Genomic DNA, 70455 nt, shown 5'->3' on the forward strand with positions numbered 1-70455 from the left:
GAAAGAGTCATTGGGAAGCTGTAAAATGGGTGTTCATATATGTTAGGAGCACATTGTCCACTGGTATTGTTTACAGTAGAGGGAAAAACTAGGTGAATCCTATTATAAGATGTGTGGATGTTGATTATGCTAGAAATGTAGACAATAGAAAATCCATGACTGGTTTCTGTTTTTCTATTTGGGATAACTTGGTGTGCTGGAAAGCTAACTTGCAGGCTATAGTTACTCTGTCAACCACGGAAGCAGAATATGTTGCAATTACAGAGGCAGTTAAAGAAGCAATGTGGCTCAGAGGAATGGTTGATGAGATGGGACTGATTCAGCAGCAAGTCCCAACCAAGAGTGACAGCCAAAGTGCAATTTTTCTATGCAAAAATCAGGTCTTTCATGAGAGATCAAAACACATTGATGTTAGGCTACATTTTATTAGAAATCTGATTGAAGATAAAGTCATTAAGGTGAAGAAGATCCCTGGAAAAGAGAACCCAGCAGATATGTTCACCAAGTCTATTAATTTGGACAAGTTAAGACTCTTTAAGAGTCTTCTGCATATTGAAGAAAGTTAGAAACATTTTCCAGGGCAGTAATGAATGGCAAAGATCAAATGTCACGGTGGAGATTTGTTGTGATGTGGCATTGACTTATGCCTACGTGGAAGCCAACTTGTAACTTGGAATGGTCAAAGTTATTTGTTAAAAGCTAAGGGGCATTTCTGGTTTTTCCCATTGTCAATAAACCTAATCTAAATTAGGTTTTGCTGGATCAAATTTCATTCTCGATCTTTCTCTCTTGGTTACAGAGAGAGAAAGGTTGTTATGATTTGGGATGTGTTGGAAATTTGAAGATTGTTGATGGAATCAAACGGTGATGGTAGGTCTTAGCTGTGCTTTCTGTTTTCTATGCATCTTGTGTATAAATCTCTGCTGATTTTTGGTTGTTTGTGGATGTATGAGAGGAGAGGAAACATCTGGGTTATGGGTGTATTACAGAGGGTCCTTTCTTGGGTTTTGATATGTGTAAAGGAGTGAGCTAAATCTCTGTAAGGTTTTCCTATTTCTCATAGTGAATTCTTATTATTGTCCTGAAGAGTGGATGTAAGTAGTCTAATAGATTACCAAACCACTATAAATCCTGGTGTTCTTTATTTTTCTTTCTTGCTTTACGTTTTTTATTATTACTTGTGAGTTTGCTTGCTTGGATTGAATACTGCACTGTTTGTATGGAAATTGGTCTCATGTTTAACAGGCCAATCACAGGGGGTGTCATGTTTGACCCAGCAAAGAGTTCTTCAAGACAGACATTTAGAAGAATTACGATGGAACGGTCTGAAAATGAGAGCAAACCTCTTCTCCTCAATGAAAATCTAAAATCACTGTGCTTATCAACTGAAGAATGGAAGAATAGGAACACAATTATAGATGCAGAACCCAAGCTCGATGAGGTGGAACATCTTGTCAACTAGGAACAGCAGGTGAATCTCTATCAAGATGGAGACCTGAATCGGAAATGGGCAGCCTTACAGGACTCTGCACTTCTTATTCATCTTCATGGTGAAAAAGTTTGAAACAGTGCTCTCGCGATCCTTCGCATGTTGGCAAAAGATATTGATGATGAAAAGATACTCTATACTTAAATTTTTGCAAACATAAATATTAGACTCATAATATGCCACTAAAACCATTAGCGTTTGTTGTTATGTTGCTAATATCTTTTTGTTCTGTTTTTCATTTAACCATGTTAGAACTTAATACCCAAAACGACGCTGTTTCAGGCTTCCACTTTAACAAACTACTCAAATTGTTAAAAGCTAACTTCTTTTAGGTACATGATCATTTCTTCATTATATGGTTTGCATAATTTCCTGTCTATTGGTTGTGAAAACATCTATAAATTCCCACTCTATTGAACAGGACAAATCCGAGGGAGATGAAAATATCTTGCCTCTTTTGTATGAGACCCCTTATCTTCATACTTTTCCCTTACAATGCTTCAACCACGTTAATTTATTTTCCATTTAGTAAGTAACAAATTTCTGAAAAAGGGAAAAAGTTCCCATGACCAGAAGTAGAAACTCAAAATTGAGGATTCTGCAGCCCTTTAGCCCATTACTTGAAAATTGGAGCCATGTGTTGTTTGGGGGCAAGAAACGTGAAACTAAAGAAAATTCTTTTATTCAGTATATCGAATTCAGATACATTGTTACTTATATACAGAGAAATAATACATAACTGTTAACTAACTTCATCTAACTACCTTAACAAACTTACTGCTCAGCATAACTAATTCCTAACTAACTAAGTTTCTTCCAACTTAAATCTTAACACTCCCCCTCAAGTTGGCATCTTATGTACATCTTTCAAGCATAACTTGGACAAAAATTTTTCATGTTGTAGCCTTCCCAACCCTTTCGTCATCACGTCTGCCAATTGTTCTTTGGATGGTATGTATTTTGTAATGATCAAACCACCTTGAATTTTCTCTCTTATAAAATGACAATCTATTTCTATGTGTTTTGTTCTCTCATGATACATGGGATTTGCCGCAATCTGCAATGCTGACTTATTATCACAGCAAAGCAACGCCGGTATTTTGGCTTCATCATCAAGTTCTTTAAGCAAGCCTATTAACCAAACTAACTCTGCAACAGCTACAGCCATGTTTCTATATTCTGCTTCTGCAGATGATCTTGCCACAGTATTTTGTTTCTTTGATTTCCAAGATAGAAGAGAATCTCCCATCTTGATGTAATATCCTGATACTGATTTTCTACTGACAACGCAAGCTGCCCAATCTGAGTCACAAAAGGCAACTAACTCTTCTGTACTTTTTGCAGACATAAACAACCCAAGTGCTAGTTCCTTTTTCACATATCTTATAACCCTCAATGCTGCTTCTAGATGTGATTGTTTAGGAGTCTACATGTGCTGACTTAAAGTCTGGACAGCGAATGAAATGTCTGGCTTGGTCATGGTTAGATATAAGAACCTTCCCACCATCCTCCTGAATACACTAGGATCTGACAACAATTTATCCTTTTCATCCCGTAAGAACTGTTGATCATGCTCATATGAAGTCAGTTTTAGATGTTGTTCAAGAGGAGTATCAACAGGTTTTGCAGCAGACAACCCAGCCTCTGAAATAAGTTCCAGTGCATATTTTCTCTGGTTCAAAACAATTCCTTCAGAGGACCTAGCAACTTCAATTCCAAGAAAGTATTTAAGGTGACCAAGGTCTTTGATTTTGAAGTTATCCTGCAGTATGAACTTCAACTGATCTATCATCTTAGTGCAGCTCCCTGTTATCAAAATGTCATCTACATAGACAAGCATAATGACTATATTGCTTCCTTCTAATTTGGTGAATAATGAGTAATCATATTTACTCTGTAAGTAGCCATTTTTTATCAAGGCTTCAGTGAGTTTGTGATTCCATTATCTACTTGCTTGCTTCAATCCATACAAGGATTTGAGCAATCCGCAGACTGTGTTCTCCCTCTGAATGCCAAATCCTTGTGGTAAAGACATGTAAACTTCTTCATGAAGATCCCCCTGCAGGATGGCATTAAACACATCAAGTTAAAATAGTGGCCAAGCATGAATGGAAGCTAACGCAAGGACTGATCTGATAGTGACCATCTTTGCCACAGGGGAGAATGTTTCTGTGTAGTCTATACCAGCTTGTTGATTATAGCCCTTGACCACGAGCCAAGCTTTATATCTCTCTAAGGTGCCATTAGAATGATACTTGACTTTATACACCCATTTGCAGCCAATTGGCTGCTTTCCTGCTGGGAGAGAAACAAGCTGCCAGGTTTTGTTAGCTTCTAATGCAGTGATTTCAGTATGCATTGCATCAATCCAATTAGGATCCTGAGAAGCTTCAGCAAATGAAACAAGTTCCTTGATCCGAGAGATGGAAGAAAGGAAACACCTGTAATATGGAGAAAGATGATCATAAGAGACAACATCTGAAATGGAGTAATGAGTTGAAGGGGTAATGTAATCCTGCAACCATATTGGAGGTCTATGTGATCTGGCAAAACGTCTGATGTTTAAAGGAATGTCAGGAGGAGATGCTGGAGCTGAATATGTTGGAGATGTGGAATCAATTGTGGGAGCAGCAGGGGCAAGATCAGTAACAGGACTAGGACTAGTAACAGAACCAGGATCAGGAGCAGCAGAATTTATAGGAGCAAGATAAGAATCATCAGAAAATATGGTATTGAAAGGATCACTTGGAAATAATGGAACATAAGAATGTTTCTGGAATTAGAAAGGAAAAATGTCTTCAATAAATTTGACATCTCGGTTGACAAAGAAACTGAAATCTTGTAAGTTCAGCAACTTGTATCCTTTTTGTGTGGAAGAATATCCTATAAAGACTGATGGGATGGCCTTGAAACCGAATTTATCTCTAGAGCTTAGATTGGATGCATATGCCAAGCAACCAAACACCTTGAAGTGATCAATTGAATGAGGAGAACCAAAAAGAACTTGATGAGGGGAACTACCCTAGAGCACATCAGTTGGAATTCTATTGATGATATAGCAAGCTGTGAGTATACATTCTCCCCAGTATTTGATTGGAATAGAGGCCTGAAATCTCAAGGCTCTAGCAACACTAAGTAAGTGCCTATGCTTCCTCTCTACAACCCTATTCTGCTGGGGAGTATAAACACAAGTTTTTTGGTGGATAATCCCAAGGGAACTGAAGAGTACTGAGCATTGAAGGTTGAGAAACTCTAAGCCATTATCTGTTCGAACAGTTTTGACAGAGGCTGAGAATTGAGTTTGGATAAGAGTAAGAAAACTCTTAATATGAAGTATGACTTCATGCTTGTTTGCCATGAGAAAAACCCAGGTAACCCGAGAATGATCATCAACCACTGTAAGGAAGTATTTATAATGATTATGTGTAGGAGTATGATATGGTCCCCACACATCCATATGTAACAAATGAAAACATGCAGGAGCCCTTGTAGTACTAATAGGAAATGGCTTTCTCACATGTTTGGCAAGAGGATAGATATCACAATGGTACTCAGCATAATCAGAATTAAAACTTCTTATTCCAGAAAAATATTTCAGTTTCGCATATGGCATATGACCAAGACGTTTATGCCAAAGCTGGCTTACAGAAGCTGAACATGAAACAGGTAAAGTTTTATTCAAAGTAGAAACATTGGCCTTGTATGCATGAGAAGGCATGAAGAAATAGAGCCCCTCTGATTCTTTACCAATCCCCAGGATTTTCCCATTGGAGAGGCCCTGAAATATGCAGAAATCAGGATAAAAACTGACAAAGCAAGATAAGTCTTTGGTGAGCTTTGAGATAGAAATCAAATTATACTTGAAATCTGGCACAAATAACACATTAGTCAGTTTCTGATCTGGACCAATGTTACAAGATCCAATATGTGTTACGGTTGAATGATGTCCATTGGGAAGTTTGACTGTGGAAGGAGAAGCTGTCCCCATTAACTTGTTCAAATTGTTTAGAGAAGTTGTCATCTGGTGACTAGCTCCTGTGTCTAATATCTAGCAAACTCCATGATTTAAGGATGAAAAGTAAGAGTGAATACCTGCCATATTGACGTGTGCATCATTTGGAGCTAATGCAGGTTCCTTTTGGAGCAATTTCAATATCTCTGCATACTATTCTTTGGAAAAGATTGGAGGTGCTGCTACTGGGGTATTATTTTGAATAGTTGTGGAACTACTGTGATCAGGTAATTCAGTAGTGGCAACATTATTTACTGACGATTGGGCAAAATTCTTTCTTCTGGTGAACTTAAAATCGGTAGGATATCCAATGATCCTATAGCAATTATCCATTTTGTGTCCTTTCATATGGTAGTGTTCACAGGTTATATTCCAGTTCTTTTTAGGTTTGACCGATTGTTGGTTGGATGAGGAATAAAAAACTGTTGGTTCAGAAGAGGATTCTACAGCAACAGCATTGGATAAACTTCTCTGGCTTTCTTCAATGACAAGCATAGAGTAGGCTTGTTTGATAGATGGTAAAGGTTGCATCATGAGGATTTGGCTTCTAACATGCAAATAAGTCTCATTTAATCCCATCAAGAATTGGAGTAACTTTTGATTCTGCATGTGATCTACGTAAACTTTTGACATAGAACATTCACAGGAAGGAAGTTGGACAATAGACGAGTATTCATCCCATAACATTCTTAGTTTAGAGTAATAAGTGGAGATGGACGAAGTTCCCTGCATTAAAGTGACTATTTCTCTATGTAACTGAAAAACTCTAGATCCATTCACTTTATCAAACCTTTCTTTCAAATCTTTCCATACCAGATGTGCACTAGATACATAAACAATGCCACTTAGGAGTTCTTTAGTAATGGAATCCATGATCCAGGAGAGAACTATAGCATTACATCTATCCCATTGATTGTGCATGCTAACTGGAAAGCTATAATTTGTAAAAGTTCCATCAATAAATCCAATCTTATTTTTAGCTAACAATGCAATTCTCATAGATCTACTCCATAATGAGTAATTATCAACACCACTTAATTGAAAAGAGACGAGAACATCACCCGGAGTATCAGAAGGATGTAGATAAAGTTGATGATTGAAATCTATTGATGAACTCGATTGATCATTTCCATTATTTGCAGAAGACTGCATCTCTCCGTCTGCACTGGCGGCTGCCATTTTGGAAGAACTTGATCAAAGAAAATGAGATTAGATAATAAACGAAATCTAGAGGAGGGTTGACGGAGCTGATGGAACAGATCCAGAAGAAAAGAAGCTGACGAAACTGATGAATCAGTAAAACCGTGAATTACTGATGAACAGAGTGAAGTTCTCTGTAAATTTTAGAATATTCAAACCTTGGAATTTGCTCTGATACCATGTTAATTTGGGGGCAAGAAACTTGAAACTGAAGAAAACTCTTTTATTCAGTATATCGAATTCAGTTACATTGTTACTTATATACAGAGAAATAATATATAACTGTTAACTAACTTCATCTAACTACCTTAACAAACTTACAGCTCAGCATAACTAATTCCTAACTAACTAAGTTTCTTCCAACTTGAATCTTAACACCATGATTGTTGCTAATTTAAGATGAAAACCAATAAAACCCTGTTTACTTGGTTTAAAGCGAGTATGTGAAACAGAACACCAGTTTCTGAAGAATCATAAGAGCTACTGAAGGAAAAAGGAAGCTTGAATTACTCTTTAGCAAATATTCAGGGAGATGCAAACATACAAGCTGTTAAACTTCGAACTCCTAAAAAGGAATTAGAAAGCACGAAATGAAGAAGAATAAAGATTGTCAGGAATTTATTTGTACTTGTCAAATTGCATCTAAACAAAGGATAATCTTTGATTTCCCTGTGACAGAAGTTTGAAGTTCCTGTTGAAGCTTGAATCAGAGACAACCATCTAAGAGGCATCTGAAAGTTTTTGGTTTTATATGCAACGCTCAATACGGAACGAGAAAATTTTGAGCTAGATGAGACTGGTGACAAGGGCTAATTCCAAATATGGTTCAAGATCTATTGGCCACAGTAGTTTAAGAAAAAAAAAATCAATAAAGACAGTCACAACTCATGATGTGTAATTACTCCACGAAAAAGCTAAATGAAATAAGAAGGAAGACAAAGTTGAAAAGAAATTTGTTCGCATAAAGGAAGAGCAACAGTAATCATGACTTGAAAGATACTGCCAAACTTGAGGGTGCTAGAACCTATGAAACGGGTACAGAAGAAAGTACTTAAACCCGAGTCTAGGTGTATCCTTACTAGAGTAGGCCCGTATCAATTTTTTAATTTTTTGTTCCCATTATAAAATGAAAAAGAAAAATTATTAGACCTAGGAGGACCTGCCTGCATTTGCAGTGGATCTGAGATGAGAGAGACAAAAAAAAGGTTGTTGGTTGGGGGTGGGTACTTCAGTCCAAGGAAAGCTCAATTTTTTTTTTCTTTTTCATGAATCCAGGTTTGAGTTTGAGCAAACCTGATTCAGGCTCCATTGTCACCTTAAAACCCTTATAAATTTAGAATTTAGGTGAAAACTCTATTTAAGTCATTAAAAACCAAAATAAAAAATTCTACANTAGGAGTTCTTTAGTAACGGAATTCATGATCCAGGAGAGAACTATAGCATTACATCTATCCCATTGATTGTGCATGCTAACTGGAAAGCTATTCTTTGTGCAAGTTCCATCAATAAATCCAATCTTATTTTTAGCTAACAATGCAATTCTCATAGATCTACTCCATAATGAGTAATTATCAACACCACTTAATTGAAAAGAGACGAGAAAAGCACCTGGAGTATCAGAAGGATGTAGATAAAGCTGATGACTGAAATCAATTGATGAACTCGATTGATCATTTCCATTATTTGCAGAAGACTGCATCTCTCCGTCTGTACTGGCAGTTACCATTTTGGAAGAATGAAGATGATAGCTTCTTGATCAAAGAAAATGAGATCAGATAATAAACAAAATCCAGAGGAGAGGTTGACGGAGCTTATGGAACAGATCCAAAAGAAAAGAAGCTGACGAAACTGATGAATCAGTAAAACCGTGAATTACTGATGAACAGAGTGAAGTTCTCTGTAAATTTTAGAATATTCAAACCCTGGAATTTGCTCTGATACCATGTTAATTTGGGGGCAAGAAACGTGAAATTGAAGAAAATTCTCTTATTCAGTATATTGAATTCAGTTACATTGTTGCTTATATACAGAGAAATAATACATAACTGTTAACTAACTTCATCGAACTATCTTAACAAACTTACAGCTCAGCATAACTAATTCCTAACTAACTAAGTTTCTTCCAATTTGAATCTTAACACTATCAATTACAAAAAGTTATTCCTCTATAATTTCTTAGAGAAAAAAAAAATCACAAAGATTGATATAGTTATATTGCTCCTATCACCTCCCGTATGGATTATGCAAGGATTTTAAGGATCCCTCAAAGAGATCTAACAAGTAATTCTGTAGATCTTCAGGAGTGTATTTCAGGTGTCTGAGACTATCTGATACATGTGTCTGAGACGATACATGTGTCTACCCAAAAAACAGCGGTAAGCATGAACCACTTTTTGGGATATTGAAATTCGTAAATCTTCTCGAAGCTGAGCATTTGGGATGAGCCATGTTGTTTGGGTTTTGTAAACCTTATCAAATGCAAGATTAAAGTTCCTGAACTGCTCATTGAGTTGGGTTCTCGAAGCACCTCCACAACTAGAATTCCCCTCCTCCGTCAATAAAGCGAGGATTGAGCTCCAAGTAGCTCTTTCATAGCCCATTGCATGCTGTTGAAATTTCCAGTTGTGCTTTCGAATCCAGCTATCACCAAAAATGGGCCTAAGTTCTGAATTCTTAACCTTTTGAGCCATATAATGTATATTGTTCATCAAAAAGAAGTGCTGCAATGAAATATCCTTGTATAGACTTGATTTATCATGAAGTTTGGATTCTAGAACTGAAGCAACTGATCGATATCGGNTCTTATTAATCATAAATCGAGTTTAGAAGGGCGGGATAAAACCCGTTGGGATTGTCTCACTGTATGTTTTTTGGAATCCATCTTACGGCTCGTTGGCTTACTCTCCGGTTCCGAATTATACTGTTTTTGTCTAGCCAGTGCACTCGGTTCATCTTCACCCTCTGGATCTGAAAGTGTCCCGTGACTATCCTCCCTTCCTACAACCTCCTTTCTATTTTCGCTCCTCGTCCTATCTTCCACTGCTCGATCCTCGGCAATCAGATCAGAGTTGCCCCCCTCAAACGCACCTTGGTGTGGGTCATCTGTCTGAACCAGCAAACTCACCATTGTACTACCTGCATTAAACTTCTCCTCCCTCCGTTCCCCCTCTTTGCCCTGCACAGGATCTGACTCTTCGCTAATCACTGGTTCCGCACTAGCTGCATCCACCAGTGCGACCTCTGCGGCAGAGTTGTTTTGTGCCACAGCCCCATATTCTGAGACCTGTGACGTATGCATGTCCTTCCGAGACTTCTCTGCAATACCATCTCCAGCCAAAGACGAAAAACGGTCACTCCCTGGGACCTCGTTCTGTTTCCCTGTGTCAGACCGCACTAGTATTCCTTTCTTTAATCTCTCCACAACACGCTCTGTCTCCCCATTTTTCTCACTTGTTCTCCATTCCTCACTGGCTTTTTCTTTCCAAACTTGCTGGTACTGGATCAATGGTCTGTTATTTTTTTCCTCCCCTGCCTTCCGTCCAGCCTCCCCTATCCGACAAACCACTTTTGTATGCCCCTGTCTACAGCACTTGGTGCAATAAAAACCTGGTTTTTCATACCTGACTTCTTGCCAAATAGTTCTATTTGCTGACACGGAAATAGGGAACCCTTTGATAGTCTCCTCTTTGAGATTCATTTCCACACACAACCTTGCTCCCGTCGCTCTCGTTTTGTTCAACGTAGCATTATCAGTTCCAAGGAAACGGCCAAACCGAGTTGCTAGAATTTGGAGACAATCCCTTCTGTACAGATGCATCGGCAAACCTGGTAAGAATATCCATTGAGGAGCCAAAGGAGATTCCTTCTCCAGGTCAAAGTCTCTAGTCCATTTGAATAGCCAAAATGGGTTCCCCTCCACAGATCTTCCTTCCCGTGTCCAACCGTGTATAAAATCACGTTCATTTTTCATGTGAATTAAAATATGGTAGTCATCCATGAAACTAATCTGTGGGATCTCTATCAGACCCCAGTTTTTCACCACATGCAGACGTAAATTGTCAATGGAAGGCCTCACTCTCATGAATTTCATCACCAAGGCAAACTTCAAATCTTCCGCAGCCTTCACCATCTCTGAATCCGAAAACACAAAGCCCAACTCTCCATCAATATCCACCGGAAATCGCATTGGTAACTTGAATGATGAGTTTTCTGCATGTTTAGAAACCTTGTCTGTACGTTGAGAAACCGCCTGAGCATAAGAAAAATTCATAGGCTCACTAAAACCACCGTTCCCCGCCGACGGCAAGGCCATCAGAGGGGCTGCGCTTGCCTTGAAAAGGCAACCCTAGAAGTGTACGCACCCAGACTAGGAAATCCGAGATTCTCGGACTTACCTTAACCAGCGAAATATTTTTTCCAAAACAGAGAGTTTTTTAGTTGTGATAGCACTTCGTCCTCATGGCCGTTGCTCTTATTTTTATTTGCTCTCCCCAATTTCCTTGTTTACATACAAAGAGATGTGCAAGGCAATGGCGAAGCCATCACCTACGGCACGTGCTTGCGCTGCAATAGCATCTCGTGGAGTCGCCGTCGCAGTAGGTCGCAGAGCCACAATAGTTGACGGCATCTAGGCTAGCAGCGCGACGACACCGTGAGCTGCTAATTTCTTTCTTGTTTCCCAAAATAATTATTTATTTGTTTATGGATATTGAAAGGTTTATTGAGTTTAGCTATCAACCATACATGATGTTCTTATTATTTCCAGTCTACAAGTAGCCGGATCACTTAAATTTTCCATCCAAGATGTAGGGATATTATAATAGAAGAAAGTCTCGATAGTGGATTTGGTTGCGTATATGTGATAAGCATTTTGCTTGTACAAATGCAATTTCTTGACTGAATTTACTTATTTCGGTCTCCTCATTCATTAAATATTACACTTTGATTTTTAAACAATTAATCAAAATGAATAAATGCATATCTTCCACATCTCATTCAATATATATAATTCCTTGGTGTTTTCTTTGCATTGTGCTGCAGACTTTTTTCTTTTTTGTAACTTGATAGATTTATTCTTGCTTTTATGCTTTATTGAACAGATTAATTTTCATTTTTCTTCGCTATTTCAATTTCTTTATTCACTTATCTTTGCTAATTTAATTGCTTTATGCTTCTTTTTTCTCTTTCTTGAAGTCCTCCATTTTCTCCATCCTTATGCTGAAGAAATACACCTTCTATCAAAGTCTTATACTTATATTTTTAACATAATTCAAGGATAATTCTAACATTAAAATGAAAATAATTAAAACAAATAGTCAATGTCGAACTCAAAATGGACCCTAATATCTAAACTTTACATTGGATGTACAGGTTTAATTTATGAATGAGGAAAAAAAATGGGAAACTTTGTCATCTTCACTAAAGAATTATAATAATAATTTCCCACCAGTAAAAGAGACAATGAACAAGTTAAAAAAATAACCCAAAAAATATAGGTTTTCCAAGGATGACCCTTCATCCATCTTAATTTTTTATACCCTTTTTCTATAACTACCTCCACTTTAATTTTACAATACCATCACTTTACATATTAATTTCTCTTCAAACTTGTCTCCTTAATATTCCCCCCATAGTTAATAATTTGTTGATGTTTTATCTCTTACCTCCCCTGAGGTTTCAATTTAAAGAATAGCATCAGGTGTCTTTGATAGAGTGTAATTGCATAACAATTTAAAAAAGAAGGCTGATATCCAATCGCTATATATGATGGAGCTGAATTAATGGTTTTAAAGAATACCCTTAACTTTCTTTTTCGAACTAAGCATGTTTAGTTTCATCAGAAGTCTTAAGAGTCATGTTAGTGTTCAGTTTAATTATTGTTTAATATTAGGATTCCTAGTTTAACTCATATATAAAGGAGTGTGTTTGTCAGCTTATATATGAGAAGAAAAACATTTCTTCCTCCCTTTTGTGTTGTTTTAGCTTGATTGCGTTGGTACTATATTATGATTTATCAAAAATTTCTTATAGTTTTCTCTTTTCCTACTTTTTCAGTACTATAGGTTTAGAGAAAAATATTACGAACTGAGGTTTCTGGGAAAATGATTTCTGTTCAAATGTAAGAGAAGAGATATAATAGCTTATATAGTTTTAGAAGAAGAGAGGAAACGAAACCTACTAACTGAAGCTGTAACTAATAAACAGAAAGACTTAACAGCAAACTAACAATTTGAATTTGGAAACAAGCTAACTGTTGACTTTGTTGTCTCCTAGTTTTAGCTTATAACTCTAAGATCCTCCCTTGAGCTAAAACTTGTGATAAGTCTCAACATCCTCCCTTAAATCAGACCTGTTGTCTTGAACCGGTTCAGTAAACGTCAAGACAAATGAGTGGCCCTCACTAATGCTGACTTGTGTTTAATATCTTCATTTCTTAGCTTTATAATAAATATGATTGTCGAAGTGATCATCCTTCACTTCCAGATTCAAAGCAGGCAAGACTGAACTTCTCAGGTATGCAAGAGCTTGAGATGCTAATACAAATACTCAATTCAATTGTACATAATAAAGAAATTGAGTGTTGTGAATTTTTATACAAATTGAACAATAGTTGGATGTAAAACATTTTCCTTTCTTTATTTTAACTTTTATTTTTCAGTTCATTGATGCGTAATTTGCAAATTTGTGATGGTATCTCAGATTCTGGAATTGATGGACCCTTACCACATTGACAACAAATTGTGCATATTTAATTTCAGAAAATTGCAATGGAAAAGTCAAGGGAAAACAGAGGATAAAAAGGAGACAAACTGAAAAGGAGAACCCCAGGAAATTGGTATGTAACACAAGCATTATTCTGTAGAAACTTAGTGTAGTTTTGGGATTGTTGCAGCTTTAACTTTAGTCACTTCATTCTTAAAACTTGTTTGGTAAACTACTTTTGGAAGTAATTATAATTCAGTGCTATTCTAAAATGATCAGTTTCATAAATGATTTCAAAAGCTACCAACAACTAGTTTGGGATTGTTGTAACTTTAAGTTTAATCAATTAAAATCAACTTTGGAAATTATCAGCTTTGGAAAGCTTCGTGGCCAAATGGCATGTCGGAATCCAGTGGAACCACGAAATCTGACAGATCAACGTCCTCTGGTTCAGATAGGATAGGCGGTGGCTCCATCACACCTTGCCAGAGGTGGCCAGATTCCTTATTGCATAAATAATATTGTATTGTAATTTATATTAAAATTATATTATATTAAAAATTAGTTAATTAAATCAATTAATTATAAATTTGTATAAGGAAAACATATATTTGTTTAAAAGGAGACGCTACAGTACACTTTATGTTTAATATGGTTCTTCATTACACAGTAGCGTTTTATTTGGTCTTAAAGGTTGGTGTTTAAATGGAATTAAGTAACAAATGTATGGGAAGAAGAAAGTGTAGATTAGTCAGCATAAGCAGTCCTATGTTTTGCTCTGTTTTGCTCGCCAAAATTTATATAGTGTAATTGATGGCTCAAAATGGCAGTGGGGAATGAGTGTGAGATTTTGTGTCAACGACTGGCTATCTATTAAAACAGCATCTCAAGTTTGGAATAAATTAAATAGTTATGAATTTTATCGCTTAAGCGATTTAACACAATCGCTAAAGGATAAACGTATAGATAGTCTGTATCGCTTAAACGATAGTTTATATCGTTTAAGCGAATGGTCATTTAGGAGGTGTTTGTCTAAGCTTATAGCTAGTCAAACTAGCTTATAAGCTCTAAATTAAACTGACATATTGTTTTATAATTTTTTTGAGCTTATAAGTTGAGCTTATCCAAAAAAATAAAGTTGGGCAGAAAATACTTCTTCTTTTTTTTTTTTTTTTTTTTTTTTTGGCTTATAAGCACTCTGCTTATAAGCTAGTTTGACCAAGTATATGACTACATTATCCTTGTTTAATTTTAGAGTTCCATAGTATACTCTTGTTTAATATAATAGTCTTTTTAGTCATTTTATAATAAAATGTACTTATAAATCACATTTTACCAAACATATCAACTACTTAATAAGCGATAGGGTGATCCTTGGTGGTGGCGTAGCTGCTAGATATGCAGCTAGGGAATTTGTTAAGCAAGGTATTAAGCAAGGAGAGTTGGCAATTATCTCAAAAGAAGATGTGGCTCCATATGAACGTCCCACACTTAGCAAGGAATATCTTCTCTCTGAGACACCTGCTAGACTTCCATATTTCCATGTGTCATGTGAGTGTTGGAAGTGGAGGAGAAAGCAATGTTCTGAAAACCAGACCGGGAGTCGACCCAGCCAAATGGCCGGTTCCCAGTTAGAACGGTTTAACCAGTCCAACCGGTCGGTCGGATTGGCATCAGCAGCAAAAACAAAAAAAAGAAAAAAAATTCAGATTCTCCATCTAACTAAAGTTTAAAAACCATCAAACCAACCCTACAATAATAATAAAACCATCAAAGTTTGATAGTTAAAGTTTACAAATTCAATCCTCAAGTTTAACGGCAGCTTGCAGATGGCGGCAGACGGCGACAGATGTGAAGGCTGAAATCTGAGCTAAAGTGACTAATCCGGCAGATCAGCAATGGCAAGCAAGAAGCAGGCTTTTAGATGGCGATGGTGATGATTGAAGAGTTCACGTTGAAGACTGGAAGTTGAAGAATGAAGAGTTGCAAGCAGCAGTCCAGCCACGGCAAGGAAGAAGCACTGAAGCAGAGTAGAGCAGACCGAAGACTTGAAGACTGAAGAGTGAAGATGTGAGGCTGAATCGCTGAAGCTTAGCTGAAAGCTTGAAGGAGATCTGACTTCTGAGATCGCGAATGGAGGACAGGAGGAGGAGGACTAGACTGGAGAGTGGAGATCGCGAATGGCAATAGCAAACCAAGATGAAAAACTTAAAAACTAAAAAAGGGGCAAACGGCTCAGTAGGTCAATAGCTCACAGCTCAAAAGCAAATTGAAATTTGAAAATGTATTAAAAAATAAAAATTTTGGGGGTTTGGTTTGACACTTTGACAGTTTGACTTTGTGTTTGTACGACTGTGGTTTTTACTTTTTAATTTTTTTAATTTTTTATTTTATTTCATGTGATTAAAGTGGATTGGGTGTGGACCATAAATCTTTTTAATACCGGTTGGACCATCGGTTTGCTATAGTGAGACAGTCCAACCACGGTTTGAAGCGGCTTGACTGAAAATCCTGGTTATTTGCTCTCTTCAAACCGGAATTGTAAGCGAAACTCGGTCGGATCGGTTCGACTGCCTAGTCCGGTCCGGGTTTCAGAACATTAGGAGAAAGACAACTTCCTGAGTGGTACACAGACAAAGGAATAAAATTGATCCTTAGCACAGAAATTGTTCGACTAAATCTTTCTTCCAATTCTCTTGTTATTGCATCTGGTGAAGTCTTCAGGTATCAATCACTGATTATTGCAACTGGTTGCCTAGCGATCAGGTTGGCAGAATCAAGTGTGCAAGGAGCTGATGCAAAAAATATCTTCTACTTGAGAGAAATTGATGATGCTGATAAGTTGGTGGAAGCAATTCAGGAAAAGAAAAATGGGAAGGCTGTGATAATTACAAGTAGTTATTGTGGTCTTAAGGTTAGTGAAGCTTTTCAAAAGAACAATTTTGACATCAGCATGGTTTTTTCCTGAAGACTGGTTCATAAGTCAGTGGTTCAATTCTGTAATTGCTGCTTCCTATCATTCTTATTATAAATCAAAAGGAATCAAAATTTTTGAAAGCGCTCATGCAGTTAGGTTTATTGTTGACTCTAGTGGAGAGGTCAAGGAAGTGAAACTAAATGATGGCACCATGCTGGAAGCTAACATTGTGATTGTTGATGTTGGAATTAAAGTTAATACATCATTACTTAAAGGTCAGTTTGAAGAGGAGTTGGGAAGGATAAAGACTGATGCACTTTTCAGGACAAGTGTTCCTGATGTTTATGCTGCGGGAGATGTGAATACTTTCTGTTCAAACTTGTACAATAGGTGTTCTGTCCATGGTAAACTAGTTGAGCATGCCCGCAAATCAACTAAGCATGCTGTGACGGCCATCAAGGCAATTGAGGAAAACAAAACAATTGATGAATATGACTACCTTCCTTACTTTTATTCTCGTTCCTTTGATCTTTCATGGCATTCCTATGGTTTGTTTAGTGACAAGTTGGTGATGTTTGGAGAAATGGATCATGTATCACCCAGCATAATTTTGGAGCATACTGGATCAAAGATGGGCACATTATTGGAACTTTCCTTGAGAATGGGACTCATGAAGAAAACAAGGCCATGGCCAAAGTTGCCAGGTTCTGTGGATTAAAGTGTCAGAATTCAGAAGATAAGGACTTAGTTAAAAACAAAAACAAAAAAAAAACGATGTCGTTTTGTTTCTCTCTTAAAGAGAGCGAATATCTCCATATTTTGCTTTCCCTCTCTCTTTACTCTCTCTTTAGCTACTGTCTTCATTTAAGTAGCAAACCCTTATTGTATGAAGATTCATTCAATCAAATATAGATATTGAAGCTTTAATCCCTTTTAATTTTCTCTCAATTTACGATTTCCACTTGGTATCAGAGCTATCGACTAACATCAATGGCGAATATCTCAAACTCAAATCAGTGTGGCACCAGTCTTGAGAAGATGATTCTCAACTCCTCCAACTCAATCAGCTCGGCATTTCCATCAAGCCTTCAAGTTGTTACTCCGAAGCTGACTAGAGACAACTACCGCGACAATTATCGATTCTGGAAGTCACAAGTTTTGTCAATGGTGGGAGCTCAAGATCTTGAAGATCACCTCACAAGTCCTGTCCCTTGCCCTCAACCTTTAATTACTGCAGATCTTGAATCTTTGAATGAGTTAGGAGAAAGTTAACCCTAACTATATTTCTTGGAAAAGAACTAACAAATTTCTAGTGACTTGGCTGTTAGCGTCGATCTCAGAATGTATGTTTGCTTCTGTGTCGAAATGTCAGTCATCTACATCAATTTGGCTAACCCTAGAAAGTGAGTTCTTAAATGACTCTAAATCCAGAGCACTTCACCTAAAAACCTGACTCCAAAACACTCAAAAAGGAAACCTAAGCATTAGTGATTATGTTAAAAAGATGAAAGGAATAGCCGAAAGTTTATCAGCTAGTGGCCAAGTGATATCTGATGAAGATTTACTCCAGTTTATTTTAGATAGACTAGGTCCTGAGTTTGATGCAGTAATCGTTAATCTTACTTCAAGAATTGAGTCCAAGTTCAACTCAGTAACCTTAAAAGAAGCACAATATTTGCTTCAGAAGTATGAAATGTGAATAGAGAAGTTTAATTCTGTAGATTTTCTCAATAGCTCTGTCAATAGTTCTGTCAATATGGCTACTATAAGTACTCCAGGGTCTCACTAGTCCACACCTATACCAATGATATCTACTGGCACTTTTCCTTTGACACATAATTTTCCCTCTGTCGAAACTACTGCTAGTTCACAAATGTATAACCAATATCCTGCTCATGTCAGCTATTCATTTCTTTATGTAAATACTTTAAGTGATCAGTTTAATGCCTCAGCCAATATTGGGCAGTATGGAGTTCCTGTGCAAAACTATAGACCAACTAGTATTCCTCTTTTTGGTAGAGGCAGGGGAAGGGGAAATCCTAAAGGAAAACCCATTTGTCAAGTTTGTAACAAAATGGGTCACACTGCTGTGCAGTGTTACCATCGATATAATTCCACCTACAATGGAACCCCTCCACATTTTGGGAGTACAAATTATGGCAGTAATCAAGTTGGTGTTGGTTCTTTATCATCAAACCAACAAGTTCATTCCCTTGTCTATGGTCCTAACCTGCCTTACCATGGAAATCAAAACCATGAAAACAATGGTGGTTATCAACAACAGCAGTCTGCTTCACACTTTACCTAACAACAGCCTTCACCATCCATTATCCGCACACCTTCAGCCTTCAACTTACCTAGCCAACAAACACATACCTCATATGACTTACCTGATCAACACACACTCAATCAGCAAACACATTCCTCAGTTCCTAATTAGCAAAAACATTCTTCAGTTCCCAGTCAAGCTTATTTTGCTATTCCCCATTCCCTGCCAAATAACATGTCTCCTACTTTTCCCACTTATATCACATCAACTCCCATCCAAGATCCAGCTTGGTATATGGATTCTGGAGCAACAGATCATGTTACTTTAGACTTGAACCAATTAAGTACAAGTAGGAGCTATGATGGAATAGAACAACTTCAGGTTGGCAGTGGTGAGTTCCTTAACATCTCTCATGTTGGTTTTTCCCTTTTACCTAGTACCATGCAATCTAAATCCTTATATTTGAAAAATGTGTTGTGTGTTCCTCGCATTACAAAAAAAATTTACTTAGCATTTCAAAATTTACCAAGGATAATAATGTTGTGGTTGAATTTTCGACTGAATGTCGTGTGGTTAAGGACAAGGTTACCAATCAAGTGCTGCTGCAGGGAGATCTTAAAGTTGGTTTGTATCAATTGAATTTTCCATCTGCCCTATCTTCATTGTCTCCACTAGTCAATACCTCCTTAACCTGCTCCAAGTCTCCTACTCAAATCACATCTAATAAGTCCACTAATGCAAAGAGCATATTAGATAGTTTAGTTTCTGTTGAAGTTTCTCCTAAAAACAGCACCATCACTAAATTTTCCAACTATGTACAGTCAAAACTTAGTTCTAGTCAGTCCCCTTCTATTACATGTGTTGAGAATAAAGATGAATCTAATGTAGCTGATTTCACATCTAATAATTGTACTTCTTTACTAAATAATAAAAATACAGTTCAATTCAATTCTGTTCCCTTACATTCTACTATCTTGTGTACTGATTCTGATTCTTTGCATTCTTTACATGTTGCTCAACTACATGCTAATAATTTGGATGATATAGCTTCTAATAATTCCAAAACAGATGCACTGCATTCTCAATCACTTGCTGATACTCTGCATTCTCTTAATAATACTGATATTTCATCTGCTGATCTATTGCATGCTAATCATTTGCATCACTCTGATTCAATACATAATAGCTTACAAATAGATACATTACACTTTCAGTTGCATGACTCTAGTTTACCATGTTCAGCTGCCCTAGTATCTGCATCTAGTAAAACCAGTAACACTGCCTCAGTTTGGCATAGAAGAGTTGGTCACCCTCATCCTGAGGTGTTTCGCAAAATCATGGATCAACTTCCCAAATCACCCTCATCCTTTAAGAACTCCAGCATATCATCTACATTGCCTTTTTGTGATGCTTGTCATCTAAGTAAAATGCATAGGAATAATTTTCCTCTCTCTCATTCAAGAGCTACTTCTCCCTTAGAACTTGTTCACAGTAATGTTTAGGGACCAGCCCCTATACTGTCTTTTGAAGGATTCTGATATTATGTTGCATTTATAGATGATTTTAGTAGGTTTACCTGGCTCTTCCCTTTAAGGACTAAAGGTGAAGTTAGGTCTACTTTTATTAGATTTCATCAGTTAGTTGAGAAACAATTCAACACCAAACTTAAGTGTCTACACTCTGATCAAGGAAGAGAATATAAAGGACTTATTTCTTATCTAACCAGTTGTGGAATTCAGTTTAGACACTCTTGTTCCTATGTGTATCAACAAAATGATAGGAGTGAGAGGAAGCATAGACATGTCGTGGAAACTGGACTAACTTTGCTTACACATGCTTCTATGCCTTTGCAATTTTGGTGGAATGCATTTGATACAGCAATATTTTTAATTAACAGAATGCCTTTTTCTGTTCTAAATTTTATTTCTCCCTATCAAATTTTATTTCATAATTCTTCTCTTTATTATACTTTGAATGTTTTTGGTTGCACTTGCTATCCTTATTTAAGAGATTACCATCAGCATAAGTTCAATTTTCATTCAGAGAAATGTGTATTTTTAGGATATAGCTTGGTTCATAAAGGGTACAAATGTTTAAGCTCTAGTGGTAAAGTTTACATTACACCAAATGTTAAGTTCAATGAGTTAGAATTTCCTTTTGCTCATAAGTTTAATCTATCAACCTCCACTTCCAACACTTCAGTAGAGTCTCACACTGTCACACCTATAATTAGCTTTCCTTTTAAGTCTGTTAAAACCCCAAGTTCTTATGATACAACTCCTACTGATGGATCTCTACCTGCAACTGTATCTTGTGGTCCTTTTAATTCTTGCTTAGCAAATGATCAGCATGATGCAACCTCAGTAGTTAAATCCTCTTCTCTCATCTCTGATGCATCTCTTGCCTCAAAATCACCTTTTTAACAACCCTTTACTTGAAACAGATTATTCTCCTTGTTTAAACTCCCAATCTAAGTCATCAAACTCACTTCAAACTTGTCCTTTAGTTGTGGATTTTACTTCATACTCAACCTTACCTACTCACAATTCCACAAGTAATCATTCTCCTTCCCACTGCCATTCTGAAACAGTTACTGATCCATCACAGTCTACTGCTACCCCTCCATTAGTTAGTCACAATATCCATCAAATGACAATAAGAACCAAATCCTAGAGTCTTCCTCCACCAAAAATTGGCTTAATATCTTCCTTTACCTCTATGGTTGTTCCTGAACCATGCTTCGGTAAAGAGGCATTACAAAGTCTTGAATGGCAAGACTTAAGAACAAAACCTAGTCTTTAGTGCCTCCTGCTAGTGATATGAATATTGTAGGCAACAAATGGGTATTTAGAGTTAAGTATAGTCAAGATGGATCTCTACAAAAGTACAAGGCTAGGTTGGTTGCTAAAGGGTTTCAGCAAACTCCAGGGCTTGATTATTTTGAAACATTCAGCCCCATTATCAAATCTTCCACCATTAGGATAGTTGTTACACTAGCTTTCACAAATGGGTGGGATATTCAGCAAATAGACATCAATAATGCTTTTTTGAATGGGACTCTAAATGAAACTGTATTCATGTGACAACCTGAAGGTTTTGAGCATCCTGAGTATCCTGGTTTTGTATGTAAGTTAGAAAAGGCATTGTATGGTCTTAAATAAGCACCTAGGGCTTGGTTTGACAAGTTAAAGCAAGCTTTACTAAGTAAGGTGTTTTTGGAATTTAGTGGTAGATTCTAGCCTGTTTATTTTTCAAGAAGGTGATCAAAAGACATACCTTCTTATCTATGTATATGATATCTTGATAACTGGAGGCAACATAACTTTCATCCACACTTTGATCAAAGATCTTAATGTTCAATTCTCTCTTAAAACACTTGGATCAGTTCACTATTTTCTTGGTATAGAGGCTGTTAAAACTGATTAGGGTATGCATCTCAAACAAACTAAATATATTTTTGACTTGCTGGTGAAAACAAGAATAGCAGATGCACACCCTTGTCCTACACCACTAGCAGTAGGTACCAAGCTGTTTGCAGGGGATAGTGAATGCTTTAAGGATCCAACTTTGTATAGAAGTACAGTGGGAGCATTGCAATATCTCACACTTACCAGACCTGATATTAGTTTCATAATTAACAAATTAAGTCAATACTTGCAAGCTCCTACTAAAATACAATGGCAAGCATGCAAAAAGGTTCTTCGATATCTCGAAGGAACTCAGAATCATGGCCTTCAGTTTAGACTAGTAGCTTCCTTGAATATTGAGTGTTATGCTAATGCGGATTAGGGCAGCAATCTTGATGATAAAAGGTCTACTAGTGGATATTGTATCTTCTTAGGTCCCAATCTGATTCAATGGAGCTCTAAGAAACAAAAGGTAGTTGCTTTGTTTTCTATCGAGTCTGAATATAGGGCACTAGCTCACATAGCAACTGAAGTTGCATGGTTGAAGAATATGTTTTCAGAATTAGGCCTACTTTTTCCTCAAGCACCAGTCATATGGTGTGACAATCTTAGTGCAGGGACCTTGGCTGCCAATCCTGTATGTCATGCCAGGACTAGGCATATTGAGATTGATGCACATTACATAAGAGATCAAGTCTTGGCTAAGCATCTGTTGGTTCAATACGTTCCTACAAAGTTACAAATTGCTGATATATTAACAAAGGCACTCTCTACAGTTCAGTTTCAAGAATTGAAGGAAAAACTTATTGTGATTCAATTACCCTGTTCCAGCTAAATACCCTACTGTATTATCTTCTGTGCAATTTCTGTTGAAATTAGTGCTCTGCTGCAATGTTTCTAAATGCAATCTGGAATCTCTGGAATCTGTATTTTTTTGCTATAATTCTGCAATGATTGCTACAGTTTGTATGGTTTGTGAATCAGTTTGTATGGTTTGTGGAATCTGATCTACTGCAATGATTGTTGCAGTTTGTGTGTTTTGTGAAATCTGCAGATGTGCTACAATGGTTGATGAGGTCTGCAATGATTGCTGAAGTTTGTATGGTTTGTGGATCAGTTTGTATGGTTTGTGGAATCTGATCTGCTGCAATGATTGTTGTAGTTTGTGTGTTTTTTGTGAAATCTGCAGATGTGCTACAATGGTTGATGCAGTCTGCAATGATTGTTGTAGTTTGTATGGTTTGTGGAATCTGATCTACTACAATGGTTGATGAAGTCTGCAATGATTGTTGTAGTTTGTATATGTTTGCTGCAATTTTTTGTTGAGATTTGCAATGACTGGTGCAGTTTGTGAATTTTACTAGTGTTCTGCTGCAATGTTCTCGTGCAATCTTATGTTCAGTTGCAGTGGCCAATTTGTGGATTTTCCTTGTAATCTGTTGCAGTGGCTATTGAATGTTGAATTTTGGTGCAGTCTATGAATTTTACTGGTGTTCTGCTGCAATGCTCTGGTGCAATCTTGTGTTCGGGTGTAGTGGCCAATTTGTGGATTTTCCTTGTGAGTTGTTGCAGTGGCCATTGAATGTCGAATTTTGGTGTAGTGTATGAATTTTACTGGTGTTCTTCAGTTGCAATGGCCACTGGATGTTGAATTTTACTGGTGTTCAGCTGCAATGTTCTGGTGCAATCTTGGGTTCAGTTGCAGTGGACATTGGATGTTGAATTTTATTGAATACTGGTGAATGTAATTTGGTGAAGACTTGCTGAAGTTTTTTGTTTTGGAGGCAATTCGTTTTGAGTGGGCATGTGGATTAAAATGCCAGGATTTGGAAACCTGGACTAGGGAGTTAAATTTGAGTGGGCATGTGGATTAAAGTGTTAGAATTCAGAAGATAAAGGCTTAGTTAATATTTAGCTAAAAAAAAAAAAAAAAACGTTGTCATTTTGTTTCTCTCTTAAGGAGAACGAATATCTCTGTATTTTGCTTTCCCTTTCTCTTTTCTCTCTTTTTAGCTATTGTCTTCATTTAAGTAGTAAACCCTTTATTGTATGAAGATTCATTCAATCAAATATAGAAATTGAAGTTTTAATTCCTTTTAATTTTCTCTCAATTTACGATTTCCACTGGTTCCAACCTCATGTTCTTAATTTGAATGTACTGAAGGAGCAGGGTCTCTCCTTTGCCATAGAATGTTTGCGTCCGCATCAAATTCCTTCATCTAACTTTGTGAAGTACATGAATTTTTAATTTATGAAAAGAATAACATTGCAAGAAAGTAGAATGGAACCAAAGAAGCCTTGAGAGCCAAGGCAAAGTGTGGAAAACTCATATTTGTCAAACTTATGGATTGTGTGTGTGCACAAATGTTCTGCGTGCACACTAATTACCTAATTTAAATCTTGACTTATTTCGTTTAGAGTGTGTGTGCACAACAGGTTGTGCTCTCACTCTTGCTTCAGATATTTGCAACACAACATGAGTTGCATATCTAAAAAAGTGAAAAATATATTATTTATCTTTGTCTCTCACTTTTTAGGATTTTTCTACATGTGTCATAATATCCTTAAGTGGTATCCTTAAGTGGTCCAAAGGAATAAAATTTTTTTTCCCGATTTATTTTGGGTTCAAACAGAAGGAAAATTTTCCTTATTTGGACAAACATTGGTCAATCCCTTGTTGGCTGACTTGACACTATATTGTTGAGTAAGAAATTTTTCATTATATAATACCCCTTCTTGCGTGTATGAATCTAGCATTTTGATCTTTTATTTATTTGTACTCTGAAATTCCTTAGAGTATTCTTTTTCTTAAGGTTCAAGGTTTATTTCCATTGTGTGCCAAAAGCTCACCATATCAAACATTGTATTGATGGCTCTTGGAACGTGGTTCCTTTGCTGATGTTGATGTGTGGTGTCGGTGCTTGAAGCTTGGTGGTTCACAAGCTATTCTCGAGTGTGTTTTTTATGTGAAGAAGTTCCAAGGAGTTAAAACACGTTAAGGATTCAGAGTATGGTGATAAGTGTAAAGTTGAACAAGGAGTTCTTTTTACTATAACTTAGATCAGTTTTGAACTATATCTTGTAATGTGTTTTTAACTTAGTTGATTGCTTCAATCTGGACAAGGTCCCATGGATGTGGGCTAAATGTGGATTTAGCCAAACCATGTGTATGGTTGTGTTCTTTATTTTCCGCACTTATGTTTGATGTGTTCAAATTGGAATTGCATAATCTACTTGGTAAATATTCCGCTACACTTTAAAATAGGTACCTAAACATTAAATAGAGTTCACCAATTCTAACATGAAGTATGAAATAATTTCAACAATTAGTTTTCTTTTGTACTTGAAATATTACTTTTCTTCTTTCGCTTTAACAAAAAGAAAAAGAAGATAATTATCAGATTGTATTTTGTTAAAGCGCCCGTCTTTTTCTACTTTGCTGGTTTTTTAAAACTTAATTATTAGACCAAGAAAAGGCCAAACGACATGTTCCCACCCAATGTTTGCCCTAATGATAATTTGCTATGTGAAAAGTTTCAAAACTGCAATTACCCACATTCCATTAAAATCTATTAGTAAAATTTGTTAACTTACATTGATAGTCACTATAAAGACAAAAATATCATTTCCTCTTTGAATCCAAATCCCATATCTTATTTGGTAGGAATTAGATCTGGCCAGCTACGATTCCGCCAGAATCGCACCACCAACACGTGGACCTCCACGAGCTCCAACCACGCCACTAGATCCACCAAATACAACCATCACCACCGCCACAAACCACACACAATTTTCAATCACTTCCAACCCAAATCAATAATCCATTAAACAATTTAATCTGACAACATAAAATACATATTAGGGTTTTGATGTTCTAAGCCAAATTTTGATAGATTCCGGCAGCCAAAATCCACTCTATCACCACCCCCACAACCACCGACCTCCACATTACAAAACCTCTCTAATTCTAACACCTAGTAGCTGGCTATTCATCAACCAAGATTGCCATCGCGATTGGGTTTCATGATTTGAGTGATTTGGAGTATTTTTGAAGCTGATTGATTGTAATTTGGTTGTTTTGGTGTTGTTTGTGTGAAGATTTGAGATTTTGGCTTTTATGGATGTATTTTATGGTTTTTTCACCTTTCCCAACCAATCCCATATCTTTTCCCCTCAAACGCACACCAAGTACTTGATAAAAAGCCCCAACCAATGTGCATGCAAGACCCAATGCACGCGAGCGATAGCGCATGTGCCCACCTTTCTCGTAGCAACATGTCTAACCAAACATAACACCAACCACCTCCCCAACACCTACTCGCATCCGATTAAGTGCGATTGTGCCATTCTGGCGAAATCGCATCTAGTCAGGTGCAATTCGGCCTAAATCGCACTGCTTGATGCAATTTTCCCAGATGGGGAGATGAAGAAGATGAAGACGAGAAGAGAGGGATATGAAGAAGATGAAGTTGGAAGGAGAAGGGGGAAATGAAGAAGACGAAGATGGGAGGAGTAGGGAGAGATGAAGAAGATGAATATGGGAGGAGTAAGGGGAGATGAGAAGTAGAAAGGAATAGGGTTTTTTTGTTTATATATAGGGATAAAGTGACATAATTACCCTTTGACTGTTTTTGAATTTACATCCATCTTTCTTCAGTTAAAAATAATGGACAGATCTCAACGAAAAGTGGGTCATTGTTGTTTTGAAACTTTTCTTATAGTAAGTTGTAGTTAGGGCAAACTTTAGCTGGGAACATGTCTTTCGGCCCCAAGAAAATAATTAACAAAGCCAAATCTGTTAATAATGTCCTTACGTTTTCTGGTTTTCCAATCTTTAAAAGATTACATAAATCAAGAAAATAATATTTATTTACAAAGCAAAATTTTTAAAATTAAAGCAAAGGAAAATTTTGTAATTTGGTCAAGTACATATGAGAATAAAGTTACATTATATATGTATGTATGTATGCATCCTAAAATTTTAGAGATTCATGTTGTGTGATTCAATAGGATGTTAACAAATCTTAAATCTATATGAAAGTTGTTGTTACGAAATCTTGCAACATCCAGAGGTATCCAATTGACTTTGACAAAATCAGAAAAGATAACCGCGTGATTATAAATAATTAGCAAGTAAAATTGAAATAAAAATGCAAAAGAAACTTTAAAGAGGTTCAACAAGTTAACTCTAAAGCTCACGTCTTCTGTTCTCTTATTACTATATTTGTGATTGCAACAAAAAAGTTTTTTCTCTCAAAATTTGTGAACCAAGTAGCTCACTTGTGTTCTCTATCTTATTCCCTAATACATAAGATACTAATTGTGGTCTTGCCTTATACTACACTCTGTTGTACCTATCTCTAAGATTTAACCCATTGTTATAATTAATACATGATATACTATTCAAATCTCCTTTATTTTCTTAATTGTATTGCTCTTTAATTAATTTACTTTTCCTAAAGAGATGACAATTCTACTAAGAAACATATTAGGAAAACTCATATCTCAATTTTATCTTTGACTTAAATTTGACTCCACAATCTCAACGATTCTAATCGCAATTGCCAAAACAAAAAAAAACAAAAAAAAAAAAAGATTAAAAGTTGGTTTGGGATTATTGTAGCTTTAAATTTAATCAATTTTTTTTCCAACTTTGAAAATAATTAAATAAAAAATAATATGAAATATGTTTGGTAAATAATAATCTTAAAGTTGCTTTTGATTCCGTCTTAAAGTTTGAAGGGAATATTAAACTTGCCTTGAGTTGGGAGCAAAGGCAAAAATGTAATCATCAAAAGAATTCGAAAAAGATTATGGCTATAAAAAATTGAAGTGGGTTTTGTACCCTAGTTCAAATTTCGTACTTTTCTAAGAAAATAAGGGCTTAAACCAATTACCTCTTGTGTGGTTTCCAACATTGTAATTGGTCCCTCGGTTATGCAAATAATCCAACTACCTTCCTTGTCATCAGATTTTGCCGTTAAATATAACTGTTGACCGACTATGTGCAATAACAAAATTGCCCCTAAAAATGAGTTGCTAAAAAGTTAAGAAAAATATGTAATTTTTTTTAAAAGAATTAACTTCACATCCAAAATTCAATAAAATTACGCAAAATACAAAAAATTTTAAAACAATTAAAAAACCCAAAAAAAATATAAATTTTAAGAATTTTATTGAACTTGGTAGGTTTTTATTAATTTTTACAAAAAAAAAATTATGATTTTAGCTTTTTTTCATGAATTTACATAATTTTAAGCTTTTTTTTTTTTTTTTGGTATTTTTAGGTTTTCTTTTGAATTTTCAAAAAATATTTTTTAAGGGTAATATTGTCATTTAATAATCAAAGTCAGCGAACAGTTAGATTTAATAGCAAAAGTTTACAGCAATGGAGGTAATTGGATAATTTGTATAACCACCACAGGACCAATTGTAATTTTGGAAACTACGGGGTAGATCATTGGTATATAGTATGAACTCAAGAAAATAATGTGAATTTCTTTGAATTTTCATTTAAGATTTTTACATTTTATTTTTCATCAGCCTCATGTTCATTTTTTTTTTTTTTTAATTTTTTTGAATTATATTGAAATTTTGGTAACGTTTACTAAAATAATGTTCTACTGGTATACACAACAGGATACTTATATAACATGAAACATACTTTAGTCAGAAAATAAAGTAATTTTCTATGAATTTTCATAATTTCACATTTTAGTTTACAACTTCTGCATTTTTCACTATCCTCAACGCCCCATACTTTATTTTTGTCGGAAATATATTGAAATTTAGTTGGGTGATTTAACTAAAATAATTAAGGTTCTTCTGGTAATTAAACATAATTTGATAATTGAAACATTACAAGAATTCATCAAATTCTTTTAATTCTCTGGCTTTGTGAAATACAAGAATTCTTAGTTTAAGAAAAGAATAACATTGCTTTAAGGATCGATTCCTTTCTTAGAATGTAATTCATTGTTTATTCATGAATTCTTAGCTAAGAAAAGAATAGCATTTTTTATGGCTTTTCTTCACATCAAGCCATAAATTTGTTCTACACCATTGCTTGAAGTCCTACTCGTTATCCTTATTCAACTACAATCATTCAACAATTACAAACTCAGAGAAAATGGGTAGCATGTGGGGTGTAGCACGCTACCGGCTTCGTTACGTGCTCCATTACAGGAACAACATTGAAGAATTAAGAGAGCAAACTAAGAGACTCGGAGCTAGCAGAAATAGATTACAACGAAAGGTTGACGACGCTGAAAGAAATGGAGAAATTATCGAAACTAATGTTAGAGTCTGGATTGCAGAAGTTGATAAAATTATTGCAGAAGCTAAAAATGTTTTGGAAGATGAAGACAAAGCAAAGAAGTGTCTTAATATCAGGTCACGTTACAAACTAAGTAAGGAGGCAATAGAGAAGGCTTTCAGGTTGTTGCAACTCCGAGAGAAGGGAAAAATCGAGAATGTGTCTCATCCTACTCTTCCTCTGCCTGATTCTAAAAGTGAGGAGGTAAAATCACTCTTCTTATTTTATAGCTTATTTATTTATTTAACATTTGGATACATATTAATTCTACTTAGTACTTATAATTGGTTAAACATATATGATGTGTTTATTTTCTATATTGATGATGTTTAAATAGGCATAATTTGCAAATCCCCAAGGATTTGGTGCAATATCGAAACCCCCGCTAGTTTAAAAAATTGGATCTTAACCCGTATTTTGTTAAACTTTACTGTTTTAATAGAAAACAGTAAAGATTAATGGAATACTATTATTGACCTTTTGCATTCATTAGAAAACCCTATCCTTTTTTATCTTGTTTTCGCTTTCTTAATTCTTACTTTAATCTTTCCCAATTTTCACCCCTTTTTTTTTTCCCTCTTTTCCTCCTTTTATTCTTCCATCTTCTCTCCCCCACCATTTCTATTACCAAGTCTCCCCCACCATTCTATGTGGCAATTTGGACTAATACTACAAATCTATTTAGACCCCTTTTTTAGTTAGGAATGAGTCAAGAGTCGAGTAGCTCGTGAGCTATTCGAGCTCGGCTCGTCGAAAGCTCGATTTCGACTCAAAGCCAATCGAGCCGAGCTCGAGTAGCTAGTACAATATTAAGCTGAATTCGATCATAGCTGAGCTTGACTTGTTAGGCTCGCAAGCTTAAATGAGCTCCAGATTTTAAAATTATGTAGTACTCTGTCTCGAGCTCGTTTAAGCTCGATTAAGCGAGCTCGAGCTCGAGCTAGAACACCAATACTGAAGCTCGACCAAGCTTGGCTCAAGCTCAAGCTTGCTACTCTTCATCACGAACCGAGCTCGAGTACCGAGATACTCGGCTCGGCTCGGCTCGCATACATCTCTATTTTAGACTCGACCTTTCTTTACGGGTGGGCTGAATAAACCTGTGGGTACCCGTCAAAAAAAAAAATCCAATTCAATTATCAATCTTCCCAAATCTTAATGCCATTACATTTCGCGTTAAAAAAAAAAAAAAAAAAAAAAAAAAAAAAAAAAAATCTAATTCAATTATCAAGTCTTCCCAAATCCCAATGTCTTTGCTTTGTTAGCTTAACCTTTACCCTGCTCTCTTCAGTCTTTTCTACATCACTTCACACCTTTCACACTAAAGCCTACCATTTTTCCAACTTTCTTCTTCACTCTCAGCTCAACTGTCTACTCTTTTCACCACCCATTTCTAAAAGAAAGGTGCGTATTTTTTTTCTTCTTCTTCATCTTCGCTCCTTAAGCTCCTCCACATTTGCTCATAATGGTCACTTTCTTCTTCTTCTTCTTCTTCTTCTTCTTGTTGTTGTAAAGATGTTATCCACTTTTGTTTTCTTAATGCTTGTTGTATGCAACTTCAATGGTTTTGTTAAGTCTTTGAATGGTGAAGGCTATGCTTTTCTGTCTTTTAAGCAGTCCATTTTTTAGGACCCACAAGAGTCTTTGAGTAACTGGAACTCTTCTGATGAAACCCTTGTTCATGGAATGGTGTTACATGCAAGGAGCAAAGAGTGGTGGGTCAACGATCCTTTGCACTTCTCAGATTACCCTTGCCCAGATTCATCATCACCCAGCCCCGATTACCCTTTGAGGACTGATTTTGGAGTGCTTTGCGGGTTGCTTTACAAGGGGTACCCGTTGGACCCGTACGCGTTGGGCCCGACCTGTACCCACTTGGCTCGCCCATTTTACTAGGTCTAGTTATGATGATGCAAGATTTGGCCATGCTGGCTACAATGAGGCCGAACAAGGCTCTTTACAGCTACCCAAGGCTAGAAACAACCTCCTCGCAACTATTAAAGGCTAGAAATGACCTCTTACAACTGCAGTGAGGCTGGACTAGCCGTCTAAACATCTTACAGCTGCGATGAGGCAGACTGACCTTTCATGGCTTTGAATAGCCAGAAACTAGGGGTCACCCTACTTTTTTCTCTTTCTTCTCTTCTCCCCTACCATTTTTGTTACCAAATCTAGCCTTTTACAATTGTGATGATGCAAGATTTGGCCATGCTGGTTGTGACGAGGTCGAAGGCCTCTCTACAGTTGCCCAAGGCTAGAAATGATATCTTACAACTGTGGTGAAGCTAGACTGGCCGTCTAAACCTTTTACAACTGCAGTGAGATCGATCTGGCCTTTGACGGCTACGAACAGCTCGAAACTATAGGTTAATTACATTTAGTCTATTTGATCTTGGTTGACTAATATGGAGTTAATTACATTTAGTCTATGTGGTATTGGTTCACTAATTAAAGGTTAATTACATTTAGTCTATGTGGCTTTGGTCTAATTAAATTTAGTCCATGTGGTTTTGGTTCACTAATTAAAGGTTAATTACATTTAGTCTATGTGGCTTTGGTTCACTAATTAGGGGTTAATTATATTTAGTCTATCTGGTTTTAGTTCATTAATTAAGGGTTAATTACGTTTAGTCTATGGTTTTGGTTCACTAACAATGAACAACACATTAATTTTTTAATTTCAAATTCGTCTAAAATAAATGGATAAGAGGTAAATGCGTCTTGTTAAGTGTTAACGATAAATAGAATAAATATTGCCCACTTTCGGCTCAGGCCCCTACAGGTTTGCCTTTGGGTTTCACACGTGTACTTTACTCAAAACTCATCCTGACAGCTTAGGAACTTACAAGGTATATAAAGAGTCTTTTACCTCTTTTTTCCTAGTGTTGTGGGATGTTACAATGTCCCAACACCTTACCTCACATGTTGTATAACCAATATTTCACTTCTCCTTCTCAAACGATGTGGGATATTGCAATTCACTCCCTTTTAGATCTAGAGTCTTCGTTGGCATCCTTTTTAGGCAACTCTAAATCATCCTCACATTTTCAATTGGTTGATTTTGAGTTTGATACCAATTTTTTCACTTTGACCCACTATCAAGATATTATCTGCTCCATGCATGGGTTTACTTTTGCGCTCTGCAACTGTCCTTCACCCAAAACACGTCTCCTTAGTTATGTGAACCCAAGCCTTATAAATTGAACCTAAGGCTCATTTGCTAAGTGATGTGGGATGTCACAAACTCCCTATTTTATGGACCTCACATTTTCGATAAGTCGTCACATAACGTGTTTACTTAAGCTATGCGGACCCAAGCTGTTAGGATCAGTAACACGTCTCCTTAGTTATGTGAACCCAAGGTTCATTTGCTAAGCGATGTGCACTGTGACAAACTCCTTACTTTACAGACCTCACATTCTTGTGAGGTCATCACACTCATCCTATTGTGTAGTGAGGCCGCTCTGATACCTTGTCAAGTTATGTGTCTAACCAAGTAGAAATTGTTTGCTTTTGGCCTAAGCCTACACGAGTTTGCTTTTGGGCATCACGCAAGCGTTCTAAAGCCAAAACATGTCTACTTAGTTATGCGGACCTAAGTTGTTAGGATCAGGCACTTACTACCAAGCCAAAAGCTATAGCTTGTGTCAGAGGCACAACCCCATTTCCTTAAACCATCAGCCCCTTACGCTGGTTGAAGGCAAGACGTGGAGGCTAGCCCACCTAACCAACAACCCCATTTTCTTTATTTTAATTTTTGTCTTTATTTATTTGATACTCCCAATTTACTATCAAAATTATCTTTTTCATATTCTCTGTCATTTTATTTCTCTATCAGGTCAAATTTTCAATGGAAAAATTAAAATTCACTTTTTTTTTCTGTGTTAATATCTTCAAATGCATGTACAAAATTTTCTATTGGCTCTTTCGAATACGAATTTCTTTGTAAATCTTAGTTTCAACACAATTCTTTATTTTTAGTGCACTACAAAATCAGAAAAGGATTTGCAATTTTTTCATACAATATTTAGAAACTATAGTTTGTAATCATTTGTTTTATTAAATTTTTAGTTTACTTGCAGATTTAATACAACTTTGTCAAACTTAATGAAATTAATATTGTTGTGTTTTAATTGGTGTGTCTCATCCTTCTCTTATACAGGGATCATCTTTGGAATTTTCAGACACTTTGGAATCAAGACGATCAATAATGAAGGAAATTGTGACGTCCTTGAATGATGATAACGTCAGCATAATTGGAATATATGGGATGGGAGGCGTGGGTAAGACCACGATGGTCAAAGAAATCGGCAAACAAGCAATAGAAAGTAAGTTATATGATGTAGTAGTGATGGCAGTTGTGACTAAAACCCCGAGTATCTCGAAGATTCAAGGAGATATTGCTCGCATGTTAGGTTTGACAAATTTCAATAACAATGACACGTCATCTAGAGCACATTCCCTGAGGAAGAGAATCCAGGAAGAGAAACAAATCCTTGTTATTCTAGATAATGTTTGCGAACGAATTGGATTGTATAAGATTGGTATTCCTTTTGGGAGTTATCATAGAGGTTGTAAAATTATACTCACCTCAAGAACCAAAAATGTTTCTGATGAAATGAAGTGTCAAAAGACATTTCACGTTGAAAGTTTACCAAATCAAGAATCCTGGGCCTTGTTCAAGAGCAATGTTGGCGTGGATGTTGAACATTCTGATATAAACATTATTGCTAAAGAGATAGTTGCTGAATGCAACGGCTGGCCAATTGCGATTGTGACTTTAGCAAAAGCATTGAAGAACAAGAAAAAGCATGAGTGGAGCAATGCAGCACAACAACTTAAAATTTCTTCCACAACTAAAATTGAAGGAATTAATGAAAACATAATTACAGCTCTGGAGCTAAGCTACAACTATCTAGAAAGTGAGGAAGTGAAATTAGTGTTCTTATTCTGCAGCTTATTGCCAGAGGATTTCCAAATTCCAGTTGAAGATTTATCTAGCTATGGGATGGGTCTAAGGTGGTTCAAAGACATTAAGACAATAACAGATGTCAAAGTCAGAACACGTGGTGTAGTAAGTATCCTCACTTCATCTTTTCATTTAATCATTGATGATGAATGTGGTAAAGAGAGTGTCAAAATGCATGATGTAGTTCGTGAAGTTGCATTAACAATAGCACCTAAACTCAACCAGACATTCATGGTGAAAGATGGCAATAGACTAAGCGAATGGCCTAGTAGAGCCACATATAATGATCTTACAAGTATCTCATTGATGTCACATGATATTCAAGAGGTACCTGATGAGTTGGAATGTCCAAAGTTGCAAGCCCTATTATTGCAACAAAACTCTAAATTGGTAGTCCCTGTCAATTTCTTTAAAGGAATGGAAGATCTTAAAGTTCTAGACTTGAGTGGAACCTCAATCTTTTTGCTACCTAAGTCACTTTCTTTACTTGTAAATCTTAGAACATTATATTTTAAGTTTTGCAAGCTGGGTGATTTATCTGTAATAGGAGAGCTAAGTAACCTAGAGATTCTTAGCTTTTTTGGTTCTAACATTGAAGTGATTCCTACATCCTTTAGCCAATTATGTAATCTAAGGTTGTTAGATTTGAGTGAGTGCACAGAGCTAACTCAGATATCACGTGGAGTCCTAGATTGTCTTTGTAGGTTGGAGGAGTTGTACATGATACAAAGTTTTAGAGGCAAGAATTTTCAAGGTTCCGAAGGAGTTTTTTCGAAATTTAATGAGTTAAAGGGATTGTCTCGTTTAACTAGCTTGAAGATTTGTGTCCCAGATCCCAATATCTTGCCTAAGGATGTCATGTTGTTCCAAAACTTATCCAACTTTACCTTAGAAATTGGTCTTCAAAATGAATACTGGGACACCAATAGATACTCAAGAAATATGATGCTCTCGCAGATAATGATTGAGAAGACATTTGATTGGGTTAAGAATTTGCTGAAAAGAAGTGAGAATATATTTTTTAGTGAAATCCCCTGTTTTGAGAATGTGCTCTATGACCTAGAAAAAGAAGGTAGCAATGAATTTAAGTCTCTAATTATCAAATCTTGTGACATAGCATGTAAAACCCCATTCCTGATTTTAGTTAGATCATGAATTGTATTTAAGTTAATTAATTTTTTTTTTTTTATTTATTTATTTGATTTTTTTGGTATTGTGGTAAGATAGGGGTATTTCTGTCAGTTTTTAAAGCTGTGTTAAGGGGGTGAAATCGAAGAAATAAATCCTGATGGGTTTGCATGTATCAAGAGGGAAAAATTTGGACATTTTTGCTACGGAAAGCTTATGTGGCTGGGTTAAACTGAAATTTAGAGGAATTGGGGGGCAAATAAATTTTAAAAAGTGTTTGTTTAAAAGGAGAAGGGAACTGGGCAGTTCGCCCAAAAGGAAAAGAAGAAAACGAGAGGAGAAGAAAGAAAGAAGAAGGGAGGAAAGGAGAAAGAAAGAAAAAGAAAAAAAAAAAAAAAAGGGAGAGAGAGAAGAAGAGTGGTTTGGCCGAGAGATAGAGTGAGAGAAGAGAGAGAACAAAGAGAAAGGGAGAGTTTATTAGTTTTAAGTCTGTGAACAGTGGATCATCAAATCGTGATCTGGAGCTCTTTCGCCGTCCGATCGTGCTGATTTTCGGATAGTTTGTTCATAAGAACACAGCTCTACATCTGAACGGTGGAGATCGAAATCTAAGCACTGTAATAGGCAGCCAACTATAGGATAGAAGAGTGAGTGGATTAAATCAAATCTTCTTCCAAAAGCTTAAATCCATGTTTGCATGTTAAGTTGTGATTCTATTTTAAATGTCTTATGAAAGTTTAAGAAAATTGCGAAGTTTGGTTTAAATTGGTTTTTCTTATGCTTTTGGCTGAACTTTAATGTGTTTTGGTTTTGTGTTTTAAGTGAGATTTTTGCTTGATGAATACCTGCATGCTCTCGGCTGGATCACTTTTGGAAGTATGTGTGAATGGTGATTTGAGTGAGATGTTTTATTTGTCAATAACCTTTGCATGTTGTCGGCTGAGTTGAGTTTCGGGTAAGTTTTGTATTGTCAAATGCTTGGAAAATTTGTTTTACTGGTAGAGACGAAATGGAATTGTTGATAATTAGTAAAGGAAGAAAGTGAGTAGCTGGAGAGGGCTTTTTGACATGTGCAGTAAGTGATTTTTAAGTGTGCTTTTTCTTTTATTATGATAAGTAAAAATCGGACTAAAGGGTTACTCGCATGCATCAGCTGAATGAGTTTGGTGGGAATGCCTTCAGATTAGATTTAAATGGAATGTTTCATGCTGCATGTTGATTAAGATTATCCATATAGCCATTGTATGTTCCGCTGTACAATATTTGAGTGAGACAACACTAGATCTAGTCAAATGAGGAAACCTTCCAGGTTGCATGCTTTATATGTATATATATATATATATGGGAACTGCTGCAGTGTGTCTAAATGCCATAAAAATTTGAAGTGAATAATGGTGATTTAACATGGGTTGTGTGTCTCGGCTGTCTTTTTATTTTGGGTAATATATCACATGTACTGGCTAGACATTATGTGGGAATTGTGCTTGGATTGTGTTTTAATTGAATGTTTTTTGGATAATTGATTGAATGGAGTTTTAAAATGCTGGGAGTTAGGGATTTTGGCTGTTAAAATGTTAAAGAAAAGACTGAGATTTGTGGGTTAGTATAATTTTCTCGGTAAAAAAAAAGGGGAAAATGGGGTGCTTTTCGTCAGTTTTGGAAATATATTAAAAACCTGCATTTTACCCCCATATTTCCATGAAATCTCACATGTTGGCAGGTCTTATCCTTATAGGAAATATTCATATTTTATTATTATTTTGCTCTTGGGTTTAATTTAATTATAATGTGTTATATGAGTTTTGACTTTTAAAAGTGATATTTGTATGATGATTAAGCACATCGTTATACTCTGACTTACATGTTACTTGAGATTATGCTGAGATTGTTGTGGTGCAAAAACCACCCTACGAAGTACCCATCCCCCAGAATACAGATTTTTGGCTCTGCCCGAGCGATGCAGGATTCCGCTGGGTATGACAGTTTCAGTTGGCTCTGCGCATGCGTATGACGATTTATTGGCTCTGCCTGGGCGTGAGTGAGTGTCCGCCAGGTATGACAGTTTTTGAGGCTCTGCCCGCGCATGATAGACCTTGCCGTTATGACAGGTATCCCTCGCTCTGCCTGCGTGTGGGACGCCCACCAGGTACGACAGATTTCCCCCAGGGTACTAGTTGTGGTGAAGTTTTAATAAATGTTGAGGTTTTTACAGTCCGATACGTTAAAGAGTAGTCAGAGTACATTTTTTGAGTGCAGGATGATTAGAAATAAATTATATATTGTATGTGAGAAGGGTGGTTGTTCTATTGCATATTCATAAAGTTACATTGTTGCCATGATTTGCTTGAAAATTGTTGTATGTTAGCATTATTCTTTTTTTAAGAACTTTTATAAACCTCCCCCTTTTTCCCCACTCACTGAGTATTTCAGCTCACCCCTTTTTAATGTTCCCTCCCCCCCCCCCCCCCCCCCCCCCCCCCCCACCAGGACCTTCCGGAGATCGTGCTGCAGTGACCTCCCAGGTTCAGGGTTGCGCCGCTTGACATCTTTTATGTGGGTTTTATTTTATGTCGCATTGTAAATTTGGACTTTCGTTTCAAGAACTCATGTTTTCCATCTGTATTTCTTTTTTTCATATTTTGGAATGTGTAGTATAAGTGAAAAACCTGATACCAAAGTTTCCCTAACTCTTTTCTTTTGTAAACGAAAGATGATGTATGTCCTTTTTTGAGATGTTGGAGATGGAAATACTATGATAGTTTCAGAAAAGTATGTCTTTAAACAGGTTTCGCAGTTTTTCTACATGGCACGTCTCGGGTATCCGAGTCTTGTGGAGCGCCCGGATCCTACGGGATGAGGAATCGGGACGGGTTGTATGCGCATGTCTACAAAATACATTAGAACCAGCAAGAAACTATACTTTCCAACATTTGGGGTTGTATGTCAATAGAAATCCCAGCTTGATTGAAATTTGTCATGTTCAGCCCCCAATGGATTCCTTAAGTAATATGAAATTTTTAGAGTTGAAGTGGGTGCAATGCGATGGTAAAGTTTTACCTAGCCATGTGATACAGAGGTTTCCAAATCTTGAAACTTTAAAGGATCTACTTGTAAATCAATTGAGTATGTATTTGATTTTCAAGTGCTTGAAAATGCAAGTGAAGAACAAGTTGTTCTCATCATTGAAGGATTTAGAATTGTTTGCTTCCTAAGATGACAAGTATATGGAAGGGTGGCAGCCAGTATCTAAACTTTGATAACTTAGAGAAATACACTTGGAACATTGTCTCAAGCAGTGAGATTATTTTCAGCAGAGCTTCTACACAAAGCCTAGGTTGTTTGGGAAAAATGGAGATAAGTTATTGCAGTAACTTGGAGGAGATCTTTGAGATGAAAGATACATCCATGGCTTCCCCAACTTTAGGAAATCTAACTTACATAACGTAAGTTACTGTAACAACTGAAAAACCTCTTCAGCCCATCCATTGTCAAAGCTTGGTGAAGCTCAAAACACTTAAACTATCACATTGCTCATCAATAGAATACAAGTCACAAACAAAGACGGAGAAAAAGGAGCATCAACAGAGAAGATCATGTTTCCTAGTTTGTACACATGGAACTTGAAGATATGGAAAGCCTCACTTGTTTCTACGTGGAGTCATTGCTGTTGAATTCTCAGCTTTAAAGAGATTAATGATTTGTCAATGTCCGAAAATGAAGACCTTTGGTTACGGAAACCAAGTGACACCCCAAGCTCAACAAAATGATTTGAGGAATGTTAGATGCAGAATCTTAGCACCAATGGACCGGTATGTGAACAATGCTAAAAGTTAGCATCTCTTTTAGTTTGTTAATTGCTTACAAAAATCATTCACTTTCTCTTTCTTACACTGCCTGGTTCTAAAATATTATGTTCTTTTCTAATTTTTTAATTTGATTTTCTTAAAAGGTAACACTATTAAAAAATGGTGAAACCATTTTATTTCATTAATAGCTTGTGATACGATGATATGAATGAAATGCCACATTATTCACAACTTCTCTCTTGCTCTGTCTCTGGTTGGTTTTATTTCCCCGTCTCTGTTTTCTTTATTTAATTCCTTGCTTATTCCTTTTTCTCAAACTAAGATTTTGATGTGTATATGTGAATATTTTGTATGTTAGATATATTAATACTGGTTGCTTAAGAAATTGCGTTAGGTAATTGTTTATAGCATTATAATAACTTTTGTCTTAGTTACATTTATGTTATCTTGAATTTGAACTTTTGTAACTGAGAACCAATATCATCCTTATTATATTTATGATTCTATTTGATGCTAAAACCAATATTATCTTTTGTAGAGCTGCTGAACTATTTATCAATTCAAGTACGTGATCCTTGGCGGTGGCGTCTCTGCTGGATATGCAGCAAGGAGTTTGTAAGCAAGGTGTTAGCGAGGAGAGCTGGCAATTATCCAAAAGAAGCAGTGCCTCCATATGAACGCTCCACACTTAGCAGAATATCTTCTACCTGAGAAACCAGCTAGACTTCCAGATTTCTATTTGTGTGTTGGAAGTGGGGAGAGAGACTGCTTCTGGACTTACACAGAGAAAGGAACAGAATTGATCTTAGCCAGCAGAATTATTCAAGTGGATCTTGCTTCCAAGGCTCTTGTTGTGCATCTGGCCAAGTTTTCAGGTATCAAACATTGATAATTGCAACTGGTTCCACACCGGTAAGGTTGACAGATTTTGTGTACAAGGAACTGAGCAAAAATATCTTCTACTTGAGAGAAATTGATGATGCTGATAAGCTGGTTGAAGCGATTGAGGAGAAGAGAATGGAAGGCTGTGATAATTGGAGGAGGATATACAGCTCTTGAAGTTATGTGCAGCTTTGAGAATCAACATTTGGATGTTACTATGGTTTATCCTGAGCAATGGTGCATGCCTCAACTCTTCACTGCCGGTATTGCTGCTTTCTATGAGGGTTATTATGCTTATAAAGGGATCAGAATTGTTAAGGGAACAGATCTTGTTGGATTTACAGCTGACTCTAATGGCGGTATCAAAGAAGTAAAACTAAAGATGGCAGAGTGCTGGAACCGACATTGTTTTTGTGATGTAGAAACTAGACCTCTCACATCATTATTCCGGGGACAGGTTGAGAGGAATGGTGGAATAAAGACTGATGCATTTTTTAGGACAAGTGTTCCTGAGGTGTATGCTGTGGGAGATGTCGCTACTTTTCCTGTGAAATTGTACAATGAGATGAGAAGAGTTGAGTATGTTGACCATGCCTACAAATCAGCTGAGCATGTTGTTAAGGTCATCAAGGCAAATGAGAAAGGCAAAACGATTGATGAGTATGACTACATCCCATCCTTGTTTTCTCGAGTCTTCGATCTGTCGTGGCATTTTTATGGTGAAACTGTTGGTGAGACGGTGCTGTTTAGAAACAGGAATCCAGCATGTTCAGTGCGTAAGTTTGGAACATACTGGATAAAAGAGGGGAAGATTGTTGGAGCATTCCTTGAGAGTGGGACCCTTGAAGAAAATAAGAAGATTGCTGAAGTAGCTAGGCTTCAGCCTGCCGTTGATAATTTGGATGTTGTAATAAAGGAGTTGGGTCATTCCTCGAAAGCTATATACAGGTGAGAAACTTTATATGTGGATTAATAATAATCTAAAAATGGCAATGGTAATGAACTATTCTTTGCATCTATATCACTTGAAACTTAAAAGGTCAAGATACAAACTTACGAAATATAGTATTACTGAAATTCGATATACATACAAAAATAAACCTGTTGTCTCTATTCCTAAGCTATTTATTCATCTCAGTGATACAAAAAATGAGGCAAAGCCTCTGTTTTTTATACCCCTATCCTGATGATCCATTTCTTTATAATGCATATGTGGATGGATTTTCTCTGTGATTGTAACTAGTGTTAGGTTTGAATAAACTTTCTCTGATTTAAAGATAATTAATTTTCTTCCATTTAACTTATGTCCGAATATATCTCAAATCAAGCATGTCGTGAATTTCCATGGGTTAAGATGTAACTTGCATTCGTTGCATATTGTGAAACTTTATGTTGTAAACTACTTACCTCAATCTTGAAATTGGTGATTTGTGATTGAGACATCAAGTAAATGATCTTTGTTTGTGGCACTGCTGCTGGATGTAAAGCTAGGGAGTCATTATTTTAGACACGCATAGGGAATTTTTGAAACAATAGCAAATTAAAAATAAATAAATAAAGCAGATATTATTTTCTCCTCTAAATTTTTGAAATTGCAACTTTTTCTGTTTTTGGTAAACAATATCAAAAAATGATGAAAACATTTTACTTTATTAACAGTTAGTTGATAAATATGAAATATTTTAATAAGGCTGAGAATGAAACATCATTATTTGTCTTCTCTATATTATAAATCTTTTCGTCATGTATGTAATTATTTATTTTTCTTTTTTTTTTTTTTTTTTTTTTTAGAAAATTTACAAATTTGCAAATGTTTGCTATTTTTACAGATAAAATATAGAATTAAAAAAAAAAACCCGACAATGTATCACCTTAAACTTTTTGATGCCAATTCACATACATCATTCCCAACTACTTTGGCCTGCATCTGTTTTCATTGTGTGGTGCTACATGCAAAAACTAAATATACAAACTGATATGTCGTTATTCTTTTATTGACATGTCATTCATCCATTAACTTTATGACACATAAGTTCGCACGAAAGAGCTTGTACATCTAATATTATCTGTTTAGTTTTGTTTAAATCTCTTTGTTTTTTAAACTGATGATTCTTGTGGATGTGTTATAGTAAATCTTTTCTGTTTAGTTATACTTTTATGTTATCTTGAATTTTTAACTTTTATGATTGAGAAATATCATCTATTTGAATGCTAAAACCAATATCATCTTTTGTAGATGTGCTGATGCTGATTATGAATACAAGTACGTAATCCTTGGTGGTGGTGTGGCTGCTGGGTATGCAGCTAGAGAGTTTGTTAAGCAAGGTGTCAAGAGAGGAGAGCTTGCAATTATCTCGAAAGAGGCAGTGGCTCCATATGAACGTCTCACACTTAGCAAGGAATATCTTCTCCCTGAGAAACCTGCTAGATTTCCATATTTCTACGTGTGTGTTGGAAGAAGTGGAGAGAGACAGCATCCTGAGTGGTACATAGACAAAGGAATAAAATTAGTCCTTGGCACCGAAATCATTCAAGTAGATCTTGCTTCCAAGGCTCTTGTTAGTGCATCTGGCGATGTCTTCAGGTACCAAACATTGATAATTGCAACTGGTTCCACACCGGTAAGGTTGACAAATTTTGGTGTCCAAGGAACTGATGCAAAAAATATCTTCTACTTGAGGGAAATTGATGATGCTGATATGTTGGTTGAAGCGATTCAGGAGAAGAAGAATGGGAAGGCTGTGATAGTTGGAGGAGGATACATAGGTCTCGAAGTTAGTGCAGCTTTGCGAATCAACAATTTGGATGTTACTATAGTTTATCCTGAACAATGGTGCATGCCTCGACTCTTCAATGCTGGTATTGCTGCTTTCTATGAGGGTTATTATGCTTATAAAGGGATCAGAATTTTTAAGGGAACAGATCTTGTTGGATTTACAGCTGACTCTAATGGCGATGTTAAAGAAGTAAAACTAAAGGATGGCAGACTGCTGGAAGCCGACATTGTTTTTGTTGATGTAGAAACTAGACCTCTCACATCATTATTCACAGGACAGGTTGAAGAGGAGATAGATGGAATAAAGACTGATGCATTTTTTAGGACTAGTGTTCCTGATGTGTATGCTGTGGGAGATGTCGCTACTTTTCCTGTGAAATTGTACAATGAGATGAGAAGAGTTGAGTATGTTGACCATGCCTACAAATCAGCTGAGCATGTTGTGAAGGTCATCAAGGCAAATGAGAAAGGCAAAACGATTGATGAGTATGACTACATCCCATACTTACATTCTCAAGTCTTCGATCTCTCATGGCATTTTTATGGTGAAACTATTGGTGAGGCAGTGCTATTTAGAAACTGGAATCCAGCATGTTCACTGCGTAAGTTTGGAGCATATTGGATAAAAGAGGGGAAGATTGTTGGAGCTTTCCTTGAGAGTGGGACCCTTGAAGAAAATAAGACGATTGCCGAAGTTGCTTGGCTTCAGCCTGCTGTTGATAATTTAGATTTCGTAATAAAGGAGTTGGGTCGTTCCTCGAAAGCAATATACAGGTGAGAAACGTTATATATGGATCAGTAATAATCTAAAAATGCTCATGGTATATGAACTATTTTTTGCAACTAAGTTTTTATCGATATCACTTGAAACACAAAAGGTCGAGGTACAAACATAGGAAAGATAGTATTATTGAAATTCAATATGCATACAAAAAAATTGATGATTTGTGATTGAGACATCGAGTAGATGATCCTTGATGGTGGCATTGCTACTGGATGTACAGCTACGGAGTCATTATTTTAGACACGCATATGAAATTTTTGAAACAATATCAATTTAGAAAATGAAAAATAAAGGAGATATTATTTTCTGTTCTAAATTTTGAAATTGCAACTTTTACTGTTTCTCGTAAACAATTTCAAAAACTGATGAAAACATTTTATTTTATTAATAGCTTCTGTAAATATGAAATATTTTAGTAAAGCTGAGAATGAAACATCATTATTTATGTTCTCTATATTTTAAACCTTTTAGTCATACATGTAATTTTTTTCTGTTTTTTAAAACAAAATTTGCAAAAATTTGCTATTTTTACAGATAAAAATATAGAATTAAAACCAAGACAAAAAGAAAATGTTAATTATTAGTGTTCCTTTCTCTCAATCAATCTCACAGATGAAGTAAAACCTCTCTTTTTGATAATAAACTTATCCGCTGTCTCTGGATGATTTAATGTGTTAGTTTTATGTATCATTTCTTTTGTTAATGTTAAAAGTTTCCTTTTACTTAATTATCTCCCTGCTTATTCCTTTTTTTCGGGAATCGACCACTTTGGTCAATGAATAAATATATTAAATAGTGGTATCTTTAGAACTTTATCTTGAACTTGAACTTTTGTGATTAAGAAATATCATTTATTTGAACGCTAATTCGGATATCATCTTTCGTAGAGTTGCCAGCGCTGATGATGAATACTTCAAGTATGTGATCCTTGGTGGTGGTGTGGCTGCTGGATATGCAGCTAGGGAATTTGTTAAGCAAGGTATTAAGCGAGGAGAGTTGGCAATTATCTCGAAAGAAGATGTGGCTCCATATGAACGTCCCACACTTAGCAAGGAATATCTTCTCCCTGAGACACCTGCTAGACTTCCATATTTCCATGTGTGTGTTGGAAGTGGAGGAGAAAGACAACTTCCTGAGTGGTACACAGACAAAGGAATAAAATTGATCCTTAGCACAGAAATTGTTCGACTAGATCTTTCTTCCAAGGCTCTTGTTAGTGCATCTGGTGAAGTCTTCAGGTATCAAACATTGATAATTGCAACTGGTTGCCTACCAGTCAGGTTGACAGAATCAGGTGTGCAAGGAGCTGATGCGAAAAATATCTTCTACTTGAGAGAAATTGATGATGCTGATAAGTTGGTTGAAGCAATTCAGGAAAAGAAAAATGGGAAGGCTGTGATAATTACAAGTAGTTATTATGGTCTTGAGGTTAGTGAAGCTTTTCAAAAGAACAATTTTGACGTCAGCATGGTTTTTCTTGAAGACTGGTTCATAAGTCGGTGGTTCAATTCTGTAATTGCTGCATCCTATCATTCTTATTATAAATCAAAAGGAATCAAAATTTTTAAAAGCACTCGTGTAGTTGGGTTTAACGCTGACTTTAGTGGAGAGGTCAAGGAAGTGAAGCTAAATTATGGGACTGTGCTGGAAGCCGACATTGTGATTGTTGATAGAGGAAATTCATCTATTCCATCATTACTTGAGGGTCAGTATAGAGAGACGTTGGGAAGAATAAAGACTGATGCATTTTTCAGTACAAGTGTTCCTGATGTTTATGCAGTGGGAGATGTAACTAGTTTCCCTTCGAAATTGTATGGTAATGAGCGGATTTTAAGATATCCAGTAGTTGACCATGCTCGCAAATCAGCTGAGCAGGCTGTGAAGGCCATCAAGGCAAGTGAGGAAGGCAACGCAATTGATGAATATGAGTACCTCCCTAACATTTATTCTCGTTCTTTTGATCTTTCATGGAATTTCTATGGTATATGTTTTGGTGGCAAGTTGGTGATGTTTGGAAAAATGGATCATGTATCACCACTGCATAAGTTTGGAGCATACTGGATCATAAATGGGAAGGTTTGGGGAACTTTCCTTCAGAATGGGACTCCAGAAGAAAACGAGGCCATGGCCAAAGTTGCTAGGGTCCAGCCTCGAGTTTATAATTTGAATGTACTGAAGAAGCAGGGTCTTTCCTTTGCAAGAAAATTTTGAGAACTCAAGCAGGTACAATCTATATCTATATCTAGGTTGCTTGTCGATTCCAGTTTAGCTAACTTACAATGAATCTATACTTGCCTATAATTTTTTGTTGCTTCAACACTGCGCCCCCCTCCCCCACCAAAAAAGAAAAAAAAAAAAAAAAATTCCATTTCCTACCAACAATTTCTAGGGCCCCCTAGAAAAAAAAGCTATATTAGAATTGATTAATTTCTAGGGCAGGACTACCCTCAAAAATATATCAAACTGCCCTGGGAAATTAGAACTGACGAATCTAAATGATTTGATCATTAGAGGACTTGATAGATATTATCTAGTAGCATAAGTTAATTAGTCCAAAGTCCGAACGACGTCTGATTTCATAAAATCTTATTATTTTATTTTCTCTCCCCAGTTTCCTTGTTTACATTCAAAGAGATGCGCAAGGCAATGGCGAAGCCATCACCTACGACACGTGCTCGTGGAGTCGCCGTCGCAGCAGGTCACAGAGCCACAGCTAGGCTAGCAGCGCAACGACACCGTGAGCAGCTAATTTCTTTCTTGTTTCTTACATACATTTCCCAAAATAATGTTTATTAAATAGAAAGGTTGATTGAGTTTAGGTAGTGGCTAGTGGGTATTGTTATTTTCATGGGAAGAAGGCTGGCATCCAACAATGGATTTGGAGCTAAATGCGCGGCCCTTCCCGAAGAGAGTAATTGCGTTTTCGTCATATTTTGATGTTCTTATTATGTCCAGTCTACAAGTAGCCGGATCACTTAAATTTTCTATACAAGATGTAGGGATATTATAATAGAAGAAATTAAGCCTCGATAGTCGATTCGATTGCGTATATCTATGTGATAAGCATTGTGCTTGTACATATGGCAAGGTGTTGTTCCTCTTCTTTCGAGAAGTGTTCGAGTTCTGTAGCTACTTCTATTATTTTAGAAGACCTCACAGTTGCATTTAAAAAAGAAAAAACAAAGAAATGTTGTGAACTGATTCTGACCCTTTCTCTTATAACTACCTCCACTTTAATTTTACAATACCGTCACTTTACATTGTTATGTTAGTGTTCAGTTTAATTAATTGTTTGATATTAGGATTCCTAGTTTAACTAATAGATAAAGGAGTGTGTTTCTCAGTTTATATATGAGAAGAAAAACATTTCTTCCTCCCCTTTCTGTTGTTTTAGCTTGATTGTGTTGGTATATATTATGATTTATTAAAATTTTCTTATAGTTTTTGTTGGAGTTGGGCCTATCTCCTCACCCAAAAGGACTTATTGAGTGGAAGGATTGTCCACTCTTATAAACCCATTGGCTTGAGTGTGCCTAGTCGATATGGGATCTCCAACACTCTCCCTCATGGTCAAGCCCATATGGTCCATTTGCCTATGAATGAAAGTAGTTTGGCAGCCGCTAGTTAATCACTCAGCTCAAATGGGGCTAGCTCTGATACCACTTGTTGGAGTTGGGTTAACTCCTCACCCAAAAGGCCTTATTGAGTGGGAGGATTGTCCACTCTTATAAACCCATTGGCTTGAGCGTGTCTAGTCGATATGGGATCTCCAACAGTTTTCCCCTTTCCTGTTTTTTCACTACTATCAANGGATACCCTAAATTCTAAATTGGGGTTTGGCCATGTTTTTGCCCCAAATCACAAAATCCCTAACTCTCTCAAACTCATCGTCGCCGCTTCTCCTCTGAAACTCATCGTTGCCATTTCTCTTGTCTTCGTTTCGCTTCTCCTCTGTCACAGTCGTCCCTTCTCTGTTAACTTCTTGTGCCTTTTTTTGTGACCCAGATTCGCCGTCGTCGTTTTGCCCCAGTTTCCTCTTCTCTGGCTCCGCTATTTTACCTTCAAACATCTTCGATAGTTGTGTATAATCTGAGGTGTATTTTTGTAAGTCCCTTGTATTATATCTGTGAAGAGAGAGGCGGAACTCAGAAGTTGATATTCGTGGCAGTGATTAGTGATGACTGATGAGGCAGGGGCAGTGATCAGTGATGAGGCAAGGGCAGCAGGTGGCATGTGGGATGTAGGGAGTGGAAGTGGGTGGAAGTGGAGGTGATTAAAGTCAAAGTTAGGTTTTGGTTGGGATGAAGACTGAAGAATGGAGAATCTGCGGTAGAAGTTTCAAAAACTAAACAGTAAAAGAGGATACTTAGATCTGTTCAATTTTGCTTGTTTGCAGAGTCAATTCATTCTCAAACTGTTGCTTTTCTTCTGTAAATTTTTTCTTTTTTCAGATTTTTTTATGTGGATTTATTTGGTTGATGAGGAATGAAAAGACAATTAATAAAGTTTTTTAATCTTTTTCTTTGTTAGGTTATGGGTTTCTATTTCGCTGGTGAGAAAACTTGGGAGAAAACATGGGTTTCTTTTTTCTGTTTGGTTGGCGACAAATTTTGCTCAAAAATGAAGATTTGGGGGTGTAACTGCAAAAATCTAAAATTGGTGTGAACAGTACGGGCACCCGCGGGTCCACCCATACCCGTATAGGGTAGGGTGTGGGTCCAAAATATTGGGCCCGTTTAAATCGACCCGTTTTGGGCCTATACCCATAAGACCCATACCCGCGAGACCCGACCCGTACCCGGCCCACTCGCCCGTTTTGTCAGGTCTACTTATAACTACCTCCACTTCCTAATTAACTAATATACAAAGGAGTGTGTTTCTTAGTTTATATATGAGAAGAAAAACATTTCTTCCTCCCCTTTGTGNCTGGATATGCTGCTAGCGAGTTTGTTAAGCAAGGTGTAAAGCCCGGTGAGCTGACAATTATCTCAAAAGAAGCGGTGGCTCCATATGAACGTTTCACACTTAGCAAGGAATATCTTCTCCCTCACAAACCTTCCAGACTTCCAGATTTCCATGTGTGTGTTGGAAGTGGAGGAGAGAGACAACTTCCTGAGTGGTACATAGAGAATGGAATAAACTTGATCCTTAGCACAGAAATTATTCAAGTAGATCTTGCTTCCAAGGCTCTTGTTAGTGCATCTGGCAAAGTCTTCAGGTATCAAATATTGATAATTGCAACTGGTTCCTCACCGGCAAGGTTGGCAGATTATGGTGTACAAGGAATTGATGCAAAAAATATCTTCTACTTGAGAGAAATTGATGATGCTGATAAGTTGGTCGAAGCGGTTAAAGCAAAGAAGAAGAGAAAGGCTGTGATTGTTGGAGGAGGATATATCGGTCTTGAGGTTAGTGCAGCTTTTCGAATAAACAATTTGGATGTTACTATGGTTTGTCCTGAACAATGTTGCATGCCTCAACTCTTCACCGCTGGTATTGCCGCTTTCTATGAGGGTTATTATGCTTATAAAGGGATCAAAACTGTTAAGGGAACAGATCCTGTTGGATTTACAGCTGACTCTAATGGCGATGTCAAAGAAGTTAAACTAAAGGATGGCAGAGTGCTGGAAGCCGACATTGTTTTTGTCGATGTAGGAACTAGACCTCTCACATCATTATTTATGGGACAGGTTGAAGAGGAGAAAGATGGAATCAAGACTGATGCATTTTTTAGGACAAGTGTTCCTGATGTGTATGCTGTGGGAGATGTTGCTACTTTTCCTGTGAAATTGTACAATGAGATGAGAAGAGTTGAGTGTCTCGACCATGCGTACAAATCAGCTGAGCATGTTGTGAAGGTCATCAAGGCAAATGAGAAAGGCAAAACGACTGATGAGTATGACTACATCCCAAACTTGTATTCTCGAGTCTTTGATCTCTCATGGCATTTTTATGGTGAAACTGTTGGTGAGGCGGTGCTATTTAGAAACATGAATCCAGCATGTTCACTGCGTAAGTTTGGGACATACTGGATAAAAGAGGGGAAGATTGTTGGAGCTTTCCTTGAGAGTGGGACCCTTGAAGAAAATAAGACGATTGCCGAAGTTGCTAGGCTTCAGCCCGCTGTTGATAAGTTAGATGTCATAATAAATAAGTTGGGAAGTTCCTCGAAAGCAATATACAGGTGAGAAACTTATATATATGGATCAGTAATGATCTAAAAATGCTAATGGTATATGAACTATTCTTTGCATCTACGTTTTTATCTGTATCACTTGAAACACAAAAGTTTGTGATACAAACTTAGGAAAGATATTAGTACGGAAATTCTATATACATACAAATTGAAATGTGTAGTCTCTATTCCTAAGCAATTTGTTCATCTCAGTGATAAGGATAGTGGCGTCTCCGTACGCGAAGAAGCTAGCGAAGGAGTTGAAGGTTGAGTTAGGGAGAGTGGTGGGGACTGGGCCATTGGGGAGGATTGTGGCTAAGGATGTCGAGGCGGCTGCAGCTGAGGCTGCCACTCCGGTGGCTGCTTCTCCTTCTGGTGGGGCGGCCGCTAAGACAGCAGCTGCGGCGGCAGGGATTGCATTGGGAAGTGTGGTGCCATTCACGACAATGCAGGGTGCTGTGAGTAGGAACATGGTGGAGAGTTTGAGTGTTCCTACTTTTAGAGTTGGTTACACTATTACTACTGATGCTCTTGATGCTTTGTACAAGAAGGTAACAATTTTTATATTTTTCTTTCTTTAGCTATTATTGATGAATTGGCATTAGTTTATTGCTATAATTAGTATAAGAGAAAATTTATCATAAGAAATCCCCTCTCAAGTTCCGTAAAATAAATTAGACTGCGGTTTATAGGGATGTGAATGAAGTTTACTCTTTAGTTTTAAAAATGTTTAGAGTGATATTATCTGAAGAAAGTTTACTTTGGCTCCAAGAATTGTGTATATGTTGAAGTTTTGTTTTTGATAAATCAGGGTAATTGATGAATCGGTATTAGTTTCTTGCTGTAATTAGTTTTAGGAATTTCTTTGTAGGTTTGGCTTTGAAATATAGAGAAACCCCCTTAATTTTGAAATTGGTTGGAAGACCAATTTTCGAAATTGTCTGCCTGTGATTAGACTCTGGATCATAGGGATTTGCAATTCGAAGATGGATGTAAATGATGTTTACTCTTTAAGTTTAGAATGTTCTTCTCTGGAGGAAGGTTCTTTCACTCGAATTGTGTATATGTTGAATTTTTTTCTGATGATCAGGGTTATGTAATGAAATATTGTTCTTGTTGCTGACATTGGTGATTTTGTGTATCTCTGAATTATTAATTCGGTTGTATTTATTTTTGTAGATCAAGTCCAAGGGAGTGACAATGACAGCATTGCTTGCAAAGGCGACAGCACTTGCATTGGTTAAACATCCTGTTGTGAATTCTAGTTGTAGAGATGGTAATAGCTTTACGTATAATAGTAGCATCAACATTGCTGTTGCTGTGGCTATAGATGGCGGCTTGATTACGCCAGTGCTTCAAGATGCTGATAAGGTTGTTTTAATTTACTTATTTTCTGCCTTGTTAGTGTTTCTTTTATTTTCATTCCTCTCGTGGAAAGAGTTTGCTGCTGAATTTTGACAAGTCTCATAATGTATCCTTTAGGCTGACATTTACACATTGTCGAGAAAGTGGAAAGAGTTAGTTGATAAGGCCCGTGCCAAGCAGCTGCAACCTCATGAATACAATACAGGTAAGCAAATAAATTCCTTCATGAATATGATTGTAAAATATTTGTATGTGAAGTTTTTGTATTCATAATCATGCCATTGAATTCATTAGAATGTTTCCAATTTCCTAGGTTGAAATGCAATCTATGATGCAACTTTTTATGAAGATAACAAAGATTGACTGATTTAAGCCCCCTAATTTGTACTGATTTGTTTATTTTTCCAAGTTTTGCTTGCTACTTATTAGTCATGCAGACAGAAAAGATGTAAGAAGTTACAGTATTTATGTTATGTGCATGGTTTCCTTGCCGAAGAACATTTTGGGTTGTTAATGTTGTCTTATAAGAAAGGTGGAAAGCAGGGTGTTCTGATAACTTGCTGACAAGTTTTTAATGTTTTTGGTGTTCATACTTTGTCTTCAGACTTTTCTTCAAACATTTTTCTCTTTCATAAGTAATTATGTATAGGCATTTCTATGAGGGTTGTACACCAGGTATTGTATTGTGCCTTAAGATCAACCAACATTAATCAAATTTACTGAATCTTGTTTAGGCTTAGGTACATATAGCCCTGCCCAAGGCATCCAATTTAAGTAGCTAATGATTATAGAATTATAATTTGGCCTTCTTTAACACATACTCCCATGGTAATTGATCACACTTTTCTACAAACAGAAATGATGTATAGATAGACGATGTTTCTTTTGACCCCTGAAATCTCTTGTATGTTTTGTTAGTTCCTATAGATACTTGGCTATGTAAATAATTGGAGTCATGTGATTGGAATTTGTGCCATGTTGTAGTTATTGGCAGTCAGCAAAATGTAGCCTAACCTCTTTACCTTGAATGTTGCAATTGTATTTTATTTCTTTGTTTCTGGAAGGGGGCTGGTGGGTTAGGAATTGTGTTTAAGTTGATTATAGTCATCAATGCTCGGGTAACTCGTAGATTTATTATGCCTTTATTCTCTTTTCAATTAATATGCTGCATTGAACAGCAAAGATCTCATGTCTGCTGTTTTTGATTTTTTATTGTTGCTCTATGTTTTAATTGATATTTTTTGGTCCAAGATCCCTGGGTTTCCCATTTCATTTTGTTCATATAATCATTTGGATGTTAGATTTCGCACACCTGGATTTATAGCAGTCTTTTTTTCTGTTACAAGCAAAGGCAGAAGAGAGCCTTGGGATTATACTCTCTGCTGCCTGGAAATTTTGTCTGGCTCTGGTGCCATAAGTTTATACCTCATAATGATGCTTCAACTAATTATAAATGAAAATACTGCTTTCTTTTCTAGCTGCTTCCTGAGATGTATGTTCTTAGATCATGGTAGTTTAAGAGTTTTAGTATCATTAAGTTATCCACTGTTTTAGTTTGGTGATTTTATATTTCCATGTCCTTTCTTTGGGTGTGGCCCGACATGAAATTAGGGTAGGGCTATACTTGACTTTTTACCTGAGTAATATCTGCTCATTATTATTATTGGCTTTCTTTACAGGAACTTTCACTCTTTCTAACCTTGGAATGTTTGGCGTGGATCGCTTTGATGCCATTCTACCACCTGGAACAGTAAGTATTTTTCTATTCAAGTGTGAATATGTCCCAATCTGCCAGATTCTCTGCAAGAGGCGGGTAAATTTTGTATGGATTGACTTACATGACAACGTATTTTCTGGAATTTGTTTATGCAGGGTGCGATAATGGCTGTTGGAGCGTCTGAGCCCACCGTTGTCGCAACCAAGGATGGTAGGATCGGCATGAAGAACCAGATGCAGGTAACAAACAGTTTTGTCATGATGTTTTTGAAATGGTTATTTCTTGATTCAAAATCAATGCAGAGATTCTTACCATTCAAACTTGCAATTTATACAGGTAAATGTCACAGCTGATCATCGTGTAATATACGGCGCTGATCTTGCTCAATTCTTGCAAACCCTGGCAAAGATTATCGAGGATCCCAAAGATCTTACATTCTAGTTGAACATCTCCATCACAAATGAGTTCTTCCCTTTTCAATTGTTGGATATCTTCCTCCATGTATGTTCCCAATGCTCATTTTTTCTGGTCATTGATACGCGATCTTGATGGTGTAGAATCATATACTGAAAATTGTGGGATCTAATCACTGTGTTCAAAACCCTAAAAAGAACAAGAGGAGATTTTGAAGTGCCATGTTTATTTCTTATTTTCATTTATTAACAGTGTTGAAATTTTTTTTTCACTTTGATACCATCAACTCTTGGTTCTGTTGTGTTATTAAATTTAGGCTGTCAATTGTTGTCAAATCTTCTTCATCAACTAGGTGAAGCATTAATATACTTGTCAAGTTTTTGGATTTATTGTTCATCAAGGTTAGTTAATGAATGGATTGAATAAAATTCTGCCTGCAATTTAACTACACTTGAAGCATTCATAATAATTTCTATATCTAAATTTCTGCGCTCTCCTGCAGTAACAGTGCTTTATGGTTTAACCCCATTGCATTTGTTCTCATAAATTTGGTTTTAGGATTATGTAATCTGATGTAAAATTATGTAGTCGTTGGTTAATTGTCAATGAAATATTATGTAATTGGTAAGATGTCTATAAAGTATATGTGCCTTGTGATATCCTAAGAATTGAGATGTGAAAATTGGCTCCGTTTGTTTAGTGTTTTACAATAGTATTCTATTCTGAATTGTATTTTTGGAAAATATGATAGGATGTCGAAAATGTTTTTGAAACATTTTCAGAAAATATTTTCTAAAAATATTTAGATTATTTTTAACCTCTTAGATTTGTTAATTTAACTAAACACTGTTTACAATAAAAGTTTATAAATTGATCAAAAAAAAGGGAAAAAAAAAAACCCCCTCTCACCCAACTATTGTCGACAATTGGCCACCATCATCGAACGGTGCCCGGAAGCTGTCGGGATGGTGCACAACCAATTAGATCTGGCCGGTGTGTCAATATGGCATTTTCCAGCCAAATTCACAAATCTAGTCGTTTGTCATTGACGGCTAAACGACGGTCAAGATATTTGGCCGAAAAATAACAGATTGGCGCATGATCGACCAGATCTAACTGGTCATCTGTCGTTGTGACGGCAACGTTGGCTGCTGGCAAGTGATAGTGGCTTGGGTGGGTGTCGGGTGGGGGTGTTTTTGTTAATTTTAAAACTTTTATTGAGAAATGGAATTATTAATGTTTTGAGTTGAATAAAATATGATTAGATTTTGAAGAATGTTAAACCAAATGTATTTCTGGTTTTTTAGGATAAGATAATAAAATAAGTAGGGTAAAATTTTATTGATACCGTTGATAAATGGTTGATACTTTGTATTTATGTGATAATTAATTTGATAAGATATTTTACTTACCTCATCCTTAAAATAAAGGGGATTGCTAAATGAAGTGACGATTAATCCCAAACTTTGTCCCCTACAACGCAATTAATTTGACAAGTTAAATCCATCCTTTGATAATTAAGGAGGGTACCTTTTGTCCAATCTTAAACTTTATGACAGTAATTTGGTAACTTATCTTATTTCACTTTAACTTACCGTTCTAAATTTAAAGATGGTCACTTGTTGAATATTAAAAGTCACCCAAAAAAAAAAAAAAAAAAAAAAAAGGGTTTTATAACACTTTCCTACTCTCATACTTTTAAAATACTACTTTAATACTCAAAGCATAATTTTGTTAGTAATTTTTGTTGTGAGGAAATGCAAAATGGTCAAAAGTCCGTTATAAGTGAAAGCAAAATGGCTAATAAACATTTTGACTGCCAAAGAAGAAGAAAAGAAAAGGGGGACAATGCTTGTTAGCAGTGTCGTAGCCGATAATTTTTACCTTTTTTTGACCGATCCTAGTGTTCAAAATCATTTCCGAGATCACCCAAAGAATCCCCATCACCTCTTTTACAAAGTCCAAGCCTCCATTTGTTGTCATCAGTCACCATTTCCTACCACCACCTCCATTCACACGGCTGAATCTTCAAGCTAGATTTCTAATCGATTTCTTTACCAGAAATCCCCCCAGAAACCACCATCACACTCCCCACAGCCCACTCTACAAAATCCTTACCTCCACCACCATCCCTGACTCGCTGATTGCCAGTCGTGCATCGTGCGATCTTTCAACTTCCAGGCCGATTTCCGATCGTTTCCAGTGTTGGAAATCCACCATGAAACTACCACCAGAATCCTTATCCTCCCCTTTCCAAAATTCCTAACAAGCTAGACTCCATTTGCTTGCCGATCGTCGCCGTCCTCTTCCTAAGGTCTCGTTTGAATGATAAATTTGGGGTGTGTTTGATTGATGAAATTAAGCAAGATCGAAGGTTGATTTGCCAATTGCAAACTGTTCGCTGTTCTCATTTCACTGTTCGTCATTCTCTCTTTTCCCCAATGTCAGTGGTGAGAGAAGGATATTTTCGTCTTTATAATGAAAATCACTGTATTTTCTAGCTAAACCAGAGATAAACATAATATTTGCGTACTAAAGCGGTATTTTAAAAGTCTAAGGGTGGGAAAGTATCATTATGTTTTTTTTGGTGGGAAAAAGTCATCAACTCAATCTTAAACCTTATACACCAACTTAGTGATAGTGATTTCTTAACATTTAATTTGGCCCGCGCGCGCAGGTTGTGGGACACTAAAACTGCACCTGACCTGCATTTTGATCGAGTGCAAAGATCTACACTCACCCCGCATTTGTTCCCTAGATTTCCGGGTTTTTAACCACCCATATTTTACAGGTCAATCTGGACACTCCAATTCGTACAAGTTAAAATGCCATCCCTTAAATTTGACAAGTTATTGTACTTATTTCATTGTGGCTTTGTATCTCAATCTATGATTATTCGGTAGTTAATTTGATAAATTATTTTACTTATCTCGTGGTTCTATAGTTAAGGAGAAATTGCTAAATAAAGTAATACATTTCTAAATCCCTAACTTTATATTTTGATTTCGCAAGTAATTCAATCTTTAAATTTGAGATTCCAATCTTATATTGGTGGCATCAATAAATAAAGATAAATTTTGAATTGGAATATCATCTAACAGCTTTACACTTATGGAATGACGAAAATATCCATATACTACAAATGAGGAATAAAATCTAAGGGGTATTCTAGTCAATCTACTGTCCTCTCACCGGGTCACCCCAAACAGCTCAACGGCTCCTTTCAAAAGGAAGCTCTTTCTGAAATTCCCCAAATCTGTTCCTTCCTTCTTCTCAGAGCAATTGCTTTGCTCTATCTCACACTCAAAGCATATCTCCATCACTTATATACAACCAGCCATGCTCACTCTTCACCAACCAAAACCAAACACAAACAACACTGACACCAACCCGCTCACGCTGAGTGCAGTTTCCACTCTGTCCGAGTGGTCCGAGTCGTTGCGAGTTCCGGTGAAGTCCTGACGCGGTCGACGAAGATGAATCGAAAACGGAAGAAGTCGGTGCGCCTGCAGATTGAAGACAGCTCACTGATGATGGACAGTGAGCTTGTGCCCTCGTCCTTGGCTGAGATTGCTCCCATTCTTCGTGCGGCTAATTGTATCCAAGAAGAAAACCCTAGAGTTGCTTATCTCTGTTAGTTCTTTTTCTTTTCTTCTTTAAATATCAGTTTACAGAGATTTATCTGTTTGTGTGTATTTAAGTGCAAATGTTGGGTAAAACATTTTTTAAGAATTTCTTTCATTGTGTTGCTGCAAATCTATCTCATGTTCAGCAATATCTATGAGCAATCTACAATTTAAAAAAAAATTAGGGAAATCCAATCAATGCCAAGAGTTAACTTATTCACTTATAAATGGGTGTGTCTGTTTGCACGTATAAAATGTTTTTATGTATTTTTTTTTAAGTGGACAACACTAAAAGTTTAAAGAATAATACTTTGCGTGCTAACGGATTTTACTAACCAGTGTACTAACCTTTGTTAAAATCACACATAGTATCCGTACTATGCGTGTGGTACCCGTACTATGCTTTAATTTAGTACACTGGTTAGTAAAATCCATTAGTACGCATAGCATTACTCAAGTTTAAAATTACTTTAGTTTTTTATTTTAAACTCCTATCAACGAATCTTTTGGTTTTTATTGTACTTTTAATTGACATAAGCACTACCTATATTAAATTTATGAAGATATATGAAATAAAAAAAATATAAATGTCAAAATTTTAAGAGTGGTGAGTGTAATTGACATGGGTGTCGAGAATGCATATCGGCTCACCCTATATATAGACATTAAACTACAAAACTCACTATTTGAATAAAAGCATCCCAGAAATTACTACTTTTTCTGAAAAGCTCTTTGTTGATATAATTGTTTGTTATTATTTCCTCTTTTATTGCTTTGAAGAAGTCTAATGCCTGATAAGTATTGGATTTTACGTGTCCTGCAATGATATTTTATCTAAAAAGTCACTATTAAGTCAAAAAGCAAACACCATCACATGTTTGAATGACTTAAGTTATATTCAGACTTAAAAGTTGAAAAAACAAACAAGTCTTTTTATAGACTATAATTGCTATTAATTGTCTATGACAAGTGTACTAGAAGCATGCTTCTTGTTGTTGGTGGGTAATTTGCTTTACTTTGATCTCACTGTATTTCTTTCTACTAGGCCGCTTCCATGCATTTGAAAAGGCTCATAGTATGGATCCAACATCAGGTCGACGTGGTGCTCGACAATTTAAGACAAAACTGTTGCATAGACTTGAGAAGGTCCACCTAAAAGTTACCAGTGGTTTTTATGATTGTTCTTTTCTTTCTTCATTGAATAATAGTCTTTCTTTGGGGAATTTATGTTATTTTTCCATGCTTGATTTATTGTCTAAATGATTTTTATGATTGTTGATATATATTTATAGTAGTTTAGAAAACCCACTTATGTCAACTCCTTTAACTTCCCCTGTGAAAATTTTCTCTATCTTCAATCTTCAAACCCAAAACCGGCAATTGGCCTTTGGGTATTGATTGAACCTTGATAACCAAATTGAATTTCAAATAGCAATTAGACCCCAACAAGCTGATATGCCCACACCTCAACCCAGTTGATTTACAAATGTCTCTTAGACAAGTGTAGGCCAGTATAATCTACTCTTAAGGTATCCTAAGTGGTCAATAGAAAATTAAAAAATCCAAAATCTTTCTCGATGAGTAGATGCACAAATATTAGCCCAACCTCTCTCACTCGAAACAAAACTTACAAGAAATTAGCTTAACTAAGAGTAAAGTTGAAATATTAACAAATTACTCTAGTATAGTAACTTTGTTTCCTAGCATTAGGAAAAAAAAAAAAAAAAAGTACTAACCATATTGAAGCTAAAGCCTTTGCCTAAGCACTTTTTGAAATGACTATAACAAATTCTAAGGTTGTGAAAGTAAAAAAAAAAAAAAAAAAAGGAGCTAGAGAAGGATTTATTGGAGAAACCCGAAAAACTTGTTGATTGAAAGTTTTTCAAAAATATGGAAACATATGAATGTCCGCGTATGTCATAGATCGACATCTGAGTGTGATGTGGCAAAACTAGCCTTTACACTTAAAATTGTCATGAGTAACCTGTTGGAGAATCATGTGGATTGTCATGTACTGGCGGACATTTGAATGCCTAGAAATGAAAATCCCAATGTTTGCTTGTAAAAATGCAAGCCCTTGGGTCCCAAATGAATGATGCAAATGGATGGCGAGACAAATGTTGGTCACTTAAGGATTTTAGAAAATTAAATCTAAGTCATTTTCCATCCTATTCCAAAAGCATTTGGCAATTTTGAAATTAAATATACAAGACTTGAGCTTTACAAAGTTAAAATCAATATTACAAACATGCAAACGGTTAGCTTTACAAAGTATTTATGCAAATCAATCCTAAAAAAGTGTGCATGTCTTGATCTTGAATTTCCAATCTCCACTTTGAATGCTTCATAACAGCTTTTGATTATCTCTACCATTGATTGTTATCTTATTCATTCTCTAAGCTTATGCTTCATGAACTAAGTGACTAATAGTTTTTGCCACATCTTATTACTTTCCAGGCTCAATATTGAAACTGTAATGTAGCAATGTATCTCAATTCCAAAAAATAATTTAGAACATCCTAAATTTTTCTTGGTTACAGGAAGAAGAGGAGACAATACGCCAGCTTGCAAGAAACGATCCAAGAGAAATCCAGTTGTATTATCAGATTTTCTGTGAGAACTATATCAATAAAGTTGCACATACCAAAAAGCTGTAAGGGTTGACTTTGAATTATTGACTTGCCAATTTAGTATTTATTGTCTTATTCTTTTTGGTTTTTGCTTAATATTGAAGGGATGAGATGGCCAAAATTTGGCAGATTGCGACAATATTGTATGATGTGGTGAAAACTGTGGTGCCTTCTGCAAAAATTGATGATAAGGTTCGATTTGTATAACATCAGTACTGTGATAATTTTTTTAAAAGTGCATGGTTGCATCTGGAAGTTCTAAAGTAGTGGATGTACAACTGATTTGTAACTACAGACGCGCAAGTATGCTGAGGATGTTTGGAGCAAAAGGGAACAATTTGAACAATATAACATTCTTCCACTGAATGCCACTTGTGCTAAATCAGCAATTATGGAACTTCCTGAGGTTGCTTATCTGCAGTATTTACTTATCTTGGTTTCACTTGTGCTCCTTAAATATTCCCTATCATCACTTCTTTCTCTTTTGGAAATATAGATCAAAGCTGCACTTTATGCTCTCCGTAATATGCAAAAGCTTCCCAGGTGTAGAGTTCATTCGACACCCAAAGTTCCTGGTGCCTTGCCTGATGAGAGGGATAAACCTGTTGTCGACATACTTGATTGGCTTTCTCAAATTTTTGGGTTTCAGGTATATTGTGCTTTGAATTCCTACTTCCCTTCTTTGTCTATCTGCATCTCACATGCCATAGGCTTTGGGTAATTTATTACTAAGCTGACATTGCACCCAATCCACTGTATAGGTTGTTCATTTTGAAAAATTGATGAAAAATTTCAGACTTTAATTTTCAATTTCACAAGGTCATACAGCTAGTTATACACAATGTCACTAGTAACTACCCCATCCCTTTTCTTCCAAACTTTGAATTTATGAGTTGGACAATGTTTTTATCTAAAATCAGGAAGAAAAAACCTAGTAATTTTTATTATTGTGTTCTACTTTAGAATAGGTTATAGGCTTACAGCAGTCTAGTTATATAGACTCTATTTGGATATCCTGATTACTCTTAGGTCCAGGATTATCCCTTTATTCAAACAGATAAAACTAAGATAAATCCTAAGTTTAAAAACCCCCTACTATCCTTATCAAGAACTTCTACACTCCCCCTCAAGCTGATGAAAAAATATTTAGCATTCCTAACTTAGAAACAAGATTGTTAAAATTCTGTCTAGACAATCCTTTTATAAGAATGTCGTAGTCTGTTGGCTAGTAGGTATGTAGATAACACAGAACAACTTGTCCTCAATCTTCTCTTTAATAAAGTGCCTATCAATCTCCACATGCTTGGTTCTATCATGATGTATTGGATTATGTGCAATCCCAATTACAGCCTTGTTATCACAATAGAGCTTCATAGGATCTTCACTCTTGATTTCTAGTTCTGCCTAGAGTCGTTTTAGCCATATCAGCTTGCAAATACCTTGTGCCATTGCCCAAAATTCAGCTTCTGCACTGCTCCTTGCAACCATAGCTTGCTTCTCCAAGTTATTAGATTTCCCCAAACGAAGGTACCATACCTTGAAGTTGACCTTCTATCACTCGATGAACTTGCCCAGTCTGCTTCTGTGAATGCCTCCACCTTTCTTTCATTAGTTTTCTCAAAAAAAAGTCCTTTCCCAGGTGTCATCTTCATGTATCTTAAGATTCTATTTACAACTTCAAGATGCTTCTCCTATGGGTTTTGCATGTGTTGGCTTACCACACTTATAGAGAAGGCTATGTCAGGCCTTGTATGGGCCAAGTATATTAGCCTTCCAACCAGTCTAATACCTGCTGTCCTGGTCAAACTTCACATTTGGTTCAATAGGAGTTTTAGCATGCCTACACCATAACATTCCAGTATCTTTTAACAGATCCAAAATATATTTTCTTTGAGAAACAGAGATTCCCTTCTAACTCCTGATAGCCTCCATCCCTAATAAATATCTCAATCGCCCCAGATCCTTTATCTCAAACTCCTTGGCAAGAACCTTTTTTACCATCTCCATTTCTTCCAGATTGTTTTCTACAAGAACAATATAATCTACATATACTATTAAGACAGTAATCTTACTTCCATTATTCTTGAAAAACAAAGATGATCAGTCTAACCTTGTGTGATCCCATAACTTCTAATAGCCTTGGTAAATTTTTTAAACCAGGCCCTAGGAGACTGTTTTAAGTCATATAAGGATTTCTTTAGCTTACAAACCTTCATTCCTATCTGATTACCTGCAAAACTTGGTGGCAACTCCATATACACCTTTTCTGCCAGGTCACCATTCAAGAAAACATTCTTTACATCTAGCTGTTGCAAGGGCCAGCCTAAGTTTGTAGCTAGGGAAAGGAGAACTCGAATAGTATTCAGCTTGGCTATGGGGGCAAAGGTTTCCTGGTAATCTATTTCATAGGTTTGTGTGAATCCTTTAGCTACCAACTTTGCCTTTTATCTCTCAACTGAACCATCTGCCTTATATTTTACTGTAAACACCCATTTACAGCCCACAATAGTCTTCCTCTCAAGTAAGCTCACCAATTCTCATGTTCCATTTTTTTCTCAAGGGCCTTCATCTCTTCTATTACAGCTTCGCTCCATTTAGGATCATCGAATGCTTCATATATTGACTTAGGAACCTCTATGGTTGAGAGATTAGCAGCAAACAATTGACAATCAACAGATAGATTATTTTAAGACACAAAATGAGAAATAGGATCTAGAGTAGAAGACCTAACCCCTTTCCTAAGACCTATAGGAAGATCAACATTCAACTCAGACTCACTAGGAGGCAAAATTTTTGTACCTGAAGGCTGTGATTTATTGACTTCTTTCGGTTGGGATGACTGGCCATGCAGATCGTCGGAAGGATTCTCATTGTCTTGATAAGTAGGTTTCCAAGAATAAACTAAGGTCTGGTTGATTTAGCCTAGTCAAACCTCCATTTTTCTTCATATGTTCTTGAGTCAAAGTGTCAAAATTCTCTTCTGCTATAGGGTTTTCAAGATTTTTTGTTTTGATAGAATATGACTGGTGAGAGGATGGATTTGAGTTAAAGTGGAGTTTTGATTCAGAGGTCTTGGAGTGGATGTAGGATTCTGAGTAGATGTAAAGTGTCTGACTTGCTGTAGGATTAGGATTCTGAGTAGATGTAGGAGTTTGACTTGCGGTAGGATTCTGACTTTTGGGAAATGTTATTTCCCAAACACTATCTTCATTATCAATCTGTGAGTTCTCCCCTTGAAGAGAGGGTTTGGGAAAATAAGGTTGTGACTAAAAAAGTCGCATCTTTAGAGACAAACAATTTCTTCCTTATAGGACATTAACACTTATATCCTTGTTGAGTGAGAGACTACCCTACAAACACACCTTAATGGCCTTAGGATCTAACTTGCCTCTGTTATGAGAGTGAACATGAACAGAGGCAATACGCCCAAAGACTTTCAAAGGCAGAGAGTTTAAGACTCTAAAATCAGGGAATGTCTGAAGAAAAATGGAGAGAGGCGTATGAAACTCTAAAATCTTAGTAGGCAAGTGATTTATCAAATAAGTTGTTGCCTCCCCCCATAAATAATTAGGCACGCTTATGGTGAACATAAGTGCTCGGGCAACGTCTAAAAGGTGCCTATTTTTCTTTTCCATAATACCATTCTGTTGTGGGGTATCTACAAAAGAACTTTGGTGTATTATTCCATGACCGAGTAGATAGTTTCCTAGGCTAGAATGGAAGTACTCTCTACCATTATCTGTTCTTAAGACTTGAATATGTGTGTGAAACTGATTCTTAACCATGTAATGAAAATTTTGGAAGACTCTACCTGTTTCAGATTTTTCTTTCATAAGATAAACCCAACATAGTATAGTGTGATCATTAATGAAAGTAATAAACCATTTTGATCTAACAATTTTTTTAACTCTAGATGATCCCCAAATATCACTATGAATTGTAGAAAATGGCCTAGAACTCTTGTATTGATTAGTTGGAAATATTGATTTGGTATGTTTTGCAATTTGGCAGATTTCATACTCAAATAGTACTAGATTTTTATTTCTAAATAACACTAGAAACAATCTTTGTAAATAAGGGAAACTAGGGTGACCTAATTGATGATGCCAAAACATTACTTCTGAATTACTGGACATAGAGACAGAATTACACCTAGATGTTATAGCTTGATTATTCTCAGAATCCTTAACATCAAAATAGTAGAGTTCTCCTCATTTTCTAGCATTGCCAATCATCCTGCCCGAGAGAGAGTCCTGAAATTCACAATGAGAAGAAGAAAAATTAACTACACAGTTTAAGACCTTAGTCAATTTGCTAATATAGAGGAGATTACAAGCCAGATTAGGCACATGAGGGAAAGATTGTAGACAAAGATTTTCAGACAATTTGATAGTCCCTTTACCAACTACTTTTGATAGATGCTATAGCTTGATTATTCTCAGAATCCTTGACATCAAAATAGTAGAGTTCTCCTCCTTCTCTAGCATTGCCAATCATTCTGCCCGAGAGAGAGTCCTAAAATTCACAATGAGAAGAAGAATAATTAACCACACAATTTAAGTCCTTAGTCAATTTGCTAATATAGAGGAGATTACAAGTCAGATTAGGCACATGAAGGACAGATCGTGGACAAAGATTTTCAGACAATTTGATGGTTCCTTTACCAACTACTTTTGATAAAGAACCATTAGCTGTTCTAACCTTTAGATTACCTTAACATGAGCTGTAGGATACTAACACACTTGAGTTACTTGAGATATGATCCATGGCCCTTGGATCTATAACCCAAGAATTGGTTGTTCCTATACTAGTATGCAAAGCTGTGAGGGAATTATTAGTCTTAGCGAATGAACAAGAGCGATCAGAGGAACCAAAGTTGGACTGATTGAATAATTCTTGTAAGTGTTCCAATTGTTCTTTGCTGAATGGTACATACCTTGGATGATCTCCAAATTCTTCTATCCCAGCATGAAATCCCTTGCCGCCGGCCTTATTAATCTTCCAATTGGTTGGCCTGCCATGTAGTTTCCAGCAGGTAACCTTGGTATGCTTTGGCCGATGACAATACTCACACCAGATATTCTCCTTTTCTCCTCGTTTTTGCATCCTCTGCTTTCCATCAGACCTAGTATGATTTGTCCCGACCCTTTGAAACCAAAGCTGAAGATTTTGATGGTGTGCTTAAACTACTGGATCCTACTAATTCACCCATCATTACTTTCCCCCTACTTTCTTCTCTTCTAACCTCTGCAAATACTTCCCTTATAGAAGGTAGAGATTCTTCTCCCAAAACCCTACTCCTTACTTCATCTAGTTCCTTATTCAAACTTACAAGGAACTCAATACCCTCTCTTTTTCTAACATTTTTGTGTATTTGGTAGTATCCTGAGAACAACTCCAGTCTGCTTCAAAGAACAAGTCCAGCTCCTGGCACAATTTAGCCAAAACGCTATAGTATTGAGTTACAGTCATGTTCCCTTGTTTGGTCTCTCTCAACTGAGACTTCAACTCAAATATCTATGTTGAGTTCCTCACATCAGAGTATGTTTCCTTTGCAACTCTCCAAATATCCTTTGTAGTGGGAAGAAACATGTACAATTGACCAATCTCCTCTTCCATGAAATTGATTAACTATCCCATCACTATACTATTCTTAGCATCCCATTTTAGGTATGTTGGATCATGTTCTTGTGGAGCTTTAATCGTACCAGTCAAGTAGCCTAGTTTACCTCTTCCTCAAACCATCAACTTCACCGCTTGAGACCACGAGACGTAATTCTTTCTATTCAATTTGTGAACACTGATCTGGATGAATTATTATCATTACCTGAAGAAAACTGGACTTTTGGTTGTCCAGATCTCGTATTTGAGGAGGATGGAATTTGATGAGATGAAGGACTGGAGGATGAATCTCAAACAGGTGGAGGACTTTGGCTTTTGCCTTTTCTCTCACCAATCATGGCAGTTTTCACCTTTAGTATTTATAGGCAGAGGAACCTGGCTCTGATACCATGAAATCATGAAGAAAACACTTGATAAGTTTTATTATTGTATTCTACTTTAGCATAGGTTACAGCAGTCTAATTATATAGACTGTATTTGGATATCCTGATAACTCTTAGGTCCAGGATTATCCCTTTATTCAAACAAATAAAACTAAAATAAATCCTAGGTTTAAAAAACCCCTACTATCCTTATCAAGAACATTTATCAATTTAATAAATTTTACGATAGAGAGAACTTGCTTAGCCTCAACTCCAAAACAGATAGGGTTGATTATATGAATTTTTTCTCTGTATGAATTTCATCTCAACTTCTTTTTTATTTCTTTAATTTTGACTGAAAACAAAAGATTTGTGTTACTTAATTTCTTCTCCTGACCTTCTGTGTATTATTACACCTCTATGTTAACATCCTCACGTGGAGAACATGCATGTTATGAATAGGTTATTTTTAGACGGCCTGACACCTTTTAAAAAAAAAGCCTAAAACTCTATCCCTCTTATCTAATGGCATTCTTTTGTTGAATCTTTGTGGGAATTGTAGAAAGCTAATGTAGCAAACCAGAGGGAGCACCTTATACTGCTGCTTGCCAATATGGATGTCAGGAATAAGAATCTTGAAAACTACACCCTGGTAAAGTTCAAGTGGGCTGCTTATTACTTTTTGATTTCTCATACTTTTTCAATTTGTATTACAGCTGCCTTGGTTTTATTCTCATGTCCATATATCAAGGATTAATAATAGCTTGTCACAGATGAGTAGTGGCTCTGTAGCGAAGTTAATGGACAAAATTTTCAAGAATTATTGGTCATGGTGTAATTATTTGCGTTGTGAATCAAATACTAGGTAAGTTTGCTTGTTTAAACATTCGGGTATTGAATATATGAGAAATTTTGTCCTACTGTCTAATATAAGCTGCTGCTTAGATTTTGCATGAGCTAGTTGATTATTTTCACTTTGCAGGATTTGCCTAGGTTCTGACACGCAGCAGCTACAGCTCATCTACATTGGGCTTTTTCTTCTCATTTGGGGTGAAGCTTCAAATATTCGATTTATGCCCGAATGTATTTGCTACATTTTCCATAATGTACGTTCAATTTTCATTTCAACTGAATATCAAGGTTGTTTCTTGACTAGTTGTTAATTATATCATGATTGCTTGGGCTGTGCTTACCTTTTCTCATTTCATCATGAATATTATGATTCCTGGCTTTTTTCTATGGAAAGAGAAATATAAAGCAACTAATTATTATTGTGTAAATTTTCAAGTTTTATTTATAATATGAAAGAGAGAAATACGCATTCCAACTAAATTTTTTTTCTTACGAAGAAAAAAGTTATTGTAGCCTAAAATGTAGATTTACAAATATGCTCATCCTGTTAAACTAGGATTATGGTGTCATATTTAACTTAAAATTTTAATACAGCCGAGCTTGGTTAACATGTGCTGTCTTTATCGTTGATAGTTTCACAATCAGATAAGATTATACCAGAAACAATGCCAATTTTTTTTCACTTGTTTGGTCGCATGGTAGCCAAATACATATTACTTTTCATTTTTCTTGTCTGCAATAAAATTCTTAATTTTCTTGGAAAACCAAACAATTGATCTGGCAATTAATGGCCATAATTAATATTTTATGATGTTATATTATTTCTCTAATTATGATCTCTCTCCTTCTCTCTCTTTCTCTTGGCTTCTACATAACTGAAAGTAACTCTTCCATTTTCCTGGTTTTGAAAGATGGCAAATGCGGTTTATAAAATTCTATTTAGCGATAAAGACACAGATCAAATAGGTGTACGTGATGAAGAATCATTTTTGCACGATGTTATAATTCCTATCTATGAGGTCTTGCGGAAGGTAACTTTTATTTTATTGTAATGCTAATATTATCTGTTCCATGGTTATGACTTCCTAACTGAAAGTTGTTTTTTATTTGGTGAAAAAGGAAGCTAGGAGAAACAAAGGTGGAAAGGCAAGCCATTCAAAATGGAGGAATTATGATGATCTAAATGAGTACTTTTGGTGAGTTTTCTGAATGTAGTCTCTGTTATCATACTTCAGTTGGATGATTATTTACTTGAACACCTTCCTCTCTAACCAAAATATAAACTTTTAGGTCTGAAAAGTGTCTTGGTCTAAAATGGCCAATGGACCTCAAAGCAGACTTTTTTGTACATTCTGATCAAATATTACATGCAAATGAGGTACTGTATATCTTTCTTATTGCCCGTTTCTTAATATATATTTTAATATTTCTTTTACTCGAATAAGTTATTATTTATCAATATTTTAGATTTTTTCTGATATGCTCAACTTATTGTGTGGTTTCTTATGAAGGAACTAGTGTTAGTTAATTGATTTTGAGAATCATATTTTTGAAGAAATTTCTTATAATTAAAAGACGTGAGATAATCTTTACATCTTCATCAAATTTGACAAAGCTTAGTGAGTACCCATAATTGACACTTTATGAAATCTTCACATGCATATTTAAGCATGAAGTTTGTCAAGAAATTCTTGAAAATGGCTGGGGAAAGAATACTTGATTAAAATGCAAATTTCGGTCCACCTGCTCTATGGTCTTCATTTCTTGAAAAATAAGAAAAAATTACAATAAACATATAAGATATAAGGCAGTGGCGTTGAAAGGAAAATAAAATATTTGAAGATTATATTGATTTATTTATGCTGAAGTTAATGGATAAAGAANAGTTAAATTTTCTTGTTTCTTCTTTATTTTCTTTTTTCCCATGTTATTCTTTATTGATGTGATTCTTTTCTAAAATTATTGATCTAATATGAGGTTTTGGTTAACTTTTTGCCAATGCTATAAAGGCAATGTTGAGTTAGTGTGTAGTGGTTCTGTAATTCTCGTAGTCATTTATATTGTTCTACTCTTTATGATTATGTTCATCTGTTTTGCTCATATGATGCTTGACTAGTAGCGATGGTGGTCAGAATGAGTTATTATTTGTGTATGTGATGAACAACCAAGAGGGCTAGTATACTGTAGGAAGAGCTGGGGTAAAAAGAAAAGGAATAATTGTTGACATTTGTGCGTAAAAGGTTGAGTTTGTTAGAAAGGATAGATGGCTTGTTAGGAGTGGATATAGGGGAATTCGGTTAGGAGCACAAAAGGTGCCAGGAGAGAATAAAAACGAAGAGGGGAGAGAAAGAGGGATAGGGAAGGCAAAAGTAAATTGGAAGGGAGGTGACTGACCCTCGAAGTCAATATTTAGTGGAGGTGATTGACCCCCGAAGTCAGCCTTTAGTTTACCATTTTCTTAGTGTAGTAGTTGTTTGCGTATTGAGTACTGATTGAACCTGGCTACTGGTTGTATTTGCACTGGTTGTAAGGTTCTGTTTGTTATTAATACAACTGAGTATTTTCTTATTAATTATGAGTGTTGGTTGTGTGTTGTGGAATTGTTTGTTGGTGTTGTTAGTAGTTTTTGCAGGTCAGGTTCTATCAATTGGTATCAGGGCCCTGTCATCTGGGTAATGATCTTGACAAGGATGGATGCAAGAATGAATAAGTTGAGAGAGAAATTGGTATCAGAGAATGTTTAGTGGAGTTGCAGTCTTGGGTGCGACGGAAAGATGAGATAGAAATTGGTAGGGCAGAGATGCGATTAGGGAAGAATGTACAATCTCACCAAGAAGAAAACCCAAGCGGAGCCAGTGGGTCTGGGAACAGTGGCCACAGCTGTAGTGAAATGGGGGGACGAAAATTGGAGATGCCGATATTTTTCGGTGAAGATCCTTACGGGTGGATCTTTAGAGTAGAGCGTTACTTCAGTCTCAGTGGGATATCGGAGGAAGGAAAATTAACGGTGGCAACCATTTGTATGGAAGGTGAAGCTATAAACTGGTTCCAGTGGACTGAATCCAAAAATCCGGCAAGTTCGTGGGCTATGTTTAAGTTAGCACTATTGCAACGTTTTAATGGATCACAAGAACTTAACCCATATGAATCCTTAATGGCAGTAAAGCAAAATGGTTCAGTCATGGAGTTTCGTCGCCAATTTGAAGCAGTAGCAGCGTTGTTGGTGGGGGAGAAAGAAGAAATATTGCAGGCTGCTTTTGTGAATGGGCTGAAGGTGGAGATTAGGGCTGAAGTCAGATTGGCCTAACGAAATTCTTTAACCCAAATAATGGAATTGGCCCAACGAATAGAAGACAAAAATCGGGTTTTAGAAAAAGCCCAAGTGGGAGCCCACAAGACCTCACGCACAGTTGGGTTTGGGCTATCTTATGGGTCCAACAACCAAGGATCCAAGAGTGCGACCCGGTTTGAACATAGCCTGACTAGCCTAACCTGATTTGAACATAACCCAGTTAATCTAAAATTTCCCAATTCAGCCGAATCCCTAAAAAGCAATTTCACGCCCCATTTCAATCGTCAATCACCAGAATCCTCCATGCAAGGCTCGTCGACCAACCTTTCCACTTGCGATCAGTCGACTACATCTTTCCGACCGTTCGAATGTCAGAACTTCCTACGGCAAGATTTTCCCTTCCGTCAAATGACAGATGCAGAGATCTAGAGGAAAAGAGAGAAAGGGATTTGCTTTAGGTGTGTGGGAAATATTCGATTGGGCACAAATGTGGGGAGAAACAATTTCAGCTCATTTTGATTGATGACAAGGAAGATGATTCAGATCTGATTGGGACTGGAGATACTGTCGAAACAAGAACAGAGCTACAGTAGGAAAATGTGGAGCTTTCTCTTAGTTCAATGGTGGGGATCCAGGGTCCGAAGACAATGAAGCTCAAGGAAAGAATCCAAGGTAAGGAAGTGATTGTGTTGATTGATAGTGGGGCTTCCCACAATTTTATTAGTTCAACGGTGGTAGAACGAT

The 70455-nt window shown here is 36.4% G+C and overlaps 8 protein-coding genes across 8 annotated transcripts; all 8 read left to right on the plus strand.

Moving 5' to 3' along the window:
- Positions 1-11230: 11230 nt before the first annotated feature.
- LOC116136395 (monodehydroascorbate reductase, seedling isozyme-like) lies at positions 11231-17038 on the plus strand. The gene is made up of 6 exons (XM_031422115.1): positions 11231-11296; positions 13139-13214; positions 13460-13536; positions 13776-13894; positions 16128-16317; positions 16391-17038. Exons 1-6 carry the CDS (start codon positions 11231-11233, stop codon positions 17036-17038), a joined length of 1176 nt encoding a protein of 391 aa, XP_031277975.1.
- Positions 17039-29125: 12087 nt separating this feature from the next.
- Positions 29126-39925, plus strand: LOC116136396 (probable disease resistance protein At1g61180). The gene is made up of 3 exons (XM_031422116.1): positions 29126-29515; positions 33474-35352; positions 39753-39925. Exons 1-3 carry the CDS (start codon positions 29126-29128, stop codon positions 39923-39925), a joined length of 2442 nt encoding a protein of 813 aa, XP_031277976.1.
- A 268-nt stretch (positions 39926-40193) lies between these two features.
- On the plus strand, positions 40194-41048 carry LOC116136397 (monodehydroascorbate reductase, seedling isozyme-like). Its single transcript, XM_031422118.1, has one exon. The coding sequence runs from the start codon at positions 40194-40196 to the stop codon at positions 41046-41048; it is 855 nt and encodes a 284-aa protein (XP_031277978.1).
- Positions 41049-41082: 34 nt separating this feature from the next.
- Positions 41083-43650, plus strand: LOC116136398 (monodehydroascorbate reductase, seedling isozyme-like). Its single transcript, XM_031422119.1, has 2 exons — positions 41083-41135; positions 42333-43650. The coding sequence occupies exons 1-2, from the start codon at positions 41083-41085 to the stop codon at positions 43648-43650; spliced, it is 1371 nt and encodes a 456-aa protein (XP_031277979.1).
- Positions 43651-44268: 618 nt separating this feature from the next.
- On the plus strand, positions 44269-45867 carry LOC116136399 (monodehydroascorbate reductase, seedling isozyme-like). The gene is made up of 2 exons (XM_031422120.1): positions 44269-44273; positions 44544-45867. The coding sequence occupies exons 1-2, from the start codon at positions 44269-44271 to the stop codon at positions 45865-45867; spliced, it is 1329 nt and encodes a 442-aa protein (XP_031277980.1).
- Positions 45868-47833: 1966 nt separating this feature from the next.
- LOC116136400 (monodehydroascorbate reductase, seedling isozyme-like) lies at positions 47834-49844 on the plus strand. The gene is made up of 2 exons (XM_031422121.1): positions 47834-47909; positions 48556-49844. Exons 1-2 carry the CDS (start codon positions 47834-47836, stop codon positions 49842-49844), a joined length of 1365 nt encoding a protein of 454 aa, XP_031277981.1.
- A 35-nt stretch (positions 49845-49879) lies between these two features.
- On the plus strand, positions 49880-53723 carry LOC116136401 (dihydrolipoyllysine-residue acetyltransferase component 5 of pyruvate dehydrogenase complex, chloroplastic-like). The gene is made up of 7 exons (XM_031422122.1): positions 49880-49888; positions 50014-50382; positions 51011-51202; positions 51314-51401; positions 52876-52946; positions 53069-53152; positions 53250-53723. Exons 1-7 carry the CDS (start codon positions 49880-49882, stop codon positions 53352-53354), a joined length of 918 nt encoding a protein of 305 aa, XP_031277982.1. The 3' UTR covers positions 53355-53723.
- Positions 53724-56592: 2869 nt separating this feature from the next.
- On the plus strand, positions 56593-69129 carry LOC116136402 (callose synthase 7-like). Its single transcript, XM_031422123.1, has 13 exons — positions 56593-56960; positions 57999-58099; positions 59494-59606; positions 59688-59775; positions 59879-59989; positions 60080-60232; positions 66130-66219; positions 66341-66432; positions 66550-66673; positions 67331-67450; positions 67539-67615; positions 67710-67797; positions 69052-69129. The coding sequence occupies exons 1-13, from the start codon at positions 56804-56806 to the stop codon at positions 69127-69129; spliced, it is 1392 nt and encodes a 463-aa protein (XP_031277983.1). The 5' UTR covers positions 56593-56803.
- Positions 69130-70455: the final 1326 nt, after the last annotated feature.

Source organism: Pistacia vera, unplaced genomic scaffold (genome assembly GCF_008641045.1).
Source record: "Pistacia vera cultivar Batoury unplaced genomic scaffold, PisVer_v2 Contig312, whole genome shotgun sequence".
Taxonomy (NCBI): domain Eukaryota; kingdom Viridiplantae; phylum Streptophyta; class Magnoliopsida; order Sapindales; family Anacardiaceae; genus Pistacia; species Pistacia vera.

What these genes read in the sequence shown, in the direction of transcription:
- LOC116136398 (XM_031422119.1), top strand. Translation starts at nt 41,083, where the DNA reads ATGGCAATGGTAATGAACTATTCTTTGCATCTATATCACTTGAAACTT. An exon ending in TATCACTTGAAACTTAAAAG is followed by an intron (nt 41,136 to 42,332) that starts GTCAAGATACAA and finishes CATCTTTTGTAG; the next exon opens with ATGTGCTGATGCTGATTATG.
- LOC116136401 (XM_031422122.1), top strand. An exon ending in TGCTTCAAGATGCTGATAAG is followed by an intron (nt 51,203 to 51,313) that starts GTTGTTTTAATT and finishes TGTATCCTTTAG; the next exon opens with GCTGACATTTACACATTGTC. An exon ending in ACCTCATGAATACAATACAG is followed by an intron (nt 51,402 to 52,875) that starts GTAAGCAAATAA and finishes CTTTCTTTACAG; the next exon opens with GAACTTTCACTCTTTCTAAC.
- LOC116136395 (XM_031422115.1), top strand. Translation starts at nt 11,231, where the DNA reads ATGGCGAAGCCATCACCTACGGCACGTGCTTGCGCTGCAATAGCATCT. An exon ending in AGGAGAACCCCAGGAAATTG is followed by an intron (nt 13,537 to 13,775) that starts GTATGTAACACA and finishes GGAAATTATCAG; the next exon opens with CTTTGGAAAGCTTCGTGGCC. An exon ending in TCCATCACACCTTGCCAGAG is followed by an intron (nt 13,895 to 16,127) that starts GTGGCCAGATTC and finishes TGAAGTCTTCAG; the next exon opens with GTATCAATCACTGATTATTG.
- LOC116136397 (XM_031422118.1), top strand. Translation starts at nt 40,194, where the DNA reads ATGCTGATAAGCTGGTTGAAGCGATTGAGGAGAAGAGAATGGAAGGCT.
- LOC116136396 (XM_031422116.1), top strand. Translation starts at nt 29,126, where the DNA reads ATGGGTAGCATGTGGGGTGTAGCACGCTACCGGCTTCGTTACGTGCTC. An exon ending in CTGATTCTAAAAGTGAGGAG is followed by an intron (nt 29,516 to 33,473) that starts GTAAAATCACTC and finishes TCTCTTATACAG; the next exon opens with GGATCATCTTTGGAATTTTC. An exon ending in CTATGACCTAGAAAAAGAAG is followed by an intron (nt 35,353 to 39,752) that starts GTAGCAATGAAT and finishes TATCTTTTGTAG; the next exon opens with AGCTGCTGAACTATTTATCA.
- LOC116136402 (XM_031422123.1), top strand. Translation starts at nt 56,804, where the DNA reads ATGAATCGAAAACGGAAGAAGTCGGTGCGCCTGCAGATTGAAGACAGC. An exon ending in GATCTAAATGAGTACTTTTG is followed by an intron (nt 67,616 to 67,709) that starts GTGAGTTTTCTG and finishes ATAAACTTTTAG; the next exon opens with GTCTGAAAAGTGTCTTGGTC. An exon ending in AAATATTACATGCAAATGAG is followed by an intron (nt 67,798 to 69,051) that starts GTACTGTATATC and finishes TAGTTTTTGCAG; the next exon opens with GTCAGGTTCTATCAATTGGT.